The sequence below is a fragment of the Nymphaea colorata genome, chromosome 2, assembly GCF_008831285.2.
Source record: "Nymphaea colorata isolate Beijing-Zhang1983 chromosome 2, ASM883128v2, whole genome shotgun sequence".
Taxonomy (NCBI): domain Eukaryota; kingdom Viridiplantae; phylum Streptophyta; class Magnoliopsida; order Nymphaeales; family Nymphaeaceae; genus Nymphaea; species Nymphaea colorata.
The window spans coordinates 16,051,011-16,118,620 of NC_045139.1; the positions used below are offsets into that span (position 1 = coordinate 16,051,011).

The 67,610-nt window shown below is 40.7% G+C and overlaps 5 protein-coding genes and 1 long non-coding RNA gene across 8 annotated transcripts; 3 read left to right on the forward strand and 3 right to left on the reverse strand.

Moving 5' to 3' along the window:
* Positions 1–5,524: 5,524 nt before the first annotated feature.
* Positions 5,525–8,561, reverse strand: LOC116247686 (protein NUCLEAR FUSION DEFECTIVE 4). Its single transcript, XM_031619938.2, has 2 exons — positions 7,239–8,561; positions 5,525–6,006 (listed from the first exon to the last, which is right to left on the reverse strand). Exons 1-2 carry the CDS (start codon positions 8,393–8,395, stop codon positions 5,601–5,603), a joined length of 1,563 nt encoding a protein of 520 aa, XP_031475798.1. The 5' UTR covers positions 8,396–8,561; the 3' UTR covers positions 5,525–5,600.
* A 4,466-nt stretch (positions 8,562–13,027) lies between these two features.
* On the reverse strand, positions 13,028–19,030 carry LOC116248519 (ADP,ATP carrier protein ER-ANT1). Of its 2 annotated transcripts, XM_031621365.2 has the most exons (4): positions 18,900–19,030; positions 18,062–18,779; positions 14,164–14,535; positions 13,028–13,568 (listed from the first exon to the last, which is right to left on the reverse strand). In XM_031621365.2, the coding sequence occupies exons 2-4, from the start codon at positions 18,320–18,322 to the stop codon at positions 13,263–13,265; spliced, it is 939 nt and encodes a 312-aa protein (XP_031477225.1). In that variant the 5' UTR covers positions 18,323–18,779; positions 18,900–19,030; the 3' UTR covers positions 13,028–13,262. The 2 variants fall into 2 exon arrangements, with proteins under 2 accessions (XP_031477225.1, XP_031477224.1); XM_031621364.2 differs by having other exon boundaries at positions 18,062–18,901.
* Positions 19,031–24,806: 5,776 nt separating this feature from the next.
* On the forward strand, positions 24,807–26,965 carry LOC116247969 (S-adenosylmethionine synthase 1-like). Its single transcript, XM_031620463.2, has 2 exons — positions 24,807–24,940; positions 25,525–26,965. Exon 2 carries the CDS (start codon positions 25,525–25,527, stop codon positions 26,698–26,700), a length of 1,176 nt encoding a protein of 391 aa, XP_031476323.1. The 5' UTR covers positions 24,807–24,940; the 3' UTR covers positions 26,701–26,965.
* Positions 26,966–27,104: 139 nt separating this feature from the next.
* Positions 27,105–31,522, reverse strand: LOC116247968 (G-type lectin S-receptor-like serine/threonine-protein kinase SD2-5). Of its 2 annotated transcripts, none has more exons than XM_031620462.2 (2): positions 30,847–31,522; positions 27,105–29,171 (listed from the first exon to the last, which is right to left on the reverse strand). In XM_031620462.2, the coding sequence occupies exons 1-2, from the start codon at positions 31,318–31,320 to the stop codon at positions 28,155–28,157; spliced, it is 1,491 nt and encodes a 496-aa protein (XP_031476322.1). In that variant the 5' UTR covers positions 31,321–31,522; the 3' UTR covers positions 27,105–28,154. The 2 variants fall into 2 exon arrangements, with proteins under 2 accessions (XP_031476322.1, XP_031476321.1); XM_031620461.2 differs by having other exon boundaries at positions 27,105–29,174.
* Positions 31,523–36,735: 5,213 nt separating this feature from the next.
* LOC116246778 (uncharacterized) lies at positions 36,736–40,277 on the forward strand. Its single transcript, XR_004170752.2, has 2 exons — positions 36,736–37,559; positions 37,783–40,277. It is a non-coding gene; the product is annotated as an uncharacterized LOC116246778 (long non-coding RNA).
* An 8,751-nt stretch (positions 40,278–49,028) lies between these two features.
* Positions 49,029–53,753, forward strand: LOC116248525 (alanine--glyoxylate aminotransferase 2 homolog 3, mitochondrial-like). The gene is made up of 9 exons (XM_031621372.2): positions 49,029–49,550; positions 51,268–51,498; positions 51,587–51,760; positions 51,958–52,101; positions 52,210–52,389; positions 52,520–52,745; positions 52,941–53,054; positions 53,188–53,274; positions 53,356–53,753. The coding sequence occupies exons 1-9, from the start codon at positions 49,320–49,322 to the stop codon at positions 53,397–53,399; spliced, it is 1,431 nt and encodes a 476-aa protein (XP_031477232.1). The 5' UTR covers positions 49,029–49,319; the 3' UTR covers positions 53,400–53,753.
* Positions 53,754–67,610: the final 13,857 nt, after the last annotated feature.

Here is a 67,610-nt window from a genome sequence, read left to right on the forward strand (position 1 = left end):
AAAAGGCTTCCTCCTTTTTGATCCGCTATATGGTTAAATGGCAATACTTTCTCGTCTTAACTTGTGTATTTGCTTGCAATGCCAGTGAATCCGCAGGACGAGTCAGAACCACTGCTTCATGAAAGTCTTGAATGAATCATTATCACATTTATAATGAAAAAAAAAAAGTAAACGTCAAATATTCGGGCCGAATTAAGATGTTACATTTCAGACGATGGCAACATGGCTGCATGCTAAAGATTTTCACGTGCAAAAGGAGCAGGAAGTCCAGATTCAAATTAAATCTCCATTGAAAAGAATGTTGATCAAGAACTTGGGGCTGTAGCTTGTTAATATAAAATACCACCAAGACCACATATTTTCTGGTTAATGTACAATTGGTAGCAGACTTAGAAGCATGTGAGAGGCATATGTGTGGTTCTAGTTTGTTAGCAAACGTTTGATTCAACACCATACGGGTACATTGTTTAATTTCTTGCGCCATGACCCTGGTTTCTGTAAATAAGGCGCTGACATGCAACTATCGGGCAAAACCGCGTAACTGTAAACATAGAATTGATCACACGCTCAAAATCCTATGAGAAGCATCCTCCAATTGTGCAGCTCAGGAGGAAAGCACTTTTCAACTGCATGAGACGAAGAAAAAATCACCTGCAAAACTATAAAAGTCATGGGAAACCCCCAGATAAAGTTGCCAATGAAAACCGTCCAATCCTTTGTTATAAAAAGGCCAGCTGATTACATGATTTTCCACATCACAGCTTCGAGTTCGGAGATCTGAAATGTGAAATCCCTGCCATCCTTTCCCAAAAATGAATGATCAACTTTACAAGCACTGATTGTTTATGGTACCACCATGGTCGCTACAGGGGCAGTCATAGGTTCAATCGCCATGGGCATGACCGCCAAAGCTGGATGGCGATCTCCTGAGTTGGAGAGGACTTGAAGGGTTATGTTGTCCCTTTCCCTTCAACTTTATAAAAACTGGTTTACCTGACTACCCACTAAAGGGTAAAGACATCGCTACTATTTCAAGTTTAAAATTAGGTCAATAGTGGTTTGTACAAGATGCAGCAAAGACTGCAGACGTGTTCCTGAAGACCTGATCAGCGTTTCTGACATGGTTAGTGTATCATGCTTATGCAATCAGCTAGTAACTGTAACACACTCTCTCTCAATCACCCGTTGATAAACCCTTTGAAATAAGAAAGCCATGTCCAAATCCTCAAATCGTCAACGTATCATATCATATCACCGTATGGAAACAGTCGTGCTGACAACAAGATCGTCATCTTCTCCAAAGTTGTGTCAACACCGAACAGTATCTGGGCTGCCCCGACTGAGAGTGACGGCGGTTCTCCCTCAGTGGGGTCACAAGAAGGGTCGAGTGGCGTCCGTCATTCCCACGGCCATCATCAATATCATCAGATTCAGAATCACAGAGCACGAAGGGGCTTAACCGGCAAGCAACAAGCCACGTGAGAGGCTGATCAGAGTTTTATCTCTTCGAACATCATAAGGCAAGGAAGGAGGCCGCGTCGCCTGCAGGCCGGAGAGGGAGGCAGCTGTACGTTTCTGCGAGTGCATGCTTCTCCAACCAGTTAGTTGCCACGACGGACAAGGGAGGTTTAAAGAAGATCAGTTTCTCGATTGGGTGACGCACAAATGGGAAAGGACGATTCGTGGGCAGCGTCTGGTTGAGCCTCCTTTGTTTTTTCTCAACGCCTTTCTGTAACTGGGCTGTACCGTTTCAATCGATTAATGGCTTTTGTCTTCTCTCTCGCCGTCCTACCATACTGTGACGACGGGGAGAGAGGCAGAAGATTTACTGCCATGAATTGTTCTGATCAGACGTAAGATGATCGGTCGATGAACTCCAACACTTTTAGTAGCTTCTGAAGAGGCAAGCGTGGCATGAAATTTATGAACCAGAGTTCATGGATGGTCCTAGATCTTTGTTCCTGACTGTATCACTCTTGTTCATGAACAAAGACACTACTACGTGGCAGCACTGCCCTAGGGCCTGTAGGCCTGCAGATTTTGATCAAAAAATAATTCAATGTTGGTTTGGTCCTCATATGAGCTTTCTGAGAGATGACAAATTACTTGGGACCGAGTGGCTCCTTCAACGACAACATGGGACCAAGTTGGTGGCTGCCACCAAATAAGCCTTAATCAATGCTGTAAGAAATAGATAAGCGGCAAGTTGTCAGCCAGAAACTTGTCATATATATATATATATATATATATGAACATAACCTTAATTAAACCAAGCCAAATATGATCCACACCTGATTTTTGGAAGAGACACCTTCTCCCATGTTCGGGCCAAAGCCAAAGCCCTCTTCTTTCCATTATCTCTGGGTCCAGAGCTGCGGTCCGGACCTGAGTGCCCTCTCCGGTATACCAACACTATGATATTTTATTATTATGGTCCACCGTATTCTAATTTCCCATAACTTTATACAGTTTCTGAGTGCGTTCCTTTTAATTCTTAACCATAAAAAGCGGCGAGTTAGAGCTTCATCTCACGTTCTCTTTGTCAAGCTTTCCATGCTCGTGTCCTTACCTACCATTTCAGTCATGCACACTCTGAAGGCGTCTCATAGGAATATGAAAGGAACTTTCACACATACGTTGCAAGTGTATCATTTTCTTGCAGTAATTTCTTTGCGTTCGAGTTTCTTACTGTGCCACCCATCACTATCTACAGATTAAAAGCTGTTTGGGTGGTTCCTTTTATCATTTAACCATTTTTCAGGATTATGAAATGCAGAAAACTATATGCTAGAAAGTCACGAAAATCAGATTTGTAGATCAAATTTTGCAAAGACTTTAGGATTAGTAGTTTTGACATTCTTGGCTAATGAAATCTAGCTAGTTACTGATCGGATTTAATTTGCTGATTTCCTTTTATGGATATATTTTCAAAGAAACGGTACTGCTACCTCTCCAGTCTCCCCTTGGCTTCAGACAATTGATGGCACCAACTCAGACTTCCTGCCTACTCTTCTCAACTGTACAGCTAAACATCTCGACTGGTAGATACGATTATTAAATCCCGTCTCGAACGTTTCTGTTTGAGAAGTCTTGAGAGGTCCAACGTTAAGTTTAAGCAGCCAAGTCGCCAGCCACAAGCATGTTATGTATCAATCAAAGGGGGGCCAGAATCAAAATCCACAGGGGGGAGAGAGAGAGATTGGAAATATATAACAAAATTTGGGGACAATAGGTCCATTAGATACAAAAACAAACCGCAAAAACAAAAGCAAAAAGACGAAATATACAATACAATGCACAGTAAAAGGAGAGGCAGAGAGAGAAAGGAAAGACGGAGCGGCACAGTCACCCAGCCGCAAATGGACATCGGCATCTTAATCGAATGGCAAACTGGACATCCTCCTGCACAAGACGAGCTACAGAATCTAGCGAAGAGAATGTGCCCCTGAAGACCATGTTGTTGCGCTCTTCCTAAATGCGCCATCAAGCTGAAACGAGCCACGACCCCAGAAAACAGACAGGTGGGGAGAAAGATAAAAGAGGAAAAGAAAACGAATAGATGGTGGGTTTGAAAGACTACTAACTAGGAAAAACCAGGTAGAATGAATGACACTAGAAAAAAAAAGTACAAGAAAGAAAGAGTTCCTTTTAATTCTTAACCAGAAAAACCAGTGGGTTAGAGCTTCATCTCACATTCTCGTCAAGTTTTCCATGTTCCTGTTCTTAACTACCATTTTAGTCATTTTAGTCAGCACACGCTCAAGGTGCCTCTGAGGAATCTAAGGGAACTTTCTTGTAGGAACATGAAGGGAACTTTCAAACTTACGTTGCAACCGTATCATTTTCTTGCAATAATCTCCATGCGTTCGAGTTTCTCGCTGTGTCACCCATCCCTATCTACAGTTCAAAAGCAATTTGGCTGGTTCCTCTATCTTTTGACCTTTTTTGAGGAACTAAAGTACATGAAACATGAACGTGATATGCTAGAAATGTCACGAAAATCAGATCTGTAGATCAAATTTTGCATAGATTTTAGGATTAATAGCTTTAACTTTCTTGGCTAATAAAATCTAGTTACTGATCGGATTTAATTTGCTGATTCCTTTTATCGATATCTTTTCAAAGAACCGGTACTGCCACCTCTCTCTTTGCAACGACCGCAACATTCTCCTTCATATATAACTAAAGTAGAGAACTTTTGATATTTTAAACTTATGGAGATTACCATATGGCATGGCTAGCTTTGCAGATACAACGAGGAGTAGTACTCCCCCACGTAATTAATTTCTGATTATAACAAGCAAAAGACGTGTTTGATGGCATAAACACATGAAAAAAGAAAGAAAAAACCTCTCCTTTTGAATGATAAAACGAGTTAGATTCAGGTCAAATACATTTTCGTAAAAGTTTCATATATAAGAAACATTTTCTCAAACACCTTTACAACTCAGAAACGGAAATGAATCTCCAACAAGTTGGCACCAAAATCCCGAAAGGCTATAGGCAAGACCAAGAATACAAGGATCTAAACGGGTTGGCACAGTGAGGCAGATGTTGGTCGTCACGTGAACGATCATTCTCACGGACGTCGCCGCTTGCTTAATACAAAGAATGGCCAGTAAACACAGCGTTTCACTGCTGCATCGTTTGTGTTGTTCTCTGTAGTTGCAGTAACTCCCATTTTTGGAGTCCCAATTAATTTGTCTTACTGCTTGATAGGATGGGCATTTCGTGTTAAACCCAAGTCCCGCCCCACATTCAATCAACTCTTGAAATTAGGAACACAACCTTTTGTCGACTTAACCAGTTTACATCAAGGGCTTCGTCTTAGAATATGGGCCGTGGTATCTGCAGATGGATCTTTTTCCCAGGTCTTGGCGGATGTGATACAACTCCTGGTTAGGAATAAGCGAAAGTGACACTAGGAAAAGACCAAGCGGTGCAGCTTTAATGACTTTTTGGAAACTAATTGAAATTGTTCTTTTTTACCACATGTTTATCAACCAAATAATAGTTGCTTAATTTTGTGTTTTGTTATGGAGAGAACAGGGTTGATAATGTGCTTTCTGGAAACAAGGTTCTAGTTGCCGGAAAATAAGTCAAAACGACGAGCATTAACTGTTCATGAGGGGATTGGCAACGGCTTGGGTTAGAGGTTACTGGGTGGCTGGTTACTGGTTTTGAGTTTGGGTGTCATTTTCCTATGCTATAAACCAAAGGGCACCAGTGCATAATTTAAAGTGCAAGGGGGGCATCACTTCGCACCAAAATCAGGCTTAGTTTTAGAAGATGGTTGAAGCGAGAGGCTTCCGCTTTTGCTCGGGCAGTCGGAATTCCTCCTGCTTACTCGAAACCGTAGCCTTGGTTGCAAGTTACATCCTTGCTTGGTCCATTTGATGTAGTGACACAGAAATGGCACAGAAAAATTAGCTAATTAAATCTCCTCTGTATAGTCCACTTCTCTACTAAGCAGTAGTATGATCAAACGACTACATAAACCTTCCTCTGCTTATATACACGGGAGTGAAAACTTCCGAGCTACTTGATCTTCAAGAGTACATATACGAGTAGAGTAAAAGCCAGAGCCTTGTACGTAGATGCTATTTTCGAGTTCTAATAAACAGCCAGATTGAGAGAAGCACTCCCACCGAAGAGACACAGCCCCATGAGATGAAAGTCCTTTGGAAGCAGGCCATGCCTACGCAACTGCCGGTGCCACCACCTTCTCTGTCATACAAAACAGAGGCGGCGTATCCGAAGAAGAAGGAGCCCAGGGGAATGTTTGCGACCACGATGTTGTGGTTGAGGCCGAAGTTCTTGGTCCCAAAGAGCTCGGGAGTGGCAGACACGGCGATGGAGGAGATGGCCCCGGTGCACACTCCAAGCACCGCGGTGCTCACATAGAGGGTGATGCTTGTGCTGCTGATCGCAAGCAGGAAGAAGGCTGCCACCATGGGCACCATCAGCATTCCCATAGAAATTGTCCTCGGCAGATTAAGCTTCCATCTGTAATTTCAAAGGCAAAGTTAATTCCATATGTATATATATGCGTGTATGCGTTTGAGAGAGAGAGAGAGATGGTAGGCTTCTTTTCACACTTCAACTACTGGGATGACCTGCTTCGGAAAATTAGCCAAAGAAGTGACATCTAATTATTTTAACGCTGACATGTAACTATAGAAGAAAAAAGATATTAAGATTAACAATATCTCAAAAGGCTAAAGTAGAGTTTAACGACATAAAATGTAGATCACGTCGTTATGTTATTTATTCCAGTCATTAAAAGGCCATTCTATTAACTGTTCCAAAACTGAATCCGCTAAATGTGGATTATTTTCTCTACATGTAAGCATCTACTCATTGTAGAATTACCATCAAGATGAGCAAGAATTTTTTAGGGCGATAATGACCCGCGGTGGTTGTTCCATCACCTTTTCCTTGCCGTGGAAGAGAACAAAATTAATTAAAGCACGGAACTGAAAGGAGAATGATTGCATATCTATACTATCAACCTTGCCTGTGGTGACAATGAGTCCCACGAGTTGTCCAGATCAAAGCCTAAAATGTGTCATTCTGACGCTATCATACCAAACAAAAAAGAAGGAAGAAACAAACTCCCAGATAACTCGATCCAATTTAATTTTCCTTTCTTCTCTGAAGCCCGTAAGGTTTCATGAATTTTTGAGTTCATGAACTCCAAGATGCGAGCCGTGCTCGATCAATCCTACTGCACAATTTCCCTGCCCTTTACTTTCCTACTTTTGTGGATTAAGCAGGTGCAGCTTTAGTTATATCGTTCACAAAAGGTAGGACATACCTTGCTGAATCATAATATTCCAGTTTTTCCCGCTTTTTAGGATTAAACTAATGAACTTAAACGTTTTCTGATGACAAAATGACATAAATGTTGATCATATGATCCGTTAATTGGCAGTACGCTTATGAGATGAGCCATACATGACATTTATCATGCATGATTCTCCCCATAAAGTAGGAAGAACAGTTAGTTGGGGTGGGTAGGGTGGCACCTCTCAGAATAATCGCATAACAAAGGGGAGGCATAAATTTCTTTTACTCCCTGGCGGTGGTCCAAGCTACAAGTGGACACAGTAACAGGTTCTTAATTCTTTCTCTTTTTCTTTTACCATCGTTGAGGAAAGGAAGTGCATGAAAGGACAACAGGAGTTGAAGCATGGAAGACTGAGGAGGAAGACGAATAGAATGTCAAAAGGGCTTACTTTGAAGAATAATAGTCCACGATTGAGGGCATGAGGCGACCGAAGAAGCCAAAGGATGACGACAAGGACACCAGGGTTGATGTCCCTGAGTGGCCACGTGATTCTGCAATCTGTCCCAAATTATTCAGGAACACCAACCCCAAGGTAGCCCCCATCAGGTACACCATGAAATACAGCCAAAAGTTCACACTCTTCAGCAATTCTTTCACTGCCCATTCCAGTTCCTCGTTCTCTTCCATCCTAACATTTTCAAATCTTCCTGCCTCTTCATCGCCATGGCCACTTCCTTCAGCCACCACCTTGTCAAGGCCATCTCCACTCTTACTTTCTACACTGTAATCAAACACCCTCATGTCTCTACTCTTCCACTTTTGTTCCAGAACTTCCCTAATGGAAACCCCAATGGGCAGCGTCAATGGTGCCACCATCAAGATGAGTAACCCAATGGCCAAGGCCATGGGTGGTATATGAGCATCAACGCTTCCAACCACGGCGTAGATGCCGGTAACAAATGCAACGGAGATCAAGGCCACGAAGCCACAGTTCGTGACATCAGGCCTGTCGCCGACTTCGAACCTCCTCAGGAACGGTGCAAACACGGTGCTCACAGCAATGGGAGCAACAGAGTTGAGCAGCAGATAAGATCCTTTCACGTACCTTGCGGGGATAAATGCATCAACCACCGTAGCGTACATCTTTGCGCTCAATCCTTGATAGCTCGTTGACAAGCTGAGCGCGATCCGGCTGTCGGCCGGAAAGTTTTGCATTGTTGCTAGGTAGCAGACCGTGTTGATCCAACATATGCTGTTTCCGGCCAGCAGGTTGAGAATAAGGACCTGCCAATATGCTAGAGATACCTCCCTCACTATGAAGAGGTACTGGAAACCATAGCCGACGAGGCCGAGGGCTGCTCCGATGAAGAGCACGAGCCATAAAGGGAAGAAGTGCGCGGCGACGCCGGAGAGCCAGCCAAGAAGCTTTCCGGCGTCAGATGCAACGGCGAGATTGTTTAGCTGTACTTGGGAGATGGAGAGGAGGTACTTAAGTTGGGAAGAGTAGGCAGGGAAGTCTGCGTTGGTGCCATTAATTGTCTGAAGCCAAATGACGCCGACTAAGCTGAGCCATTTTAGCGCAGCGGTAGAAAAGAGTGAGTTCATTTTGGCCTTTCCACGAGCTCAAACGATTTGATGGTATTATAGTGGTGGCCTTGAGAGAGTGATCATTAACGTCAAATGATCAAGCTCTGTGGCTGTGAGGCAGTAATGTGGGCTTCTAATGGCCGCCTGTTTAATGTTTTTGCAATTCTTCAACCAAGATGATTATGAGAGCCACCAAAATAATTGATGGCGACTCCTGATTTTATTTTCAAAAAAAGATGAAAAACCTAAGGTTCATCTTATGAATGTACAATTAGTTGGGTTTTCATTAAATGCCTCACAGATGCTTGTCTCCCAATATATCTTCTTCTATTTCTCACCATAAAATCACTAGAATTCTTTCCTGTTACTTTTCATCTTTGAAAGGAAGCATGTGCCATTGGAGGTAAAGAAGTAGGTAATGGCCTTGATATTTTCAACTAGATGACGAATTGCATACATAGTATGCTGAAAATAAGCATGCCTGGAGCAGAAAAGGCAAACTACTGACTTGCTTCATTTAAGCAAAAATTCATTGATGACAGTAACTGAAATTAATTTACGCCTCTTGACCTGATTGGCATGATTCTTATTGCTCTATTGATCGATAAACAATATCTGAAGCAACCAGCGAACCCAGAAGAAAATAAGATCCAGCATTTGCTCTTAGTTTTCCTGTTGGTTTCTTTTAAAACTTTCTAGCATAAGAGGATCATTCATGTTCAAACAGAACTAGAATATTTTTTCCAGTCCGAAGAAGAAAGAATGATGGTCACAACTGTTCACACTTTCCCGAAGATGACTATATATTACACTCAATCCTGATATAGTATGATCAAATCTTGTATATGGATGAAAGGTCCACTGAAAGTGATAATATCCATTGCTAAAACAATCTGCAACTTTTGGTTGAAACATAAACAAAGTGCCCCATCCATCTTGTTGGGAGGTCCGATCAAGATTTCATCAGCAGAAGGAGACGATTTTATTTGCAACGGGTACGTATCTGTTGGCATAAACTACTGGGAGTATTCTGTCGACCATCGCAACTTATCTAACAAAAAACAAAAAGTCCATCTGACATATTTGAACGCAACAAAATTTGGTGTTCTAGAAAGTTAACTTTGTCACATTACTTATTTTCCCATATTGGAAGTTCGAATTCATACGAAATGAACCTAGTTTAGATTTAGAGGACCGATAGGATTGACCACGACACCATTAATCAATCATTCCCCCTGGATATTTTTCTTTGCAAATCCTCGTATTAGGATTCTTGGATCATAGAGACTACTTGGAACCATCTGAAATCCATGTCATGAATCTTCTTTTCCTCTGCTGACAACATGTACAAATTTTCTAGACGTAAATGGATGTAACCACGATCACATCTCTATCTGTTCATGCTACTTGCCTTTTTTTCTTTTACAAAGATATGATCCGAGTATTAGCTATACTAGCATATATTGACAATCAAACTCTCGCAAATCCGACCCCAGTTTCCGTCGAAAATTTTGTTGATGGTGTACAGAGAGATTAACCTATCCATTCTTTCTCAACAATGGCAACATCACCTTGGCTAGAAGATTGGATTCAATTACGCGTTCAAGTTTAAAAAAGTGATCAAGAGTTTAATACCACAGCCTTCTGTTGGACCGCAACTTGACTGTCAGTAGAAGAAAGTCATACAGAAGGGCCAACGAATATGGCCATTAATCTGCAGCTTGAGATATAGATGGACAGGGTTTTCACCAATATTATGACGCAACTAATGTCTTCAAATGTTGGTGGGAATTAATTGCATCCATTATCAAAGGAACAACTAGTTAGCCAGCGCACATGGAACCCCTTAACTGCCACACGTTGTACATTATATGTAGATGGATCCACCGGTGCTGCCTCTGCAGTATCCCAATTGAAGGAAACACAGGACCTCCCAAGTTTGCTTTAATAAGGGAGAATGTAATGACAGTTTTTCATTCGACAGTAGACATGGTATCTCTCTTTATATATATATATATATATATATATATATATATATATATATGTGTGTGTGTGTGTGTGTGTGTGTGTGATGTGATTTTAGACAGATAAGGAACAATTTCAAACATTGATACATTTGCAGTTGAGAGAAAACTAAGAAAAAATGTGTTGAACTATTTTCATATTAGTTTGTGACAGTGTTTGTTCAATTGTCGACCTAGGAAAGATATATATATATAGATATATATATATATATATATACAAACCAACTGACTTGTATGTTCATACGCATTTACGCGTATATTATTTTAATTGGTAAAACAAGAACTTTTAGTAGAAGGTCCACGTGTGGCTTTTATAGATGTTACCTTCTTCGTCTTTTATGCGTTATCCTCCTTTAACTTGGACAAATCCATCTTTGACAAATCGTAAAACTTAATTGAAAAAATGGTTTTAACTTTTGAACGACTTAAATATAAACGACAATATAGGGATGACTTGAAAAAAATAAAGAAGAATTTTGTGAGCGTTTCCATAGAACTAATCGAACAAAACTTTTCTATATCGGACATTTATTTTATAAATTTTGTAAAAAACAACTTCCCAAGGTTTTTGGCTTATAAATTTTATTTAAACATCAAAAGAAGAAATTTAGCGTCCTGTTTAAGTTTTTGGACTAGAAGATTGCATCCACAGTGCTAATTTATTGAAAAGATATTTCATAGATACAAAAAACTCATCTTATATATGTAGTATGGCATAGTTTGCTAAAAAAACATCTAAAAAAGAAGAACAAATTTAATGTGCTCCATTCACCATGGACAGCAGTTATCGACCTTGAAGTCCACAGTGCCTATCAAACGGCAATGCCTAAGCGAACATCTGATGTACGATTTTCAGCAGCACTATCATCTTCTTCAGCAATTGCATCATTTTGATCTTGAGTCGTGCATACAGCAACCTCTTTAATGATTGCATTTCTTTAACAATAGCATGATTGTTGCTTTCATAGTGTAGAGAGAGTGCCATGCTTCTCAATTTCAACGACCCCATGTTAACCACTTGGCAATTTTAAAGTTGGTTGGGCGAAAGATGGATTTGTCTAACTCTAAAAAGAGAATGAATAAGAAACCCCCTGATAAATGATTGAGTGAAAGATTTTTTTTGAAGAAATCAATATTGAATGTTTTGGTTTCCTCCATAGTTATCTCCAGAACAAATGGCATCAGATATCCTTGGTAGCTCTCAAAGTCATCTTAGCTTGAAAACTTTCTGAAACAATATATAAAGGCATGCTAAAAGATCTCAGATTACTGTCACACAGCCACGTAGCTTGATCATTTGATCACTTCCTTGGGGCCTATTCTATACTCAAATCAAACCTTTGATTTCATCGGGAGGCTGAAATTAATGAGCTCGCTTTCCTTCTGCTTCACTAAAATGGCTTGGCTTAGATGGGCATCATTTGGCACCAAGCAATCAATGGCTTAAACACTGACTTCTCTGCATACTCTTCTGAACTCGAGTTTCCCCTTCTTCCCTGTTTCTTGTAGTCTTCATTGGAGCAGCTCAAGGCCCGATGGTTACGTCTTAAAAACCCCTTAATTCATAGAGAAGGAGATCTCTGTAACGTTTTGGCTGGTTTTGTTTCTCAACATGTCAGCTAGAAACGGCATGTGCAGGATGAACACGGTTTTCCCGTTCCTGGCCAAATGATGCTCAGCTTGTCAGATTGGGCGCAAAAATGTATACAACAGTCCTTGGTGCATTTTCCCCTGCAGCACAGGTCTTGAAGGGAGCCCATCCGCGGATGAGTCAGTTGCACCCGCACTAGCGAGCTCTGTGGTTGCTCACCATAGTGTTGGCCTCAAGGAAGCGATCGCTGCTGTTAAATAATCAGCTCAGCATCTGCGAGCTAGCTAGTGGTGTCATCTTCCATGGCGAATGGTTAAAATTCTAACTATTAACTCAACTGAAATACACTCCAAAGAAAATCAGAATACACATGTATTCTGAAAGATTTCAGTATCAGGCCTTGCGTGAAAGATTAAAAGTGGCATATGCATGCTGAACTCATGGTGGAGCAGAGCAACAATTATTTGTTATAGGCTATAACAGAAAATATCCTCTTAAGAATATTCTTTCGTTTAGTATATAAAGCACACTTGTGCTCATTGTAAAGGAGAGTGTAGCAATAAAACGCACAAAGAAACAAAGAAGTTTCCTCTTTCCTTTACTAACAATTAGGCAGGGACATGTATAAAGAGAGCGACAGAGACAGAAAGAAGGAAGGTAGAACCAGAAATTGAGCTCAGATACCATGTGGAGAGAGCAGGTAAATGAGGCTTACGTGGTGCTCAGATTAACTTGAATACACTTTTATCTAAGAGACTCGTCTCTTTCTCTTTCGGATGATGCATCATTTTCAGAACGGAAAGAGTTCTTAAGAGGAAATTCAACTTCAAATGACTAAACTGAAATAGTCATGGATGAATTATTTTAAATGGCCATAAATATGGATACATCAACTGTTACAAAGAATAAGACTACGCTGCTCTTAACAACACATGGCATACTACTTATCTCTGGATCATTTTGATGGACGATTCACATGTGAAACTGAGAGTTTAAGGCTGTAATGTGGCATATATCTGGCAGGCGCAATCAGAAGCCTGAGAAATTAAACCAATGATATTTGTACAAACATAAATTTACAGTTGCTAGAGGAGGTGCATGGCGTGCACAGTTTATTCATCATGATGCTTACTCCCTTCCATAATATGTACAAAAGGATTGACTTCTCCCAGAAAATGCATTTGATTTTCTTTAAAGGTAAGCAGCAAGCAGATGATTCAAATACGGACCACGTTCTCAAGAAATCAACAATTACCAAATGCTGCATTAGTCAGGCTTTCAACTGATGATGAAGTCCATAACCATATCTGTTAGCAAGACAACGAAGTTGATCATACCCAGCAAGAACTCCAGCCCCTGCAACCCCAAGAAGCATATTGGCAGTTACACCTTTGAAAAGAGCACCGGCACCCTCGTGATGAACAATTTGCCTGAATGCATCCACGGTGCCCTTGTACTTGATTGTGTGACCAGAGGTCAGCATCATTCGCCGGCGAACAGTATCAAAGGGATATGCACAAACACCAGAAAAGGTGGTGACGCTCCAGCCCAGCAAAAAGCTTGGCAAAAATTTTCCCTGCAAAGAATTAGACATCCATTTTATTGTTTGCCTCCAGCAGAAGGAAAAAAGTAATCATTCAAAACCAGGCTGCACGCAAAGATATGAAAATGGAAGAACATGGCTTCTCTACCAAAAAGGCAAAAACTAATACAGAATAAACATTGTTTATAATTTTCTATATTCAAAGATGAAATTATCCTAAAAGGAAAATCTATTCTTGTACCAAGCACGTAACTATCCATTAAGAACTCCAACAATTTCATCTAGGGCTGGGCATCGGGATCATATTTAAATATAATTTTATAACAAAATAATTATAAAAATATAATAACTACAATTAATATTATCAGGCCGACTTAGGCTCGGCCTGAAGTCGGACCGGCCCTTTATTTTATGACCCGGGCCAGGTATCCAAAAGCCTGTCTGGTGCCAAGTCCGACACCCACTCTTAATTCCATCTATCAGAATTTGATGAGATTCTCTTATTCCAGAACTACTCATGAAAGAGGGCAACAAAGATGATGATGTGGTACTTTAGTTTAGAGAATTAGAGTCTAGACATTTCAACCTAATTTTACAAAATTCTGCAGAAAAGAGATGAAAGCAGTACCTCTAATGGCCCAACAAGAACAATCGGCTTCAGAGTATCATAAATTCCAAAATACAGCCCCCTGTAGAGCGTAATCCCAGTAATGGAAACACTAAAACCTCTGTATAATCCCACAATGCCATCAGTCATAAGCGTCTTCCGGTAAACATCACGCAATCCCATGAACTGGCGACTCCTGTTAGCTTGGACATTTTTCATGTCCGTTGCAAGACGGGTGCGGGCATAATCCAAATGGTATAGGAACAAAGAAGTTGTTGCACCAGCAGCACTACCAGATGCAACATTTCCTGCCAACCACTTCAGATAACCATCTTTCTCCTTTGAGTAGCCAAACACGCTCTGAAAGTAGCCCTTGAAAGCAAAGTTAAAAGCCTGCTCAACAAAAAAAAACATACACCAAATAACTTTAGACAAATTTACAGGAACTGAATACAAATATCAAATGTCACCAAGGAGCTCAAAATTTAACATCATGAAGAAAGACAATACCATAATAGTGAAATGCTACACAAAAGCAACATACCGAGCAGCTTGAGATCCTAAATGAAGAGACAGGTAAAAGTAAAACATCTAGAAGAATACAGAAAAGATCAAAACCAGTTATGCATCTACAGAGGCAGAATCAGAAACTTCTGGCTAAGGGGAACTATTATTTAAATTTCAAATTTTAAGAGGCACTCATATGTAAAAAAAGTAAAAAAGAAGGAAACATCAACATGTAAATAAAGCAAATTATGTGGGTTGGTGTGGGCATCCACAACAGCCACAACGTGGCTCCACTACTGTGCATACAGAAACTATAACAACAAAATTCCACACGTTGAAGCATATAGCATGGAGAAGAAAGAGGTGAGAAGCCAGTCTATTATTTCTTAAGTTCTTCTGCAGCCTAATTAACCAAGGCTGTCTGTAGAGCAAAATGAATTTAATCCACACGACAGAAGAACACTGCTAGACTAATCACACCATTCCAATGAACCTTACTCTGGCATTGTTTATCTAACCATCCTTTCCATAGTTTATTGTGTACTGATAGCAACACTAAAGGAAAGCATATTCGGCACCCTTAGCAACAAGGAGATTTTTATTGTCATCATGCAATAAGCAAGATGTACCTGAACCCTTAATCTCTCACAACATTTGATTTTTTGGATATCAAATTGGAAGGTACTCCTTTTTTCCAGTAATAAACGAACCCTTTTTTCCTTTTCCCTTGAACAAACACATGGATATGATGGCATATATCCTGCAGCTTCACTTTGATATCTCTAGGTTATGCCCCTTCTATTGAATGACTTAAGATTTTACCTACGTATTTTGTTGAAAAGTAAGCTCCAGAAGTTCAAGACTTGAAAATTTTTCAAAATGTACGATTAAAAAGTACCACGGAAGTGACTGTTCTATCTATGCAGTGCCAGATGAGTAGGTGTTGATCTTATTCCTTTCAAAATTATGTCAGTGATCATGGAACAGACGGTCATGACATCATACCATGTGATCAAATAGCGTCGCATTACTAAAGTTAGTTCAACTCTTAAATGTGACACAGAGCACAGTATTTGTAAAGACACATGAGAGTAACTTATTTCATCAAGTGATTGTCCACTGATGTGAGCTATTGAGAAAGTCCATATTAAAGCAGAAAACTAGAGCTGATTTAAGCTGCACAAACCCATGGACTACGTTAAGCACCTCATTCATATCATTATTCCCATGCTCAAAAGAGTTATAACCTTGAGAAATAGAATATTTGATGCGAACAAACATATTGTACTACCCAGTTTATTTTGTGAAATACAAGGAAAAATTTACCCATTTGAATGTGGTGATATATATACACATACATATATATATATATATAAGATTATAAGTAAAACAGTTGAAGATAAGGAGAACATTTGAGTAGGGTATGCACCCACCATTACAGAAAAGTATCAAAAACTTCCATGGAAAGAAGTCCATACACACTCAAAAGTTTAGAAAACATAAGAGTGTCGACTGCAACCAAAAGATACTAGAATACAAGCATAAAACATCATTTCTTCATATATCCCTCAAATTTAGCGAGTGAAGTATCTGGTGAAACAAATTCTGATACTGTTGAAGCAAGAGAAGGTTACAAAGTTCAGAAGATTGCGTAACTAAGGATGTTTAGAAGGACAATTGATTTGTTCGAATGAGTACATAGTTCACCAAAAACTTGTACAATTCATGAGCATCACACAGCAAGCTGAGAAACATAAATGATGGACAGCGACAAATAAAGAAGTACAAGCATTACAAGAGGTATTATGAATAGTTACAAGCAAAAATATAGTACCCTCTGAGTTGTGCTGCTTTCCTAATCATATGTATCCATATGTTAGATTATCCACAAAAATTGCACTTAGGAATGAGGAATGAGTATGATTTCAATTACAAAAAAATCAGAAGATTCCACAACTAAGGATGTTTAGAAGGACAATTGATCATATTGAACTTGTTTGAATGAGTACATAGTTCACCAAAAACTTGTACAAATCATGAGCATCACACATCAAGCTGAGAAACATAAATGCTGTACACAGGCAAATAAAGAAATACAAGCATTACAAAACGTAGTATGAATAGTTATAAGCAAAAATAACCCTCTGTGTTGTGCCTCTTTCCCATCCTATGTATCCATATGTAAGATTAGCCACAAAAATTGCAGTTACGAATGAGGAATGATTATGATTTCCAACACAAAGTATGGTATGAATCTGACATCAGAAATTCCAAAACAAATTCGCCTAACAATAATATACTTACGGATGGGTGCACAAAAAATTTACTTACAGCTTACACTGGATTTAACAATTACTCTTCTTTACTTGCTGTTGGTCTCATGTCATTGTTTATGTAATAAAGACCAGGTCTCAATGCAAGCAAAGATATTAAGTACTGAAACCTAGAAGGTTAGGGTTGCCAAGGCAGAACCATGGAAGGTTTCACGCATGCTGTTGATACATTTGGAGCATAGCTATACAGAATTTTGAACATCGTTTGATATAGAGTGAACCGTGTATATCCAATTTTCCTGTAAATACAAAATTCTTATTCCATCTCGTCATCTAAGTGCTGCACTGTCATTAGAGAATAAAGCAGCCAACATATAGCTCTTGACTCCCCTCCCACATAAACACCTATCAGGGATGCGGAAGCTGATGCCTGACTTATAACTGCCTCTTTTCTTGAAAAAAATCAGTTTTTCCTTCAACATCTCAGCTGAAGACAAAAAACTGCAAGTCATCTAGAACATTGATAATCACAACCTGCTATCTCAAAAATCAGGTATTGTCCGGTCTTTACTGTCATCAACAACGCGTACCATGGTACTAGAAGCATTTTACAATGCTTCAAGTTCCAATCGTCCCGCCCTAGTCGACACTACAAGTGGATGCAACTTCAGATGCTGATTAATAAACACTCGTTTCTGTGATGAAAAATGGTTACAACTCCGATGGTTGCCCTCAAAAATGCATGTTGGCAGGTCGAGCCACCAGAAAGCAAACCCGTCGGTAAGAAAAAGGCATAAGCAGAATTCTGCGTGTCATAGGCGTGCATTCTGCCAAGGATTGAGGAAAAAATAACAACGTCTTACTGAACACAGGAAAAGTAACTCAACACAATTGAAAACATAGCCAAGATCTTCGCCTTCTCAAACTACATAATCACACAACAAGTCGACCAGCGACCGGTTTATTAAGACGTGCAACAGAATTGATTGCAACTGTTCATGAAGCGCATTTATTTAGTTGATGAGACAGAGAGAGACAGAGAGAGAGAGAGAGAGATGACATGATGGTATCATAGGAAAAATTAATCGCGACCACACTCAGGGACAACGGCACAGAGAAGCCAGAAAAGGGAAAGGTACCTGGGTGGGGAGATAACGGAGGACGTTAGCTTGGTTTCCCCTCCACAGGGAGAGAATGCCCTCTTCCCTGAGCACCCTCCTGAAGCAATCTCTAACTCCACAGTAAGGGTCGCAGAGTTGCCCCCGCTTCTGCAACTCCCCTTGGTTCTGCAACAGCAGCTTCACCCTCTCCATGGGAGCTGCCGCGCTCTTGGCGACCGCAGCCGCGAACCCACCCATCACGAAATCCGCCACCAAATTCTGTCCCGGGCTGCTGCCCATTCTTTCCTTTCTTCTCTTGCCCTTTCTCTTCTTCTCTAGTATTAGTATTCCGATCTCCTGGTCTTCTGCGCTCGGTGGACAGATTGGTGGTGGTGTTTATTGCAAGCAGCAAGGGGAGGATTCAGAAGAGGAAGCATAATAGCGCCAACATGAAGATGGGAACTTGGCTTTTCCTTCTCCTCCTCCTCATTGTTGTCCAATAATGAGACTCAATACCAAATCACCCGACCAACGGTACATACACAGACATGTGAAGGCGAGGGAGAGGCGTCCACAACTCTTAATACAGATCAGATCCCGTCCATCTATAGATTTAAGCGGCAAGAAGAAAACATAGATGAGGGAACCCAAAAATGATCCTGGTCCGCATGAAATACGCCTCCTTTCCCTGTTTCTCCACCAAAAAAATTTCCGGACAATGGAAATGGAAGGCTAACAGAAGCCACTCCAGGGGGCCCTGCCGAGTTGCCAAAAATAACCGAGCGTTTGTGATACAGACTCCCAAGTTAATCAAAGCTTCACAAAAAAGAAAAAGGAAAAAAAAAAAAGATAGAAAAGCATCTAGTCGATGCAGAACCTGACAAAACTTGGTTTCATAAATTTTTCTGCGAGGAGTCCACTCGATGGCAATCCTGAACAATTCTCACTTGTACTTATAACTTGATAATCTTGTTTATCCGTTCAAAAAGTGGAACTTGAAGCTTTTGCTAATCCAGAAAAAGGTTTCATGTTGCATTGGACGAATGAAATTTTAACTGCTGTTCATTGTGGAATCAAACAGCGAGGGGACTGATTTTCTTTTATATTGGCAAATTCATCGTATAACATGAACAACAAACAATTTTACGCGTTCAAACATCTAATAAACTATCAAAATGGATGAGGGTGACACGCATACAAGTCTGAGAGAAATTCTTTTTAGTGGCGACGTGGGCTGTATGGGATTGGGTTAGTTGTTTGTGCTTATCTTGCGTATCTTAGGTTGCCACCCTTCTTAAGATATTTGACAATACGTGTTTTAAGCCTTTGATTTTCGACATCAATTCCTCGAATTTTTCAATGAACCAAAAGCATGTCTAATATTTTGGGGAGATAGAGAAATGGAGGAAGGAGGTTTGACTCCTAGAATTAAATACTCTTTTTATTCATTTAAAAAAAATACTTAGTTTAAAATTTTGATTTTTCATAAATTTAAATATGCATTCCTATTCATTTAAAAAAGTACTTGTTTAAAATTTTGATTTTTCATACATTTAAATATGCAAATCGCATGTATACAATTAAAATTAGTGACGACAACCTAATAAGAAATCCAAAAGGCACTTTAGCCATAGCCTGTACATAAACTTCTTTTGAGTTCTTATTAGACACTCTAATGTTTACAACTTATTAAGCTAAGGCTTGCTAAGCTAAGGACCACTGGCAGAGTAGAAAATTTTATCAAATGACGTTTACTTTAATGGGTTGGGTGCATATGGGCATTGAAGTGAGTTTGGTGTGGGCCATGGGCGGAGAGAGGGGGGGCGCCTAGGCCATAGCCCCACCCTGGCCAATGAAAAAAAAAATACATTGAAAAAAAATAAAATTTTTTAATTCTGCCATATATTTTTTGGATTTGAATTCAATTTGGTCTTACCCAGATCCAGAGGTTGGACTGTCGGCCCGCCCCTAAAGAAAATCTTCTGGCTGAACCCAAGTCAAGCTTTTTCCTAATAAAAATTTTCAAGAAGTGGTGTTAGCTGGCATAAGCAATAAACCACACCAGCCCACATATAGCTCCACAGATCCATCCAATTTAGTGAATATATAATTCAGCGCTTTAGCCCAATAGAATGAGAATTAAAAAAAAAAAATTATAAACATTAAATTTGAAAGAAAATAAATAAATATGGCTGAACATATGACAATTCTTAGTCGGCCGATTTCCATAAGTAACACAATCTTAGGAGGCATGAAAAATAAATCTCAAAGACAATCTCTTCACAAAAGGGACTAAAGCAAAGTAGCAGATTCACTTTAAAATGGAACGAATGAGGAACACTTGATCATTAATCAAGAATAGTATACACACGAACACAACAAGTCAATACTACGTACGTGCCCACCTTAGTGTCAACTGATGTTGATGTATATCAGTTGATACTAAGGTGGGCACGTACGTAGTATTGACTTGTTGTGTGTTATATATATATTTTTTTTGGAGGCAGGCCAAACGATCTGCGAGTCGGGCCAACAAAAGCGACAGGTCAGCCCAAGAAGAACGATGAGTTGGGCCAAACTAAAAAATTTGATTTTTCAATATAATTTTTTTTCCTGCATTCCCCCTAGCCATGGCCCAGCCGCCCCGCCCCCCCCCCCCCCCCCCCGCCCCTCCTCCCTTATATATATATATATATATATATAAAGCAGGTAATAAAATGAAGAATGAAGGAAAATGTTGACCTTTCTAAGTCTATTTGGCCCAAAATAGATTCATGTCGCAAATAAGCTTCTTAATTAGCATTTAAGCTTTTTGGTTGCATAAATATGTAACTTGATGATCTCGAAAATTATCTTTGTGGAATTCCCCTTGGGTATCAGATCACTTGGAGCAAGTTACGAAATTGCTTAATACAGAAACTCAGTTCAATAATTAGTGGGTCAAATTTGTTTCCCTCTTCACATATTTTGTTGGGGAGGGAGGCAAAGGCTTATTTTCTAAAAAATATGAAAAGCTAATTTTTCTAAAGTCCAAAAAGGGTCCTCTCCTGTTCCACATTGCAGAGAGCTTGTTCTGTAAATTATTATTATGAATATATGGATACTAACACATTATGGTGAGTACCCGCTTAGATCCATAGATGTCAACAGGTTAGAAGCTGGCATAGCTAACTTAACCATTCTTAATTAAACAGAGAAAAGCCATAGAGATGAAAATATTAGCTTCGGGGACAAAATCTTTGCAGCTTCATAGATCAAAAACTTCAAAAATTCAAAAGCTTTCTATGTTTTGGTTTAATTGCTTCTTCTGTTCTTTTAGAAGTAAGCGATGCACGAGCAATTAGCACCATGTTGGATATGGACATGCTTTCTATTGTTAACTTGTATTACCCTTTCAAAATTGGAATCACCTTGAAGTTCTTCTTGGTTTGTTAAATTATATTTCATATATTAATAAGATAATATTGCATACAAAGACAAAAGAAGTTTGTCATCGCACTTCCTCATCTATAAATGTCTACTTCGAATGAGTTATACCATTTAAGCTAGGATCCTCCTCATCTGACAACCCCATCTTGGCACATCACATGAATCAAACCAGCTACATGCTACCAACCCGACCAATTGCACCGTTTTTGGATGAGTAAGAAGAGTATTTCATCTTACCATTCGGATGATAGCCGAAGCTCTCACCATACCTCTCATCTTCATAAGGTACAAGGTCTGCTTTGAGTATCTCGAAAGTATGGTTCCCACCACATTTCAACTTGCATAATATGTAACCTCTCATTTATAGTATAAAAAGTTGACACCTCAAGGATTTAAATCAAGAACTGACTTGCGCCAATCCCATAGAAAACAATCAACTAAGTTTTTGATGCACTACTTTTCAACCTATTCTTTGTAGAAGAAACAAGTGCTCTCTTTGCCTCACACCAGCCAAATGGGATCAATGGACTCATGTCTCTCTGGATCTTTTAAAAATCAAAAGTTTTAGAAATTTTAGAAAATATTACATCAAAACCGTGCTTTAGTTTCCAACCGATCCACTTTTCATCCATTTATACCATCAAACCTAGAGATGGGTTCCTTCTCTTTGTGCAATTTCAAAATGTGGAGCCATGAGAACAAATGTTATCTGAAATTTTTTAAGACTATGATTAGGCCGTTTTTATACTTACTGGATGTATATATATATATATACAAAGCAAGTGATGTTATGGATATGATTTTATATTTTAATAATAAGAGTCTATGTTTCAGCGATTTTCTATTAGAACAGTCAAAAAAATTTGGACCAAACAAAAAGAGAGAGAAAGAGAGTTTGAGAGTTCAACAACGGCGGGCAAAAAGTTGGTGGTAGTGTAAGGTGATGTATGGTGACACTGAGGGCGATGTATGGAAGCTATCTAAGTCTATGATAATGACACAAAATGGGTTCAACCACACGTTCAGCTTTAAGAGATAGTTTGACGTCAGCAACAAGTTGTTTTAGTTTTATGAATTAATCAACAAAATTAAGGTAGATGAATGAAACACAGTGTTATAATGTATTATGAACATGTCTCAATTTGTTCAATAGGTTCATGAAATAGTAACAGTTGTTTAAAAGCTTTAAAATAAAAATAAGGTTTTACTAAAGAAGAATCACAAGGGACTAAGGAGAATATGAGCGTTAAACTTTTTTGTAAGGGCTGAACAGTATTTTCAAAATTTTTATGAGGCCTGGAGAATTTTTTTTTTTAATTTTTACTGCGGTCAAATTTAAAATTAAATTAGTAAATCTTATTTTTGCAAAATGTGAGGAAGTTCCCTCCGTTTGAATATGGTGAAAACTAGACAACCATATTTTAACTAGTGCGTTGGTAATAACTTAATATGAGGCCCTTTCTGATCAAAGGGTGCTTTTTTTTTTTAAGAACATTTTCCCTTTTGTTTAAGGATATTTTTTTGATACTTTCATCTTCATAGAAAAAATATTTTTTTTTTCTTTTTCAAATAATTGTGTACTTGAAACTCCAAGGGTTGAGAAGAAGGCCAGAACTTTACCAACCAATTTCAATTGGAGGACGTAGTCAAGTGTGACATGCGTGATAAGAGATGATCATAAAAACCTATAATTTGAAATACATTTAAGGTTTATATTCGACAGAAGAGATAAGTGAAGACTTCGTGGGACATGAAGAGATATAGGTGGAGACTCCATGGGACGTATGTCCCACGGAGCTCAATCTGAACTCTTGGTCATAGTCGACTTGGGTCAAGTTATATGAGACAACCCCATAAAATTTGGGTCGCTACTTTAAAACCAATTAAAAATGTGTTAGCTATATATTTAATGCCTCATAAAAAAAATAAATCTTGTTTCACTCTTGCTCATACTACAATTAATTGCATTGAAAAAAATATCGGATTTAAAGGTCTGATGTTTAATTTTAAAATTCTAAACATTTTTTATGAAAGCCATCAAATAGTTATTTGAAAAAGAAAAAAAATTATATAAAAGTTGGGAAAAAAGAAAAGGAGAGAGAGAGAGAATGATTGAAGAAGAGAGTCTGATCATAAATGGAGTTTTTAAATCACGAGGAATCAGACACCTCATAAAATCTAACTTGGAAGGCCGCCATATTATATATATAAAAGAAAAAAAAAAACTATATCTTCAAAACTAAAACCGCGTGACCACTTGCTCCTTGCCCGCGGGGTCCACCCACCAACCGAAGCCTGGCCATGTGCGATTTTAACTTTTTAAATCACCGACCGACACGTTAACAATATTTTCAAATGCTACCAGTAACGGAACTCGTGTGCACGAACCTGAATTAAGAAATTTTCCGTTTAAGGGCTTACCTACAAAAATATGCCCCGAATGATGTTTCTCTTATCAACCGGAATCCTCACTCTAATTCACATTACATCATGAATCTTTTTACGCTTTTCACATAGCTCATGTTATCTTACGGAACTTTATACATATAGTTCATGTTATCTTACGGAACGTTATACTTCTCGCTTATCTTAGAGCTTAAAAAAAGAAAATACTCTAGTGCCGCTGCATTTATCTATGACGGGTTTGTTGTGAGCAATGGCGAAAGTTGGCCATTGTTTGAGAGCAGGCTTGTATCAGAGAAAATGGAAAGCATGAAGCCCATTTTTAGGTTACGGCAAAAAGCGTAAGCCTCAAACAAAACATCTCAAATAAACCGAACTAAGTATATACTTCCAAGTCCTCTAAAATAAGGATAATGTTTTTCACTTTCAAATTCCTTGGAAGATAACTAATAATAAAAAATTTTCACTTTCAAATTCCTTGGAAGATACTAATAATAATAAAAATTTTAGAGTTAAAAGGGTTGATTTAAGACATAGGTAGGAAGCGAGACACCATCAACACAAAAATAATACTTACTAATATCAAACTGACAACTGAACTTTCACCTCTATTTCAATGTGATCAACTATGCTATGCTATGCTTCTTTTAACATAAATCTCAATGCAAACAACTATGTTATGCCCCTTAATATAAATTTCAATAGATGATAAATTATGCAGTTAAATTGCACACTGATTAACTTCTCCCCCCTTGGGCTCTCGGTCCACCTACCAACCGCACCCAACCGACCCCAACCAAACACACATGACATGGGGCCCGCCTCCCACCAAACAGCGTGGTCCCCACCTCCTTGTACTGGGGACGAGACGCGCCACCTTAGCTATTGTTGGGCCCCACCACCGCGACTATTGGATGGTTGGTAGCATCACCAACCGAGTCGGGCACTGCAGTGGCTGGTGCAAAGGATGCAGGAGGAGCTATAAATTCGGTGGTCCGCTCAAGGGGATTCCTCACCCTCTAAACTTCAAAGATCATAGTTCCTGAGATCTGAGGAAGCAGTTGCCCGATCGTCTTTGTCAAGGAGGTATGTGCTTTCTGCAATTTCTTACAGGATCTCTTTTCCTCTGTTCCTTGTTCTGTTCTGTGCTGTAGTCTCCGCTTTCGGGCAGCTGTTTAGTGAAGTCTGAGAAAGGATTATTGGTTCCTGAACCCAAAGTTCAGGTATCGATATCCAATTGTTCATAAGCACCATGTACAGGTGCAATTTCTTCACCTTCCTCAGACAGGGATAGAGGCAGAACAGAGTCAGAATTTTCAGTTCTACGCTGAAATAACACCCACTTTGTTGTTTAAGCTTCAAGATTCTAGTTCGATGTGCGGATAGGATTTTTTTTAGTGACACAAGTACTTGCATGCACGAAAAAGGACCATACCAATGTCTTGAGACGAGTAATTACTCTTAATTGTATTGACTGTAGGCTATAATTTGCTTAGTGTACTTCCGTTCTTGATCATAAGCTCACAGAAACCGCTTATGATTTTGTCGAGTGCCAATTATGTATTCTGGCCGGCAGATCTCATCCCCTAGATATCAAATTTGGCCAATTATTTCCACTTCCTTGGAATACTTTTCTGATTGAAGCATTCTTTTATGTCTCCCACGAGCAGATGGACACCTTCCTCTTCACCTCCGAGTCTGTCAATGAGGGCCATCCTGACAAGCTCTGCGATCAGGTATCAGATGCCATACTTGATGCCTGCCTGGAACAGGATCCTGACAGCAAGGTTGCATGTGAAACGTGCACCAAGACAAACATGGTGATGGTATTTGGTGAGATCACCACCAAGGCAAACATCAACTATGAAAAGATTGTTAGAGACACCTGCAGGGAGATTGGATTCGTCTCTGCTGATGTTGGCCTCGACGCAGACCACTGCAATGTCCTGGTGAACATCGAGCAGCAAAGTCCAGACATTGCTCAAGGTGTGCATGGCCACCTTACCAAGAAGCCAGAGGAGATTGGAGCTGGAGACCAAGGCCACATGTTCGGGTATGCAACCGATGAGACACCTGAACTCATGCCCCTCACCCATGTCCTGGCGACAAAGCTCGGTGCAAAACTCACAGAAGTCAGAAAGAATGGAACCTGTCCATGGCTGAGGCCTGATGGCAAGACACAGGTCACTGTTGAGTACAAAAATGAAGGGGGTGCCATGGTCCCACTTAGAGTTCACACTGTTCTCATCTCCACACAGCATGACGAAACAGTCACAAACGATAAGATAGCAGCAGATTTGAAAGAACATGTGATCAAACCTGTTGTTCCATCAGAATATCTTGATGAGAAAACCATATTTCACCTGAACCCATCCGGCCGATTTGTCATTGGGGGACCTCATGGTGATGCAGGCCTTACTGGTAGGAAGATCATTATTGACACCTATGGAGGATGGGGTGCACATGGAGGTGGTGCATTCTCTGGAAAGGACCCAACCAAGGTTGACAGAAGTGGCGCCTACATTGTTAGGCAGGCAGCAAAGAGTGTGGTGGCATCAGGCCTCGCTCGCCGTTGCCTAGTGCAGGTCTCCTATGCCATTGGTGTGCCTGAGCCGCTCTCTGTCTTTGTGGATACCTACAAGACAGGCAAAATCCCAGACAAGGATATACTGGCCCTGATCAAGGAGAACTTTGATTTCAGGCCAGGGATGATCTCTATCAATTTGGATCTGAAGAGGGGAGGCAATTTCAGGTTCCAAAAGACTGCTGCCTATGGCCATTTTGGACGCGATGATGCAGATTTCACATGGGAGATCGTTAAGCCACTCAAGTGGGAAAAGGCCTAAAGTTAAACCTTTCTTACTGCTATATGCACTCAGAGTGCACAAAGTATTGGTCCATGGTGTGCCTGTTATTCTCTTTTCCCATTTTTCATGTTTTTGCCTCATTGAAATAATTGTGCAAGTGAGATGTCTTGTTTGGGAGTAAAGCAGAGCGGAAAGAAAGAGCATTTGTATTGAGAAAAACCAGTCTGATCAGGCTATCAGACATAATTATGTAACATTTACTGGTTTTTCAGTTTTATCCTAATAATAGCATTTACATTAATCAGTTCGAGTGTGAGAAAGTCTACAGATACCCAAGGACAACTGCAGAGACAGGGTTGCAGCAACAGGGGACAAATAGATAGAGGCTAATGGTATCAATAATGTAGGCATGCAATTAGCCACGTGATTATCTTTAAAAAGGCATAGCAGTTTCTACATTGAAATTTTTTCCTGATGAGAGCTATGGATATGGTCCTTGTTCCTCTGTAGTCAAACTGCCTGAAGAAAGTGATGGAAGTTCTTTTATCTGTAATCTTCAGCACAAGAGTTTCCTCCAAACTATCCAATGAGGTCCAAAATTCAGTTACTCATCAGCAACTGAAGCAAAAATGATCATAGTTCTTGAATTTATGAGCTTTTTCAGCTTTAATAATGGTGCTCTACCCAGTTGTCATCACACGATTGTTGTTGTGCAACTACACCCAAGTTAGTTGTGAACAAGTGATGCTCATTTTTCAGGCTCGAACATCTTCAGTTCATTCTTTTCTTACTTTAAATGGTTGCTTTGTCATGTGTTATATTTGCTTGAAACTAGCCCAAGCTACCCTGACATCCAATGCTTATAGCTAAGGAAATATGGATGTTGCAAATCAATTACATTTTGTGAGTCCAGGGAGAATCCCCTGATCACAACATATGATACGAGAGAAGGTAGAACAAGTACATGACCATGTGAAAAGAAAGTTGTAAGGGGTTGTTTATTTGCTTGTCATTCTTTTCCTAAAGTGCTGTTGCAGTAACTCAATCAACAAAGCCATTCATGTCTAGCTCTGTTTCCTTCTGTTCTGTATGGCAATATGTTGCCGTCAAAGGAACCAAAAACTTTGGGACTTCCCATTTATTTTTCTTGTTCCTAAATGAATGACAGGTACAAGCAGGCAAAGGCAAAGCACTGCAGCAGGCTCGACTAATATCAGGACAGAAGAAAAAGGATGTGGAGCAGAGAATATGATGCCATTTAAAAGAGTGGTGGCTTATCAAGGAAACAGACGTTCTTGACCCGCTTCTTGTAGCACTTTCTTCTCTTGAATTTTGGAGAAAAAATTCTTCGACTTGTACCCAGCAGCCCTTTTCTTCTCCAGGCATTTGAACTATGTAAAAGAACAGTACTACAAGCACCATAGACCACTTCATCCAGAAAGAGAGAAAAAGAAAAAGAAAAAAAGAGCATTGTAATGAACCAACTTTTTGAATCATGAGGCTCTACTTCGAGGATTATGTCTTTTGACAGAGATCACATAGTACAAAATCCCAACCCCAAGCCCCAGAATAACCAAGCCATCGATCACACCACCCACAACCACAAGTTTTTTCCTACCATCACCACTCCTGGTCTCTTTACAGAGACCGTCTGCAGTTCCCTTTGGAACCTTAACGAAATACATAACCTCATCTGCGAGTTTGGCTGCACCAACCTGCTTCACACCACCGACCACTTGGTAATGGAAGCATCCTGGAGAAGCTCCTCCGCTGGAAAACAGTCCCGCCTTACAAGTGCAGTCTTCCAAGCACAGATCCTTGCATTCCTCCACTGTCACATTAGCTATCGTTGGTGGTGCCCTTAAAATGGTGCCAATGCCACTGAAAGTCACCAACTTTGCCGTGCAGCTGTCATTGCAGAAGCTGCTAGGCATTTCATAGTTTAGAAGGCAACCAGATTCATTATATGACCACTGCTGCGAAATCTGCATGCATGAGCAGGTGTTGGACGACGTGCAAACGCCATAAGTTCCACAGGAGAAAGGAAGATCGCACGGACCAACCAGTGGTTGATACAAGGCTGTGAATTTCCCAATGCTTGGGGAGTATTGGTAGAACACCAAGCTTCCATTTTTGGCCAATGAAAAAAACCATACCGCCTGCTCATTCTTGGTGGATATGAGTCCTATTTCGTGAGAAGTGCTGTTGAACAATGCCAATCCACGGGAGGTCAGTTTGGCAAACGAGATATTGCTGTGAAGATCATCAGGTCGGAACTCCCAGTAGGAGTATTTTTGTTGGCCAGAGTTCAGGAACAGGGCCACTCTAGTGTCCTCTACTTCAAGGGAATAGTACAGCGTCATGGTGTCAGAAGGGGAGAGAAGGCGAGTAGAGCGCTGGAGTGTTTGTCCCCATAAGAGGATATCCACCGGAAAGCTGAAGCTCTGCCATTTTATGTGATTGGCTTGATTCAGCAACACCAAGTTTCCGTTTCTTCTTAGCTGTAACTTCTGCTGGAGTTGCACAAAAAGCAAATACGTAACAGAGAGTTGTAAGAAACAGGACACAGAGGTAGAATAATGGTGAAAATGCTTCCAAGTTCCACCCGTTTCATTCTCTTTTAGGTTGTTTCTTCTTCTTTCAAGAAAAGAGAAACTTTATTGGGAAAAGTTTACATGCATTGTGACAAATCCATCCGACATTTGCAAAACTGTTAAATCATTCATCTTTTCGTCACCAGCTCCCCACGGCCGTCTGGTCTGCAAAATTATTTTATACTGTTGGAAATTATTTGCAAGTAATCCCATTGAAGTGAACTTGTATTTCCTTTTCAGATGTATTGGTCGATCAATCTTTTCTGCAAATTTAACTTCAAACCCACCTTGGGTCAATTATTAGGTAAATTAGAAAAGAACTCCTCAAATGGCTCTGCGTAAAGAAAGAAACCAGGTATGCCATAAGGCACATAAACTACTAGGAAGAGAAAAGTACAGGAAACGAACTTTTCCAAAACGTCATCCAACTAACGCTCGAGTTCTTCTTTTACTTTTTCTCCAATACGAATACTCTGAAGTTAGGCAGAGCACCACTATAAGGTGCCACAAGAGTGCGCGCAGGTCAGCTTGGATCTTCTGTTCTTCCTTCTCCCTTTTTTTTTTCTGGGGAGTTATTTTTCTTAACTCAGTCAAGATTCCTTTCAGAAAGTTCGGATAAGTTGGCCCAAATCCTTAAAGTTGCTGAATATGTCAAATTCTAGTAAGTGAAAGGTGGGACCAATATTATCGAATCTGGGAATTGAATTGAATCGGCCGACTCAGCCATTGAATCGGTTATAAAATAGTAAAAGATCAATAGTGTATGGCACGCGCTACGCGGTACCGTATCGGTAATTAACATATGCAAATAAACAGTAGAAACTAATAATAGTGAAGGGAATGAAATCAATGCAGGAAATATCCGATTCAAACTCGAACCGTTGGCACAAGGAAGGCCTGCAGAATTTTGCAGGAGTTGTGTCGCTATTAAGAGAAAGGCACTTTCAATGTGCGGCCACCACCCGGGCTGTCCACGAAGCTGCGCATGCGCTAGTGGCTTTTGCTTCTGCACAAAGTGCTTTTCCTTTTCATATTCCCCTTTTCTCTTTCATTGAAATTTTTTTTAAAAATTCTTTCTTTTCTTTCTTCATTTGTTTTATTTTTCTTATCGTAATCATTCTTTTACACTAAAATTGAATATCTAATTTTCTCTAAGTAACTATTTATTTGAACTTTATTTTGGTAGAAATTATTTACTTCTCCTTTCTGGGTTGTGTGGAAAACATCCCCAACATTTTTTAGCCGATAAAATATTTTCTTACATATGCCAAAGAATCAAGTTTTGAACTTGGAGGTACAGGCATACAAATGAAAATAGGCCCCTTTGAGAACAATATAGTTGGTTATTGGACAATATAAAGTTGTTGGCATTGAGTGAATGAATGTGAACGTTTTTCAGAATGATAAGAGACCAGGCGGAATCCGTCCTATGTATATAGTTCTTCTGGTTTTGTATGTAAAAATGAATGAGAAATCATTTGAAGTAGTTGAAGACAACAGGTAAAGGTTCAGAGAAAATCAATGCTCCGAATCGGTTAACGCATGTATAACCAACCATCTTCGTTCATGCTCTGTAAATTTTGAGAGTTACCTTCACTCCCTGACCAGAGGTGCCGCTTCTCCAAATAATGACTCCATGATTGCCGCTGCCGCCGGCGCCGGGAACATGATCACCCAGCTGCAGCTCCCCGTCTCCGGTCAGCTCCAGCAGGCAGGCTTCCGAGGGCGGGAACTCGACGGAGCTCCAGACGACGACGTTGCCGAGGGAGACGGCGAGCGAGCACCAGTATCTCCCGCTTCTGGCCTGCAACCTCAGGAAGCAGCTGAACGCGGGGGTCCACCTCCTCCCGCCGTTGCTCCTCAGGATCACCGCGCTCCCGTTGAGGCCCTCCTCGTAGGCAGCCGGCACCGGGATACTAACGCCCCGCCCGACGCCGAGTTCCGGCCCCATGCCGCAGCACCCGACGCCCCAGTACTCCCCGAGGACGGCCGCCACAAGGCCCCACAAGGCAATCGTCCGCCTGAGCGATGATCTTGCTTCTGCCATGTTAGTCTTTCGTGACATCACGCCGGAATCCGACGAACGGGAATGGAAGCAGCATCTCTCCCTCAAAAAGAAGAAGCAGAAGCCGGTAGCATCTCTCTCTCGACGTTCTTTTCCTTTATGTTTTTAAAAACTCGTGTGCCATAAGATAGCTCAACTCGCGCGCCAAACCAAACACTCCATTGTGGAGAGTGATGAGCGACGCAGAACGATGTCGATAGTGGGAAAGAGCTCAAGTTTGAAAACTAAGAACAAATTGGGCACCCATTTAATTTATGGACAAACTAAGCTAAAACCATGTTCAGATTTTGTCCACCCCAAAAAAAAAGGAACTACAAACCAAAGCAACAATTCAAGTTTGATCCAATAGGTCAGAGGCAAGTTGGATCTGAAATTGTCCATTTCCTTACTAAACTACTAAAAAAAATATAACTGTTTTGTATTAAAAACTATTTTGTTCAAAATAATTTAGAATCCTTGTCCATTATCCATGTCAATTAGACACTTACCACCAGGAGAAGGCCAAAATGACGCGTTCTTAACGCAAAAAAGACAAAAAGGCAAGGAAAACTCATTTCAACAAGAAAAATTAATTTTGAAAATATAAAAAAATACATAATTTCTTTGTGTTGTATAATTCTAATTGTTTAGCTTCCCAAAGCGAATATCTCTGTTCACTCTATAGTCATTCTGCTTTAAGGGGCATAGGATACCGTCTTCATTTCAATTCTTATATGTGTTATACTTTTCTATACTTTAAACGGTGACAGCATGGTTGAAAGGTATACCATAAACTTCCTATGTAAACATAGAAACATGATAAAAAAAAATGGCCTAACCTCTCATGAACGTTCGCTTTGTCGTCATCCTTGCATCATAGATTAAGATGATGACGCGGCGCCTTGCGAAAAGGAGGAAGCTGGTAAGGGTCCACATGGAATTAGGATGACATACAAACATCATTATGGTGTTTGTAAAGCAGCAGTTTCTACCACCAAGTGAAAGTGGTCCTAAAAGAAAAACATGATTCATTGACATAAACATAAGTATCTGCATGGGAAATATCAATAGTCCTCTGCACAAACTTTTGAAGAAATTTCCATTTTCAGGTCTACTTTCTGCCCATAATAAAAGAAAATGCAGTCTTTTGTGATTTTTCATGAAAACTCTGTTTAAGAGATTGAAGCAAATGCTCATTAAGTTAGAAAAAAAATTAAAACATTAACTGCAATTTCCTTTTTAATATTACCATTTATCACTACATGTCCATATTTGACAATACTCACGAAATTTTTGATTTTGTAATAAAAAAAAACCATCTTCTTTTTTATTATAAGCAAAAGCTAGTCCTGAAGATTAGCCACTTAGAAAAGGACCAATTTGAAAAGGAAACATTAGCATAACCCTACCATTTACGGATTTTCCTTTTCTCATACTTAAAATTCTTTCTTGGTAACAGTAATTTAGGGTCCATTTGATTGTTAGGTGAAATTTGAAGGAATGAGTGAAATCTGTACAGGCGGGTGAAAATGGGCCTTGAGATGCTTCGTACATTCATTGGTAAATTTACCACGTTAAATTTTTCATGTGCATCAAACGGGCCTTTAAGGGAGATCTAGGCGAATGGAGGAGAAATATTTAGTTTACCACCTACTTGAGAGCCGAATCATTTACCTTTGTCCCCATCCTTTTAAAATACTAAACCTCTTTTTGTATCTTCAACTTGCATATTAAGTGTGTTTTGGGATAAAAAAGAGTTGATACCAGAAAGCTTCAAACTGAAATTGGCCCACCTGACATGCTTCGTCCATCCATTGGGCTAAATAAAATCGAGGGAAATCGTAAAAAACAAAACAAAGAAATGAAAAAGATCAGTATATACCTTCATAGGAAAACGTGGGAGCAACGAAAGTCGAAAGGTATCCTGAATTGAATCTAATTGAAAACCCGAACCTTTCAGCTGCGTTTTATTACTCCATATTCCAAGTCTATGGATCTGAATTGGATCTATACGATATGCTTTTAGTGATGCGGTAAAAGATTTATGGTAAAATCCATAGTTCACCAAACTAAAGACCTTATGTCAGACCTAAGATCCACATTTAAGATTCTTATTTTACCTTTTAGCATAAAAAAAAATGGATTTAAGATTAAAGATCGAGAGCCTGGTCTTAAATCCATTATGTGTCAAAGCCATGCCAAATCTTTTGTGTAGAATGGTCCAAGCCTCATTGTAGCACTGCTGGAAGGTAGGCCTCTTGAATGGGAGCCACATGGGTGCATTTTTTTTTTTTGTTGAAAATGTGCACAGAATTTTTTGGGTATAACTATCTTATAATATTCAATATTGGTTGTGCATATGATTCTTTTGGTAGAGCTATATATTCGACCCTCAATGATTGATGCGTGGGGCACAACCTAACCCCAGCTTATCGTTCAGAATTGAAAAATAGGAGATGAAAACTTCGAAGTACTAAACTCTAAATAGTTGCTCATGTCCAGATCTCTTTCAATTACAAAATTTTGTACGCCACAGTTCAAGGATACTAGTTGAACTTCGTTAGCAACTCTCAAATCTGTTGCCTATGTTTCTTATGAAGTTTTATGATCTGGGGTAGGCTCACCCTTGTCTTCAGTAAAAGAACACTTTATCATTGTTATACCCAAAAAGATTACATGGAAACTATACCCGACTAGTATGTTAGGCGCTACCCAATGCAGCACCAGCATCAAAATGTGAACAAATTATGTTCTGAATATCTGTCTGTCAATTTCATGCCCGTCAGTTGGAATTAACAGAATCCAATTGTCTTCAATTTCTTTTATAGTTCAATGGCGAGACCTAATTTAACTGGAGTTTAATCAGAATTAGAGCAACAGTAAAATGCCTTATATGACAGTCGTTGTAAAGCTGAAGATTTTAAGAAAAGAATTTGGGGATTATACAAAAAAATTGATCTCCTAAATGAGGTTGGTTACTTGCAGAGTGTTGTGCGAAAGAGATGCAGTTGAATACCCACCAAGATTCAAAACAAATAGTACTGTGCACTGTGTACTGCCACAAGAATTCTGTACTTCTGATGAAGTGGACATGCCCATAAAAACGCCATGAAGGGCACTATGTACTGCCACAAGAATTCTGTACTTCTAATGAAGTGGGCATATCCATAAGAACGCCATGAATTCATTCCCAAAACCAGGAAGGGATTTGGGGGATGAAGGAAAAAGGTGGAACCAAATGCATCATTGAGTGCAGCGTTGATGAACTCCGACCCTACCAAGGAGGGCCATATACTTTCACCAGCGCTGCACTCGATAGTGCATTAGGCTTGCCGCATCAAGAAGAACCATCTCGTCAGAAGCATAACAGATGCAGAGAAGCCGAGGGGAAGCAACTTGGTGCTCACAGAAGAACCAGAAAGCTAAATCGAACCTTGCTGCATCAAACCAATGCAGGCTTTCAATGTCGGTATAGAAGACAGCACCAGCTTTATTTTTCTATTACTGGCTGTCGTGCAGAATTATGCATTTGATGACCAATTTGTTCTTAAAAAATCTGATACCCTCTGTTCCCCTGCAGGAAAAATCAACGGATGGTGCTCATAGAATTGGTGCAGCGATTGAATCCCGTACAAGCAAGATCCTTGGAGTCTTTTCTTGCCTTACGACGATGCTACACGGATGAGTATGCTCCGTTCCTCATTGCCTGTGTAAATCAAGATTTTGCATTTGGCATTTTCAAAGTTCAGCCAACATAACACATTTTGCATCGGGCTCCTTTCCACCAGCTTCTGTCGATTAATTCCAGACAGCATCTAGAAACTGCTTGCCTGGATTGGAGAATATGATGCACACTACTATTCCTGATGGATATGCAGTACCCAAAATGCACAGCTCTATTTTTGGAAGAGAAATGCAATTAAGGGAGGATCAGAGCTTGTAGACGAATACGCCAAGATATGAGTGTCATATCTTCATGGCGAACTACACTATTCAGCATCTCTTTGATGATCAGTTCAAAGATGATGATCAAGTGGAGGGAAAGTTCCTTTTAGAATCTATTAAGACTCTCAGCGGCAGAACCATTACTGGGAAAGGTAATACGCGTATGCTCAGAATATAGGACAGCTAATTATGCCTTGCTCCTGCGGATGTAAATGTTCTGCCTCTGTTCTTGACAGAACAAGGTCATCGATCATCGCTCCAGCTAACCACCTAGCATCCGCAGCATTCCGCTCAAATTAAATTGATCGAAAGGCGGCTTAAATACTTGCAAACAATTGAAAGAAGCCTTAACCATTTTGTTTAGTTCTCAATCAAAGATTCTGAAAAGCGTAATAACGCAACATCAACGCATTTAAATGACAGGCAGCACTAAAGATGGTTAAACCATTCTTAAAGAGTAATTAATCGTGAACATGCAAATGAAGAACATAATGTAAAGCTTCCATCAATTTCCATCTTGACAAATTTCAGATCTGGCGTCTACCGAAAAGAAACAACCTTGATTTAGCTTCTTTTCACTTATAATGGATATTTTCCAATCCATGCAACTAGGAGAACAAATGCAACTTTGAGAAGCTTTCAAGCATCACCCATAACGTAGCAAAGTAGGACAACCTAATTATTAAATGGTAGCACACAGAAAATCATGACATTATCCTAGAAATTTCATATCACACTTCCACAGGGAATGCAATGTGGGTAAAGAATCTATAACTAGTTAAGATGATTTCTACTGAAAAGATTTAACAGTTCCGGTATGTTGATTGATGCAGTTTGAGCGTCAGCAACTATCTCCTCCACAACCATTTATGGAGATTTGCGTGCGCACTTGTGCACGTACAAGTAACCAGAAGCACCAAGATCCATCACCAAAGAATCCTGCCCTGCAATTCCTTTTCTTCCAATTTTATCGGATGGTGTCAACCAAGAGACAGCAGTCCCTTTTCTTCACCTCCATCTTTCTTCAACCTCCCATAACTGCTTGGGACATAAATCCATTTCCCAACCGCCAGGCTCTTTCTCTTCAGAAAAATTAGGGGTTCGCGGCATTCTTCGACGTCGTTGGACCGCCATCGATTTTTGGACCTCGCCATGGAAACGTTCCACCGTCGCAGGGAGGGATAGAGACCACCACTTCCCACCTTCTCTACTGCGGAGAGAAATTTGGAGATGGCAAGAGCATCTGCATGCGAATCCACTGAGAGAACTGCTGGATTGGACCGTCAGGTACCGAGCACGTCACTCTCGGAATCCGATGCAGGCACCAGGGAACCTATCGGAAGGAACGGGCACTGGTTTTTCGCAACTAAACCTTCAGTCAAAGGTAAAAATGTTTATGAAATTTCCATTTCAAGCTTCCGAAGAAATACGAACTCGTATTCTCACAATTAGTTGAATTCTGATGTTCAACAAAACCGGATATTAGTGAAACTGGAAAAAGAAATCCTGTGAAATTTTAAATTCAATTACTAGACAGATTTGGATTCCAAATACGGAACCATTTCCAAACCTAGCTAGCGTTTGCAGCGACATCAATGCTGCCAACTTTTGTTTAGAAGTTGGAAACAGCATGGGAAGGTTGCTTAGAATATTGTCAGCATCGCTCGAGAAGACAAGAAGTGCGTAGAGCTCGAGAGGGTTAAGAAAACAGAGTTTGTTTGGTGCTATACCGGCCAATAAGCATATGCTTATTCCATTCCATATGAGGATCATGCATTGGTATCGTAAGAGCATTAACCGATGCCTCTGCCATGGGGAAGGAACAAGGCACATTCACATACAGAATGGCATTATCCCTTCTTCGTTTTGAAACAGAGCAAACCGATGCGGATTTTTCACTTGACGTCACAAAGTGCACACGGCTGCGAATCAACAGGGGTTTTTGGTTGAAAGAAAAAGTGACGATTGCGTCAAGCTATTGAATTGAATTGAAGGCGAAGCCAGATTAGCTGTACCGGAAATTTTTCTTTCCGGGTGCGAGCTACTTTTGGTTTTGGTTGCTAATGCGTGCATGAAAAGGCAAGTATAAATAGGGGAATAGAGGCATGAACTAAGGGTGTGGTGTGGCAGGAGAGCGTACACCAACATGGGTAGGACTCAGGCTTTCTTGCTGTGCATCTTCCTTCTTGCTTCTTCCATGGCGATGGTGCCCACATCCATGGCTGTCCCCTCCGCTATGCTTCTTCATAAACTGTCTGCCCCTCGGCTTAATGCAACAAACGCCGCAGAACTGGACAGTGGTCCCTTTGCTGCAGGTTCTCTTTTTCGCTCTGTGGTCATGTTGACGCGCTAGCTTTTATAATATTTTATTCATATATGTGTATATCTTAATGTGTAAAAAGCACATGATGATCTTGTCCCTCCGTAATTGAACAAAAGAAAGTATGTGTAGAATATATTGAAATTTCCGCATGCAGATGAGTAAAGTAAAGCTGTGAGGTTATGGTGGTAACTGACGGTGATTTGATTTTGTTGAAGGGGACTGCAACTACAGGTGCAAATGTTGCTGGTGCTGGCGATACGGCAGAAAGACACCCAAGTGTTTGCTTTGCTGTGCCAACTGATCAAGAGAGAGCTTGCTTATAGTGAGGGAGATATGTATTAGCTAGAGGGGTTTGATTGCTAAATTAATACATGTAATAGCAAATATTAGTGAATAAAGTAGGCGTTTTATAACATAAATGATATCAAGTTGATCTGATGCTTTGGGTACATCCCCGACTTCAGATTCTTGTGGCCTCTTGCAGAATACTGCAAGGCTTTCAGCTAGAAAAATTCCGGACGACTATACAGGAAACTAATTAGTTGCAGATTAACTTCCAGCCGTAAGCTCTTTTCATCATTGACAGACAATTGAGGAGTTCACCAGTGGAGACCATAACAAGAATTTTGCTCTTGACATTTGCTTGGGTTCAGTTCCAGAGATTAGTCTTGCTCCTTCTTTCACCCTGCACATTTTTGGGGTGCTGACCCTCATCTTCTATATACATTCTAGCAAAATTAGTGAAGGTTATGCCCCCCACATTTTTAGCCTCATGATCTCCCAAAGGGGAAAAAACGCTTTTGAGGGTTTAAGTTGCGTACTTCTCCCAGTAAATAAAATCTCATGCGTCACGAGTCACAATGATAGAAAAGCCCTAATTAACAAATTAATAAGCACAAAAGGGAATTGAAAAGATGTGGAGCCCTCATGATTTATTGCATTGAGCAGGCGTGAAGGTGACGAGGTTCTTCCTAAGATCGTAGAGGATATGAAAGTTCTGCTGCAAAGTCACTCCAAATGGCTGTGTTAACTCTTCTCCTGCATTTGTTCCTGTTACTCTGCAGCAGCACCTTGCCATTCAGCTTTCCAGCGTTCTTGACTGCTTTCAAGCATTTGCATAGATTAATGTCCGATTTCCAGTTAATTACTCCATAGAGAAGGTGCCCATCGTGTTCTCTGACTAAGCCCGCCGTTCCACGACTGCCATCCTGCTGCCAACTGACAACATGCAATTTTAATTCTTTCGTCAAGATCCCCATTTGGTACCAGCTTCAGCCAGGTCTCTATTGCTTGCCTTGATCTGTCATCCCATTCCATTTTCAGTATCATCTGCTGACATAGAAGTCCAAGCCCCTATTTCACCATGTCCAGGCGCATCTCTATCCCCATGCTTGGACGAGTTTCTCCTTTTCCACCATTTGCACGCATGGAATTCTTCCGACATTTCCAAATTGCTTTGGCTCGGAACCTGTGTCCTGTCCGCTTGCGGCATTCATATTTGAATCCTCATGCTGGCAAGCACCTGACACGCCCCACTTGCATCTGAAGAAAGATGATCAAGAGTCTCTTCAGCTTGTTGACACAATGCACATATGGAAGCTAAGAGAAGCCAAATCTTTTCATCCTTTCTTCAGTAAGCAATTTGTTCTCACAACACAGGTAAAGTGTCCAGGAGGCCCTTAGGATCCCATTGTGTCCCAAATTCGTCTTCTCCACCCTTTCGTCTCACCCTTCCATCTAATTCTCTACCATATTTCTCTCCTTGAATTCTCTCCTTGAAATGCTGCAGTTCTGCTGCTCCACCCAGATCAATTGATCTGCCCCATTTCTGACTAAGGGTAGAGGGATGTGGGCAAGCACCATGACCGATCTTCACATTCAAAGTTACAGTGTGGACTGACCACCAATAATGGTCGTCTCCACATCGTTTATAACAATTCTGGTTCTGGATCACTAGGTATGAAGACCACCAAAAATTAGCAGTAGTGTTTTGTGAATGTGTCCCAGAAAAATTGGATTGTATCGCCCACATCAGCGACAACGCATGGGCGGCCACCACTGGTGGTTTCCACCAACATTATATCTTTCGCTTTCATTTCTTTTGAAGGATCAGTTTAATCTGCATTTTGAATTTTGAAATATAGAAACGTGACGTATGTAGTTTCTGGAATTTAAGGCTGCATGCTTAGATAAGCGTCTCTGCATCTTTAGATAAGGTTATGTGATTTTAAGAGTTTAAATGTTATTGACTGCCATCTAATGAGATTCCTGACTGTTTGATTGATCGCATTAAGGGGGTTTAAATAAAAGGTATCTCAGGAGAGGAACGCTAAATGCAATTGATTGCACCAATAGTGATTCATTTTAATCATCTACTTAGTGTGCATTTTGAAATTTTGAATATAGGAATGTTCTTCAAAGTTTAAAGGGTACAAGCTTAGCTAAGCGCTTTTGCTTGTTTAGATAAGTTCCTGCGACTTTAAAAATTTTAAAATGTCTGTGGGGGAGTGAGAGCGTCAGCGGCAAAGGGAGAGAAGGGCATTGTAAGAGAGGCACTGGTGTGGAGGCCACCATGAGAGATAGAGAGCGAGTGAGTTGGGGAGAGAGAAATCACAATGATGGAGAGATTCATGGTTCAGTTTATATATATATATATATATATATATATATATATAATTATATATATATAAACTGAAATTACAAATATAAACTGAAATTACAAACAAGAAAAAAACGAAAACCAGCAAAGACAGAATCATAAGATTCTTCACTGCAAGACCACAAGTCACATATTCACCTGGAGAGCATCACGAGTTCCATCATGGGAGTTTCCACTCAGGAAAATAAGTTTGAAAGGCCCTATCACATCATCTGTCCTGGCAAGTTTCATCAGCAGAGGTGAGATTGAATGCATAGACAGTGAATAGTCTCAAAGGCAACCCATTGTAAACAAAGAACTTCCTGTCACAGTCGCATGTAATCCGTTCTTCGCTCACAACTGTCTCTAGACTGGGATTTCGGATACTTCTCCGCAGCCAACTCATCAATAGGAAATCCAGGAATAACAAAAAAAGAAAAATCCCACTATCAAATTTGTTATATAGCGGCTGCAATGTAACAAGAATCTCAATCAAAACCATGCTGTTAGAACAAATCATTTGGGAGTAAATAAACATGCAATTGCTACTAGATTTTGATCAAGTACTGGAAAGCGGAAATTAGGAAAGCACAATAGTCTGGGCCAAATTAGAGCCACATATGCATAAAAAGAAGTTGCAGGAGGGCCACTTCAGCCAGATTTTCATCTACGCCAATGGCAGAGGGCAACCCACATATGATCCATAAAAGGAATTTGGTTGTCAACAGCACTCAAAATCTTATGAAAAGCTAATCTTCTTTCGAGAAAGGCTAAGTCTTCAGAAAATCGGCTTTGTATGATTTATAATCAGTACTTTAGAATAATCTTATATCAACCATTGCAAAGAATAATTGTCCGCCACTTGAAAACCTATGATAACGCTGTAGAAATCCTCACATGATTTTATTGACGTGAAAGGATTGCAAGAAGGAAGATTGAAAATGGAAAAAGGGAGACCTGGAGAGTCAGCCAGACTGTGAAGAGATCACACGCAGAGAACTAGAAGAGCTAGGGAAGATCGCGTCCTCATACAATCCACATTATTGACGTTTTTGGGGGAAAGAAATAGAGAGAGGCGTACCCGCACCGATCTGATGGAATAGCAACCGGTAGGTCACCGGAAAATCACGAGAAATCAATGATTTGGGGGAAAACCCCCACGGTGTTGGCGATTCGCTACTTTTCCTTCACCTTGAGAAACGAAAAGCCTGTGCCCCCATCTACAACGAATTGCTCACCTCACATGAAACCAGTGTTGCTAAATGTGAACACGAGAATTATTGTAGTGTTTGGAAAGATATGCATCCGACTCACTCCACTCTTCTTCTCACGACATATTTATGAGGACGACAATATCAAAACAGGACGATTCTCGAGGCAGTTACATAAATGCAGCTTGCTGAGAGAAATTGGCCAACATGTGTTCATGCTCGAACAAGCATAAGCGTTTGCATGAACCGAATCATGTTCCTGTCGATACTAGCGAAGGCTTTGCCTGGAATTCAACCCTTTTTTTCTCTGTTACTAAATTTTATAATTCCTAGCTAATAAATGCACCTTGTAAAATTATTGGTAAAGGCACTGTTAAAATTAATATGCGTGTAGAATACTAACAAATGTGAGGTATGTCCTTCATTTGAAGAAGAATCTTATTTCTTCATGAAAATAATTGCAGGTACTTAGCTGAAGCGGTATTTGGTTTACCGCGTATGTTTATGTTGATCGTGGTCAACTTCAGCCTATAGCTACAAAGTTGTTAAGAACAACACAGAATAAACTCTCCTCTCGCACTTTTAAGAGGGGGTTAGAAGCAACAAGGAAGAAGACAACGATTTACGTGGTTCGGAGCAATAATCTCCTACGTCCACGGTCGCACACATTTCTTGTATTCTCTCTCTTTTATGAACACACACAGAACAGACACTCTCAAGCGGCGGCCATCCTCAAAACATAAGGATTAGAGCAAACCCGCATTTGTATAAAATGACATATATGCCCTTACATAAAAAGAAAAGTGTGTTTTTCTTGATCACGCATTTGGAGTAAAATGATATAAGTTTTGTTGTGTTGGTTGTGAATCTCCCAAACTTATTATCAGTAGAGATATAATTTATGATGAATCATTCTTATTACATCAAAAGGTTGAACACGTCTACATTTTATAAATTTTGAATTTGAACTTCCAACCCATGATCAGTCATCATCAGTTCTTCAAAAGCACCTTCAGTGCAGCTTCACATTCATGATGAAGTTCATGAGCATACAGAAGAGTACGGTTACTGCTAAATTCTGGCAAATGAGAGATATTTTGCAGACTCATTTGTCAACTGAGAGTCCTCATCATATTCACAAGCAATGAATTGCGCTGATTCTCCTAAGTGGTTGGTAGCGATACTTGGCAAGCAGTGAAATGGATTCTCAAATACTTGAAATTATGTTGGTAACTTTGATAGGAAGAGGTCACTTACCAGTTTTGTTCTCTCTCGAAAGCTACTTTACAGTCTATTGTTGCATTGTTGAGTATATGACAATCATTTAGGCAATTAAAGAAGACATTTGGTTGAGAGGTATGTATATGAACTTCATACAAGGAAAGTTGATTATTTATTGCGATGCATCTTGAAATTGGTACTGCTCATTATCGTGTCGATGCTTTAACCAAGTCAGTACAAATTCTCAAGTTCAAGCATAGACCCATTCACGAGGGTTGTTTGATCCATTACGATGGATTGTTGAAAAAAAAAGTGAGTTTTGTTATTTAATATTAATTTACACATTTTTTGTGTTTTTTTAAACCGTCCATCCTAATAGATCAGGCTGCTCTTATAAGTTGAGTATAACTCCGAAGAATCAAAATCAATATTCACTTAGTATATATATATATATATATATATATATATGTGTGTGTATGTATGTATGATCTAAGTGTGTGTTGGCGAGCACTGCAGCGGAAGCACGATGACCATCCTAATGTATAGGCGGCCCAGCTGCCAAAAAGTGACAAGTCTTTCAATAGTTTCGGTGGTGTAGTTGGTCAAATTGGCGTTGAAGCAACCCTAAACCTTGGCGGGAAGAACGAGCAGCTGAATTCCTCTTCCTCGCGCAAGTGGTGATGATGATCGCCTCGCGGACGAGAACAACAACAGGGTCTCCCAGCGCACCAACCCAAATATGAGCGATCTTAATGGTTGGTAAAGTAAAACCCAATTTATATAAGTCTAAGTGGGATCCCCCGCACCACTTTTGATTTCTTCGTCTCTTTAATTTTTCCCCAGAAGAGAGTCGAAGAGAATCTGGATAGAGATTGTTGCTCACCCATAAATTACTACCCTTCAATTAAATGACATAAAAAAAAAATTTATATATTTTCAAACAATTGACATGCGCTTGACCGCCGGGCAAACAGGTCCGGCTGGGGCCGAATTTGGTCACATGTGCGAGAGTAGGACAGCGAGGTTCGAATGGCGTCAGCGCCATCGTCACCGCCCTTGTCCTTATCGTTGATATTGAGAGCATTGCGTCACTGATTGCGTCACTCGCTTCCCAGCGAGCGGGGGGCGACGCTTTCTCGGGACCTGCGGCTCCAGTTTAAGTTTTTTCTTTATATATATATTTATTAACCAATAAACAAAAAATTCTCCGGCATGACGCTGAGGTGGATGCGCCGTCCGCTAGTGAAGTACAACAGCTGATCACGGCATCACAGGTGGATGTTGCTCAAGTCAATTACGCAGCCATCTAATCAGAAATTGTTTTTTTTTATATATTAAAAAATTACAAAATGCTGTAAATTAATACTAAATGTTTAAAATACTGTATATATATTTAACCGTCCGTCATGCATAAAGTAAAGTTTGGTAATTCAATTTTCATGTATGTGGATTCTTTCTGACTTCATAGTTTTCTTTTGGGCGTGTCTTAGCCGTCGAAAGAGTTTGTAAAGAAAGGAAAGAGTAGAGATCGTGGCCACAGTTTTTGGAAACGAAATATCTTGTCGGTGATATGATATGAAAGGCGCCTCGTGATCATTTATTTCATTACTTTTTTTTCTTTTCTTTTCTAAGAAAGCATGTCGACATTTGTATGTGGTGCTAAAGGAATTATTGTAAGGAGGTCATGTTGGTAACTAATATGAAAAATAAATCATTGTCCTTGGTGCGATGTAAAAGTAGAAATCAATTTTAGTCTGTTTGTTTGCGCCTTTGGACTCTATAATCGTGGTTTCATAATAAAAGGATGGATGGAGAATAATATGTATTAAACAGATGTAATATAGACGATTTGGGACTGGTGTGGGCAATTGCCCGCCTTCACCACCGGTGCTAAAATATACCGACTTCCTCCTTATCTGGAGAAGAAGAGAATGTAAGACGTGATCTGCTGAAGATGTCACGAGGTGGGCGCAAGGAACTCCTACCAACCAACTTGGTCGGATAGTTGGTGGTGGTGAGGAGCCCGAATTAAAAGACTATCAAGTTGAAGAAGGTCAAAAGTTCATACAATACTCAGGCATACCACCAACCTTAGGTTGAACATAAAAAAAAAAAAAAGACAATGTTTTAGATTAACATCATTCCCCAATATATCAAAGCATTCCAACATTTTTGTGGGCAATTTGTTCAGCAAAGACCACCTAATGACCTCCAAGTTGATAAGCCCAAAACATGGGAATTAAATTAATCTACTTTGGTAGGCAAAAAAAGCTTTGTGCATCATCACCGGGTCTTGGGCATTAATTATTAATAAACCTCGACGAAATTTAGGAACAAATTCCAATGGGCATCGGGATCCACGTTGACGGCGAAATCAAACAAATTAAAAAGAGAATTAAGACATGGTTGATCCACTCATTGTATTAAACAAATTCATATTTGTCACAACAATGGAGTAGAACACAAGAACTTTTTTTTTTTTTTATGTTCTCTTGTGCTTGGATGATGCAACAACCCACACCACCTGGGATTAAATATGTGCATTGGAAGTCTATGACAGCCCACACCCACTCCATTCTCCATTGATTGTCTGCCACAATCCAATGAAAAGGTTGCCTTGTTGTTGTTAGACGCTACTTCCTCATCGTTTTCCTTCCTTGCTAATTTCTTTCTTCTTCTTCACGAGCAAAGCAACTTGACGATGCCTTTATATTAACTCGGCTTATGTTTATGTAAGTGCAGTGATGAGCTCCTGCGCTGTGCGCTTGACAGAAGAAAAGTAGATTCAACACGGCGGTTTATTCTTGGCAAGCAAAGAACCTGTTTTCTTGTTAAAGTCACTTAACACCATCGAATTATTATGTCTTGAACCTCTTCTTGGATTTTCCAGTATGCAATGTGCAATATACTTGTGGAGTACCATATAATATGTATATGGTTTTCCAGTATGTCTGCTGGCTACCACCTTTAACATAATGCTATAAAATAGGATTAGATTTTAATCAAGCCCCTTGGGGCCCATTTGCTAACTAGAACGTTCCATGAATATAGCCCAAAAGTTGGGGCAGGTTCATAACAAAACAAATTATGAATCTCCCCCAATGTTTGGGTCATATTAGTGGAACAGTTGCGAACTGTTCCTCTCGCCAAACTGAGATTTGGTGAACTAAAAAAAAATTTGGTGGATTGGTTGAAAGCAAACTTTAAAGTTTGTGTGGATGATCCACTTAGCTATGTACTTGCTCTTAAAGTTCTTTTATATATATATATTGGAAAACCCTTTTGGGCATTAGGCAAAACATGTGAGTTCAATGAATCTGCCCTGAAATCACAGTAGATTAATGCAACACTCAGATGTTGTTTTTCATGAATGTACCTCAATTTTGAGACAGATTCATAAAACATTCATATGTTGTTTCTAATGCTCAAATGAAAGCAACCCTGCAGAATGAATATATATCTAAGATGTTATTGAAAACAAACTTTGTTCTTGTGTATGCAATAAGCTATGACTACTTGTTTTTATAAAGCTTTTTTTTTTTTCTGCCACAAAGCTATACAGGTGAATTTGCATTAAATCTCCTATGTTTAGTCCTGTGAACCTAACTCAAAAATCGGTTAGATTCACTAACGTGAATCTTCATGATCATGTCCTCGATTAGATTTGTGCTTCCAATACTTAATATGTACTTGGATATTCATGGCTACCATGTGTATACGTACTTGTTACACATACGCCTCCATATCCTAATTGCTAAGCACATGAAATATAAAATTAGAAAGGCTTTGCTATTTATTTTTTTAACTTTTATAGTTTTCTATAATTGGCCATAGCATTGAGTGAGCAATATTAATGGTATCGAAAGGTTGTTGAGACAAATGACATTTTCAAAGCCACACGAAACATGCCGAATCGATAAGACGTACCAACCTTACTGATGCGTCCAAGAATTCCCATGCTGAAGATACATAGACTTGGCTTTGTTCTCTTTTCTGGGGGAAAATATACATATATATGTTTATATTTTTGAAAATTTTTAACTTGGCATTGGCATGTATAAAAATTTTGAAAAGTATTGTTGGGTCCCTTGAGAATTTTCAAAAATACTATTCGGGCCTCCTTGTAAAATGGCTTAACCTATGCTTGCTGCTGCTACTGTTTTCCATGCTTCTTACATAATCAATCTTTTTTTTTTTCTTTGCTTCTTGAAAATGTTGAATCTTATCGATTTTTCATCGTTCATGACCGTCTTTCCTTCTTTGTCTCATTCATTCTATCGTGTTCTTATTTGTTTTCTTTTTTTTTCTTTTTGTTCAATGGCAAAGCTGCGGCTAGGCAGTAGCCTACCACATTGTGCCCATAGAGTTGCACCCCAGGTATTGAGCTTGAACTTGAACTGACAAACCCCTTACTACTTGAAGCCCTAGATCCAATTTCCTGGTCAGGTGAGCAGAAAATCCATGTCATTTCTCTTCTCAAATTAGTAAGTTAACTCACATACACACAAAAATATGTCAAAATAAATTTAAAAATATATGTATGTATAACTTAGAAACGGTGGTCACTTTTGAATGAAAGAAAGGAGTATTTCATCCCACTACCTCGAAAGGAAGACACCCTAACCTCCATTCGCTTTCTCTAGGCCTAGGGTTTAGAGCCAGAGCCAGCCAGCCGCATTTGGTGTTTTCGACTAATCCAGCAGTGCTGTTATCACCTCAATATAACGCCCACAGAAATTGAACCAATAATCGAGGCTTTGGTTGATGCCATATCAACCAACTATTGCTATGCCTCTCTAGACAAAAAAAAGTTAAAAACCATGTGAAGTGCATAACACAAATTAAATAACCCACTTATTCCACCTTCTTGTATCATGCGCGGACAAACTCTTATATGTATGCCCTCAGTCTGTCAACTTTCACTTTTTTTTTTTCTTACTACATGTAGTGCCCTAGACTATTAATTTTTTTTTACGGACTTTTCAACCTGTTTTTAAGCCCCCCCAAAAAAAAAAAAGACTTCTGCAAGAGCTTGGCTTGTGCATGGTTGTACATGCACGCGCACACACGCACACACGCACACACACAAAGTGTGTTTCCTCAAAAGATGGCCAACAACCGCTGAAGCATATATATTTATTGCCCTGTCCCTACTTGCATGCAATTTGTTTCAGATTCCACCTTTTATATCTTGCCATAAGTTAGAGATAACCAGTCAATGTGCATACGTGGGCAGTGATGACCGGAGTGGAAGCCACCCCTTCCTTGTATACCATGCAATAAATTTAAACACCTCCGAGCCTTGATCAAAACTATTCTCGCCATATGGATGCAATTTTCGCAAAGTCCAACTTTGGTGCACAATCCTCAAACAAATGAAGAAGGCAAATTATTTGTTAATATTGTTCCCCGATTAGTTTACGCTCAAGATAGATATTTTATTTTTGCAAAGATTCCCAAGGCAGAGTGCGGGCGCTCGCCACTTGCTGCCTGGGTGGCTCGTGCACTCCACATGCCCCCACACGAATTTTCAAATTAGAAAAACACTTTCTGTGGGCTGTGTTCGTTTCTTTGTGGACTCGAAAGGGTGTTTTTGTCTTTTCACACGTAGTTGCGGATAATCCGATAGAATTCCGGTAGGGTTGCCAATGGATCGGATTTGATAAGTCAAGTTAGTTTTCGCTTAGGTCTTTTTAAATTTCATTTTGACTAAAGTACTTAGCTTATCTGTATAAAAAACCGAGCCTCATATCAATCTTTTCGGGATTCGATTCACGAAAATACCCTCAGCCAACAGATTCTCGGAGAAATTTTCCGTATTTCAGAGCTGGTTGAACTTAATTACGGTTACTTCTTTCAACTCGAGTCTAGGTAGGTGAGGATTAAACTTGTGTAGTAAGGGCTTACGGAAGCACAATAAAATATTAAAAAAGTGATTTGTAGTTTCAAGGTTCTTGGAGGTTAAGAGAAAACCTAGGGACCCAAGATTAAGTAATCTCTCCTTAAGTTAATGGGCCCATTTGATAAATAAAGAAAAGCCGGCAAAGAATGGCTCCTTTTTATAACCACAACCACCAGACTCTCTATTTCCGCTGGAGCGAGGGCGAGGGCTCGGAAAACAACATAACAGTTCACCCTTAAAAACAGAAACCTTCTCTCTGGCTCTTCTTTTTTTAGGGAGCATACAGATGAAATGTTTGGCGTTTCACTAGTTATGTTCATGTAAATTTTTGGCGTTGCCGGACCGAAAATTTTTTAACCATCGAAAGTTCACCGACGGGAGGTTTTGACGGCGAAGAAGGCGATGCATAGAAACGTCATCCCATGAGCCGTAGAATAGAAAATAAATAAACAAACAAGTAAATGAATAGAAGAGAAGAGACGACTGCGAGAAAGGAAAAGGAAATGGAACTCTTCCCTTCCCTGTCTGTCTGTCTTTCTCTCTTAATTATTCGCCATCCTCTTTTCTCTCCATCTCTCAAAGCGTTCGTTGCCCATAAATAGCAGTCCCCTCCGCCTGTTCGATCACACGGATCTCTCTCCCACCACCTTCCCCTTCCCAAGCGCCTTTCTCCTTCTGAGTCCGCCATTGTTCCTTCTCTTGCTCCCATTCTCGTTTCCCCGCCTCCAACCCCCACCTTCCCGTCCTAAGCAAAGGTAGCGAGAGCAGAAGGACGCCAGAATGCAGAGGATCAGCAGGAACATCGTCCCTCTTGGCAGGCGAATCTGTCGATACCGGGACGCCGCGAGGTCCTTCTCCCAGGCCGCGCAGAGAGAACTGGACGACGCAATCCCGAGGATGCCAGACTTCGACTACACGCCCCTTCCCTACGACGGGCCCCCCGCCGAGGAGATCCTCCGCCGCAGGAAGGAGTTCCTCAGCCCTTCCGTCTTCCACTTCTACAAGGACCCCGTAAGCTCTCTCTCTCTCTCGCTCTCTCTTTTCTTTTCGGGCTGTACGCTTACTTGCTCCGTGACGGTTGATTTGTTTCTCCTCGTTTATTGGAGCCGCGATGGATGTAGTGGAGCCGTGACGAATGTGTGCGTTGTTGGCTGGTTTTCCCCGTGGAACAGTCGATCTTCTTAGCTTAACGATCGTCGTCGTCGTCCATGCCGTTGCTTTCGCTTTTGGGCGCCCGATCTTCATCGGCGCTGAAAAGCTCCAGCCATGAGGGATGGATGGTGTTGTATCAGATCCCTCGGTATCCTCGTTGCTCTTCTGGTTTAGGTTACGAAGCTTCAAGTAGATAAAACAAGTAAAATGAAGTTTAGAATTATTCGGTATCTCCGGAATTCCGTTTCGTCCGTCTCCGCAGATCCTTTGGTGAGGGTACACTGCACACATTTTTTCTCTGAATTTGTCAAAAAGAAAACGCGCGTCATGAAAAAGACTCCACAGCAACACGATCGATCGGAGAATGATTTCAAATTTAAAGCCTTGTTTGCCCGATTTTGTCATCATTTTCCACGTAACCTTCCCTTCTTATTTTAATATGTTATATGTTTAAAAAAATAGTTACACTCCCACGATTTCCTGGAGAAAGCGAGGTTTTCAATGAATCGCCTTCTTCTTCCTCTCGATAAACAGAAAATTTGGCAGCATTGTTAATCCAAGCGGTTCTCAAAGTTTGGGTTAAGGTGCGGTGGACCGCGTGGCAACGGAGGTGCGGACCCGAGATGCCCGTCTACAACAACTTACCGGACGGAAAAAAAAAAAAAAATTTCTCAGTCCCTGCATCCTAACCTGCAACTTTTTACCAGTAAAAAATCAAGACCGTCCACTCCCTTGACGTGGGCCATGGAGAAATTATTCAGGGTCTGGCTGCCTTTATTGTTCATCGTATAGCGTTTTTAACTTGCATCAAAACTTGGATACCCACCCAAGTCCCAATTATGGAAGATATCAAAAGGAAGAAAAATCCCAGTTATAAAGTTTTTTTTTTTCCTTCCAAAAAAAACCGCGCTTTCTGTTCGCTGTCACAAAAAATTCCCGCGTCGCGCCATGCGAGAGAACACACTGGAAGGGTGCCGATCTGAGGCTGGCTCCCCGTGTGCCTCTTCAGGCGTCGTTTTAGGAAACGTCTGCCTGTATTTTTCTTCCACTTTTATCTAAAGTGGCGATGTGCCCTGTATGTATATTTCCAGTTCACGTCCATGAACATCTTCCAAAATTTAACAGGAAAAGGGAATAACTGGTAAAGATTGGATCTCCCAATATCGGCAAGTAAGAACATTGAGGGAAAATTTGATAACGTCCTGCGTCAATCCCCACCGAATGGGGGTGATCGTGTTCTGGGCTATTATCGGCCGCACGATCTTGCTAATTAGATGCCGCTACTGATCACCTCTAGGAAATTTCTTTTCTTTTCCTCTCAGTTCTTCCTTCATTATCACTGGGTCTGTTCTGCAGGAAACCAGTAGATCCATGGTTTTACATAGATCTACAATATGCGCATACTGAATCGTTTCATCTTTTATTCATGAACTTTTTACCAGAATTAAAAGGTTCAAATCAGTAAAATGATTATGAAGAACAGTTGGGCGGAAATCTGGGCAAAACCATTCCACTTTAATACGTCATACTTAAAGCTTCTGCAGATACTGATGGATGCTTTATCATGTGTTTCCAGTTGCATCTTGTTGAAGGCAAGATGCAGTATTTGTTCGATGCAAATGGTCGCCGCTATGTTGACGCTTTTGGGGGCATTGCTACTGTATCTTGTGGACATTGTCATCCGGATGTTGTAGAAGCCATTGTGAACCAAACGAGGCGTTTGCAGCACTCCACAGTTCTGTACCTTAATAATGCTGTCGCGGAGTTTGCTGAAGCATTAGCATCTAAGTTTCCTGGAAACCTAAAGGTACTGTCCGATATTCTAACTCTATAAAAATTTTCTTAAGTTCACTGCCGTAGTCAAAGTTAACACGCCTTTTTCACATGATGTGCAGGTTGTTTTCTTCACAAATTCTGGAACGGAGGCGAATGAACTTGCTATGATGATTGCACGCCTGTATACTGGTAATCATGATATTATATCACTTCGTAATGCCTACCACGGAAATGCAGCTGGAACAATGTGCGCAACTGCCCAGTCTTGCTGGAAATTCAATGTTTCTGCACAAGTACGTCCCCTGTTTGCTATAGTATCATTGTTTCTTTGTGCTTTCTCTGTCTTTGTTCCCTTTGGGTCTCCACAAAATGCATCCATAGCCATATGTTTTGGATATTTTCTTTCTTTGTGTATCAAGGAGTTGATTTGGCTTTTCGTGCGTTCATAAAAGTTCGAAGTGCTTATGCGTCTTCGTAATCTTTGAAACAGAGTGGTGTGCACCATGCCTTGAACCCAGACCCATACAGGGGCGTTTTTGGCTCAGATGGAGACAAATATGCACAAGATGTTCAAGATATTATTGATTATGGAACTTGCGGGTGTGTTGCTGGATTCATTTCTGAATCAATACAGGCATGTTCTGTTCATTACTATTATTGTTTCCTGATATCCCTGTTAAATCCTTACTCTTAGACCATATTTTCCCCTGTATTTACTCTATTGTGCATGTTTTCTCCATAGGGCGTAGGTGGTATAATTGAATTGGCCCCGGGATATCTTCCTGCAGTATATGGCATGGTCAAGAAAGCAGGCGGCCTCTGTATAGCCGATGAAGTACAGGCTGGTTTTGCCCGCACCGGTAGCCACTTCTGGGGATTCGAATCCCATGGAGTTGTGCCGGATATCGTCACAATGGCAAAGGTACAAATTGGACATGCTTTTGGGCTGAGATTTTGACTTGAAGACCCAGTTTTTTTTTTCTTATGATTTTCGGCTCTTGGGCTTCTAACTAAATGCAAGCGTTCCCTGTGTCCTGTGTGGAAATGAACAGGGAATTGGAAATGGAATTCCTCTTGGAGCAGTGATTACCACTCCTGAAATTGCTCAGGTATTAACCCAAAGGAGCTACTTTAATACCTTCGGAGGGAATCCCGCATGCACTGCTGGAGGCCTTGCTGTTCTGAGAGCAATTGAGAAGGACAAGCTTCAAGAAAATGCTCATGTGGTCGGATCTTACTTAATTGAGCGCCTAAAGTCCCTCCAGGACAAGTATGAAAGTAAGTTCCTAAGGCTTTCTTTTCCTGATGAAGAATAATAGTTCTCTTTACAACTGCAGTCTTAACTCTTAAGCTTCTTATCCGTGTGCCAATGAAACGCATGAACAAATTTTCGCCGGGAAGACAATGTACCAACCAATTGAACAGGATTGTTCGGCAAAAGCTTCATCTCATTATGATTTGATATGGTTTCAGTAATCGGCGATGTGAGGGGACGCGGGCTAATGATTGGTGTTGAACTTGTCACGGATCGCCAAGCTAAAACTCCTGCAAAAGCTGAGACATTGCATATTATGGATAAAATGAAAGGTCTCTCTCTCTCTCTCTCTCTCTCTCTCTCTCTCTTGTGCACACGCACACACAAATTGTGGCGATGGGCATCAACTCCACTATTAGTTAACCCCTTGTATTTACAGTTGTTAACTTATTCAATTTGAAACAGATATGGGTGTGCTAGTCGGGAAAGGAGGCTTCCACGGGAATGTTTTCAGAATCACTCCCCCTCTTTGCTTCACAAAGGAGGATGCTGGTAAGCAATGACCCATACTCCTGTAATAAACCATGTTGGTTTCCCTTTTTTAAATTTCTGATCCTCGGTTTTCGGTTGCAGATTTCGTTGTGGACGTCATGGATTACTCAATGGCAAGGCTCTGAATTCTTTGAAGCCATCCACTTGTCTATACATCTATTTGCCCATCCTTCTACGATCGCCTATGTATGAATGTGTTTATTTGATCCTATCAGACACTCCACTGCTTCTGCAAAAAGGAAATAAGCTAAGCGCCCATGAAAAATGGAGGAGGTGAGACAGCATCTCGTTGTCCCCCTTGTTCCCTACTCATTGGGAACCTTGGTTGTGGCGGTGGGAGTTCAGGAGAGACATCAGCTCGATGTCTCTCTCTTCAAAAGCAGCCAGATGTACCTCGATGTGAAGCACCATTGCATTGAATGCTTGTTAGTTTATGATGACTATGGTTTTACGTGATGAAATTATTTGGTTTCTGGTTATAGCGTCATGTTTATTATATTGGTAATACGTTCGATGTTGAATCCAGTATCAAGTGCACGCATTGTGAGGTTACGACATGGTAGTGGTTTTATGTTAAGAAAAGAGAAAGGGCCCTTTTATAAGTTAACTATAACATGTCGATGCATGTTTTAATCTATTAACAATCAACATTGCGAATGCAAGTCCACTGATGCACATATTGACGGCATAACGGCGACCGTATTGATTTCTGGAAGATTTGCTTTCGTTCGTTGTGATCCGTAACACACAGCTGAAGCGAAAGTCGCTGGCCTCCCCAAGGTGATCTCTGTTTCGTGCCTTTGTGCAGGCCACCTGTTTGAGATAATGATTCATCGCCCAGTTGGAGAATTCGGAAATGGCACTTCGATGCCGCTGCTGCCACGGATTATGTAACGCTCAAATCATGCACACTAGTGCAGTTGCTCCCATTTTTAGTGCTCTAGTGGGACAGCCATAGGGAAGATCATTCTAATTCATTATGTTTGACGACGCTGTTCTAGAGTCCGCACAGCAATGTTAATGAATCTGGAATGCACTATTCCTATATCCGTACCAGCACCGTCTCAGTTGTTTTCCAGCACAGAGCACCTTGCAAGCCATTTCCTATTTTATCTAGTTTAAAAATAAACGTGAAAAGTAATTTAAACCAATTAGAAAACGAAAACAGAACTTTTGATGTACACCCGAGCGAGAAAGGCAGTAGTTCTACAAAAGCCAGTCACACGTTTGATTAGTAGCTAGCCAGTGATCATGATTCAGACTCATAACATTTGGCTCTTATTGTTGCAAATCGGGCAGCTGCCAAATGCAGTCAAAGCGTATCCGCTCATCGTGAATGGCGCTAAGCAATCAAGAGATTAGCATGCAATGTTCTGTTAAGAGCATATGATATACACCGTTTATCTATGTTTACATGAAAATGAACAGCATCTCGTTGTCTCCCTTGCTTCTATATTTCCAAGGCATCAAACGGGCCTACAGAAACGTGTGGCTGCAGTCGAAGAAGAAGCAGCCGTAATGAAATTAATGGCGTCTCTGCGCTGATCAAAAGTGGGTGGTGGGTGGTGATAGCAATGAAATTTATGATACATTGACGGCATAGCATAGTTGGTGGTGGAGCTAACAGGCCGGTAAAAGTTCGGCCATCGCTATTTTTTTGGATTGCAACACTCTTAACAGGCGTCTCACTTTCTACCTAAGTTTCGAAATAGCCTTGAACTCTAAAGGCGGAGGAAGGGTTTCGGCCTCCTAGACGTACCTTCATAGCATGGTAGTGTTGATGATGGCGTGAGATTGGCGGTGCTTTATAAGTGCATGTTCCTCATTGAGCCTTTCTGGTTTATGATGCATGGACGGAACCTCGAGCACTTCGGTGACTGTTGCTGTTGACGTCTCACTGTTTTATGATCAGTAGTTCTTCCTTTCGTTTTCGTTGGCGCATTAATTTTCTATGCTAAGCTGCGTATCATGCTTTGCTTCCTCGCGTTGCGTTTCACTCTTTGGTTCCTCGCGCGCTTGGTGTAAGACCCACGATTTTTATTAAGTTTCCTTAATTATGGGAACGTTATTATGAGCAGGAAATCATAAACGGTAGGTTTAAATGACTGCAAAAATGAAATGGAAACTGCCAATTAAATGAAAAAGAGAGAAACTATGGAAAGAAATGAAAAAAAGAAACGAAAAGAAATTCGTATGACAGTTACAAGGGTTGTGAAGGGGGCTCTTTAAATCTGATTTACAATAATTAACCCTTTCTTTACTGCCTTCATAAAAGAGAAAACTCAACAATTGAGAATTTGAGAGAAAGAAAGGGAAAAGAAAAACTGACGGGTTATTCATTCCCTTGGGAGAGGTTGAAAAATAATCATCCCTTATTGCTACAGCCATCGACTAGAGAGTCCAGCAACAAGAGGATTCGAGAGAAAGAGAGAGAGAGACATCCTCATTCTTGTTTTCTTTCTCGTTGAGGTTGAAGTGGGTGGTCGCTGGAAAAGAATCAGAAGATCAAGAAAAGGGACTGCGAAAGAGGAACAAGAAGGTTGTGACAGACTTTGATAGGTATGGGAAATTTCAGTTATGAATGCAGCATGAAGCCTGTATATTTTGAGTTCTTATACATACATATGCAATGTGGATTTATGAATGTATACGCCTAGACATGAACATATGCATGAGGCGTTGTATGATGTTAATGTTACACAATGTTCTTCGATTCGTCTCCGACTTTCTTGGACCTTTGTATTTGTATGCATAAATATGAATCTATGCATGAGTTAGTGTATGTTGGGATGGAAATATAGTATTATAAGTTATGGTTCTTTTCAAAGAAATCGAAGCATGCGAGGTATGAAGGGTGAGGTATGTTAGTCTTCGTTGGGTTATTGAACCTTCTCCGATGACTCGTATCATGCTGTTTTCCCCTTCTTCTTATATTTCGCTTATTTCACTTGTGAGAAAACGAGACTAAGCCAACATTAAACAAAGTATGTATAGTTGTAATAAGGATGCGTTAAAGAATCCGAACCAACAACAGAAAAGGAGAAGCAGACTCTGCTCAGTGTCGTCGACAGAGAGCAACGCCTGCTCTGATCGACATAAGGAAAACAAGGAATGTTGCAGAGGTGATTTGGGGGAAATTGGAGAACACGACCTTGACGTGGCAGGTTTCCTCATGTCGTCCCCCATTGTAGTCGGTTTCTCCCTGTCGCCTGGAAGAGCAGGGTCCTCCTTGCTGCCGGTTCATTCTCGTCGCAAGGAAGGAGGAGCAGAGAGAGACATGCCTGGTTTGGGGAGGTCGTCTCCCTCACGGTGGCAGGGCTGAAAAACGAGAGCAGCAGAGGAGGAGGTGGTGGTTGAGAGCATCGGACGGCGGTGGGAAACCAGAGCGTTGGAGCTTGCGGGAGGAGGACAGATCTCTCCCCATGGTCCCGCTTTTCGCTGGTTTTGAGTGAGGAAGAACGGTGGAAGCCACCGTCGGTTGAACGAAAGGAAGGAGGCTCGTGAGGAGAGAGAAAACGAAGCGGTGAAATGAAAGAAAAACGAGCGTGGTTCATTTTTATATCAAGTTGGAAAAATTTCAAAACGGGTCCACTAATTAGCAAAATATTCAGATAAGCTGTTATATATTTTATAACTTCTATGCTGCAACATTTTTGCTAAAAACCTCTTCAAAAAGAGGCTTGCGAAAGTGTTTTTCAATAGGAAACGGATGTTTAATATGAAATTTCGTTTCGATACCCTTTAAGTTTTTATAAATTGCCAAAGGGTAGTTTTATAAATTACACATGAAAAGTTATGTGTTATTGCTCGTTGATGCTCGTAATGGTGTTTAAAATTTCAGAAAGATGGTCCTGAAATCAATTTCGAAAAGTTGAAGAGGAAAGTCACGTTGTAAGAATTTAAAGTATAAATTCTCTTACTTTTGAATGGTTATTTTATTTGAGAAATTTTGGCGTGATAGTCTGTATGTTGTTTCTATGTTTGGAGGCCATTATCAAAAAAATGGTTTATTGTTTTTGTCTGGGAAACCGAGCCTAAGGGCGGTTTCTGTGAGAGGTACTAGACGATGTCTAGCATTGGCAAACCCTCACTTTTGAAATTCGAAGGCGAAACGTGGACTTTGTGCGATGGTTTATGCGAGTGCGAGCTTTCTGTTTTGCCCAGTGTTTGGTTTCGTCCCGGGAGGTAGTGGTCACACTCCTCTGGCTGTACTGGAGGGCCCACAGGGTATTGGGCGGCACAAGGGCCCGGGGTACTGCTGCTGTGTTGGGAGAGACATCTCCTGGTCCCTCAAACCGGGTTCCTAGAGGGGCCATGCTGCTGCAGCGGCGATCTGGGATATCTCAGGAGGCTTCACTTCAGGTACCCTCGATCCGTTGGATCGCCTGGTGAAGATATGTTTTGTTCTGCCCGTGAGTGCCCACGGGGATTTCTGTTGCTCGGCACGATGACCATGACATTGTCAGAGAACCACGGTTGGAAACCTACGAAATTTTGGAGGTTGTGCACACCTCGTTCTGTCATTGATGATGTGATGTAACTCTGATATGTGCTAAGTTTTGGAAAACTTATGGTTGTAGTTCATAAGGCCTTTTTTGGAATTGTTTACGAAACTAAATATTATTTTGGGCCATGTTCCATGCATGGCTGAATTTTCTCATACTCAGAGGAATTCTGACCCTTCTTTCTATCTACAGGTAGTCCTTGATAGCTTTTGCTTTGGAGCGACGACCTCAGTCTTGTGATGGACGGGCATTGGCATTCTGGACACTGCGTCGGTTTTGGGGATTTGTGGTTATTTTTGTTTGGGTCCAAGTATTTTATTATTGAAATAAAACAGTGTCTTATGTTCTGGTCATGACTCATTATTGCTTCCGCTATCATAGAAATGAAAGAAAATTTTTGGTGTCAAAAAGTGGGTCGTGACAACTTTGGTATCAGAGCACAGTGTCTAGAGTCCATGTCCAATGCCAATGTCGATCACAAGAAGAGGAAGTGTTATCCAAACCTGTTAAAGAAGGGTGTTTAGATTTCGACGTGAATATTGAGTTTCATATTTTTGTGGTAGTTCTAATGAATTGCTTTACGTATTCATATTTGTTTCCTCTGTGCGGTGTAGTTCAATGGCACGCACTAGAGGAGGGAGTGTTAGTGGAGGAAGGAGAACTCCTCGCAACAACGGGAACCGAAACACAGAGGCTCATCCTACTAGACCTACGACGCCTGGTAGAAACATCCAACAACAACAGACATTCATCATGAACACTTTGCAGATGATGACAGGATTGATGTATGGCATGACGCAAAATACTTCTTCAGGAGGAACAAGTACGGATACAAACAGAACGACAAATGGTGAGGCAAGGGGAGTAACTCACCAACAGTTTATGAGTTTGCATCCTCCGAAGTTTTATGGGAAAGGCACTGCGGACGATGCCGAAGAATGGATAAATGAAACAGAGGAGATCTTTACCACCCTGGAAGTGCCTGACAACAAGAAGGTTCGGTATGGAACCTTTATGCTAAAAGGAGATGCTAAGGAATGGTGGCGAACGCAACGTGAGGTGAAGTTCGCAAATCACGAAGCGACCTGGGGAGAATTCAAGGAAGCCTTCACACATGCCTACATTCCAACCTTCACACGGGAGAAACGCATGCAAGAATTCCTGGACCTTCAACAAGGGAGTCTGAGTCTGCACGAATACATCGTCAAATTCAGACATTTGGAAAAATATTGCCCCCATGTGTATACTGCTGATGCGGACCGAGCAAATAAGTTCGTCAGAGGACTTAAAGACGGGTTGCAGAACCAAGTAATTAGTAGTCGTCCGAAAGATCTAGACGACGCTATCGACATGGCCACACGTCTTGAGGAAGGCTGGAACAGGATGCATGGGACAGATAGAAAAAGTGAATCTCTGCGATCCAAGTCGAGGCCAGACATACGCAGTGACAAGGTGAACCAAGGGGATAGATTCAAGAGACAGAGGCCATCAACATCCAGGCAGGACGATGAATGTCCCACATGTCATCGCCAACACCCCGGCAAACCATGTTACAGAGAGGTCGGGGCATGTCTCTATTGTGGAAGGCGAGGACATTTTATTCGTGAGTGCCCGAAGAAGAAAGAGGCAGAACAGGGGCGAGGTGCAGCAAACCAACCAGTAGAGAAGAAGGTACCTGGGAGAGTTTACGCGACCACGGTTGAAGATTTGAGATCCACTGATGTGAATGAAGGTACCCTTCTTGTACAACCTCATTGGTCTCATATTCTGTTTGACTCTGGTGCATCGCATTCTTTCGTTTCTAAGAGCTTTGTTGAAATTTTAAAGTTAGAAAGAAAGAATATGTTTGATCAAATGTTAGTCGCTACGCCCATGAAAAACAAAGACACATGCAAAACAAGACATGAGAAAGAGTTATCCCCAGTTCTTTTAATATGGTATGTTTAAATTTCGAGAACGAAATTTCTTTTTAGGGGGAAAGGATGTAAGACCCACGATTTTTATTAAGTTTCCTTAATTATGGGAACGTTATTATGAGCAGGAAATCATAAACGGTAGGTTTAAATGACTGCAAAAATGAAATGGAAACTGCCAATTAAATGAAAAAGAGAGAAACTATGGAAAGAAATGAAAAAAAGAAACGAAAAGAAATTCGTATGACAGTTACAAGGGTTGTGAAGGGGGCTCTTTAAATCTGATTTACAATAATTAACCCTTTCTTTACTGCCTTCATAAAAGAGAAAACTCAACAATTGAGAATTTGAGAGAAAGAAAGGGAAAAGAAAAACTGACGGGTTATTCATTCCCTTGGGAGAGGTTGAAAAATAATCATCCCTTATTGCTACAGCCATCGACTAGAGAGTCCAGCAACAAGAGGATTCGAGAGAAAGAGAGAGAGAGACATCCTCATTCTTGTTTTCTTTCTCGTTGAGGTTGAAGTGGGTGGTCGCTGGAAAAGAATCAGAAGATCAAGAAAAGGGACTGCGAAAGAGGAACAAGAAGGTTGTGACAGACTTTGATAGGTATGGGAAATTTCAGTTATGAATGCAGCATGAAGCCTGTATATTTTGAGTTCTTATACATACATATGCAATGTGGATTTATGAATGTATACGCCTAGACATGAACATATGCATGAGGCGTTGTATGATGTTAATGTTACACAATGTTCTTCGATTCGTCTCCGATTTTCTTGGACCTTTGTATTTGTATGCATAAATATGAATCTATGCATGAGTTAGTGTATGTTGGGATGGAAATATAGTATTATAAGTTATGGTTCTTTTCAAAGAAATCGAAGCATGCGAGGTATGAAGGGTGAGGTATGTTAGTCTTCGTTGGGTTATTGAACCTTCTCCGATGACTCGTATCATGCTGTTTTCCCCTTCTTCTTATATTTCGCTTATTTCACTTGTGAGAAAACGAGACTAAGCCAACATTAAACAAAGTATGTATAGTTGTAATAAGGATGCGTTAAAGAATCCGAACCAACAACAGAAAAGGAGAAGCAGACTCTGCTCAGTGTCGTCGACAGAGAGCAACGCCTGCTCTGATCGACATAAGGAAAACAAGGAATGTTGCAGAGGTGATTTGGGGGAAATTGGAGAACACGACCTTGACGTGGCAGGTTTCCTCATGTCGTCCCCCATTGTAGTCGGTTTCTCCCTGTCGCCTGGAAGAGCAGGGTCCTCCTTGCTGCCGGTTCATTCTCGTCGCAAGGAAGGAGGAGCAGAGAGAGACATGCCTGGTTTGGGGAGGTCGTCTCCCTCACGGTGGCAGGGCTGAAAAACGAGAGCAGCAGAGGAGGAGGTGGTGGTTGAGAGCATCGGACGGCGGTGGGAAACCAGAGCGTTGGAGCTTGCGGGAGGAGGACAGATCTCTCCCCATGGTCCCGCTTTTCGCTGGTTTTGAGTGAGGAAGAACGGTGGAAGCCACCGTCGGTTGAACGAAAGGAAGGAGGCTCGTGAGGAGAGAGAAAACGAAGCGGTGAAATGAAAGAAAAACGAGCGTGGTTCATTTTTATATCAAGTTGGAAAAATTTCAAAACGGGTCCACTAATTAGCAAAATATTCAGATAAGCTGTTATATATTTTATAACTTCTATGCTGCAACATTTTTGCTAAAAACCTCTTCAAAAAGAGGCTTGCGAAAGTGTTTTTCAATAGGAAACGGATGTTTAATATGAAATTTCGTTTCGATACCCTTTAAGTTTTTATAAATTGCCAAAGGGTAGTTTTATAAATTACACATGAAAAGTTATGTGTTATTGCTCGTTGATGCTCGTAATGGTGTTTAAAATTTCAGAAAGATGGTCCTGAAATCAATTTCGAAAAGTTGAAGAGGAAAGTCACGTTGTAAGAATTTAAAGTATAAATTCTCTTACTTTTGAATGGTTATTTTATTTGAGAAATTTTGGCGTGATAGTCTGTATGTTGTTTCTATGTTTGGAGGCCATTATCAAAAAAATGGTTTATTGTTTTTGTCTGGGAAACCGAGCCTAAGGGCGGTTTCTGTGAGAGGTACTAGACGATGTCTAGCATTGGCAAACCCTCACTTTTGAAATTCGAAGGCGAAACGTGGACTTTGTGCGATGGTTTATGCGAGTGCGAGCTTTCTGTTTTGCCCAGTGTTTGGTTTCGTCCCGGGAGGTAGTGGTCACACTCCTCTGGCTGTACTGGAGGGCCCACAGGGTATTGGGCGGCACAAGGGCCCGGGGTACTGCTGCTGTGTTGGGAGAGACATCTCCTAGTCCCTCAAACCGGGTTCCTAGAGGGGCCATGCTGCTGCAGCGGCGATCTGGGATATCTCAGGAGGCTTCACTTCAGGTACCCTCGATCCGTTGGATCGCCTGGTGAAGATATGTTTTGTTCTGCCCGTGAGTGCCCACGGGGATTTCTGTTGCTCGGCACGATGACCATGACATTGTCAGAGAACCACGGTTGGAAACCTACGAAATTTTGGAGGTTGTGCACACCTCGTTCTGTCATTGATGATGTGATGTAACTCTGATATGTGCTAAGTTTTGGAAAACTTATGGTTGTAGTTCATAAGGCCTTTTTTGGAATTGTTTACGAAACTAAATATTATTTTGGGCCATGTTCCATGCATGGCTGAATTTTCTCATACTCAGAGGAATTCTGACCCTTCTTTCTATCTACAGGTAGTCCTTGATAGCTTTTGCTTTGGAGCGACGACCTCAGTCTTGTGATGGACGGGCATTGGCATTCTGGACACTGCGTCGGTTTTGGGGATTTGTGGTTATTTTTGTTTGGGTCCAAGTATTTTATTATTGAAATAAAACAGTGTCTTATGTTCTGGTCATGACTCATTATTGCTTCCGCTATCATAGAAATGAAAGAAAATTTTTGGTGTCAAAAAGTGGGTCGTGACAACTTTGGTATCAGAGCACAGTGTCTAGAGTCCATGTCCAATGCCAATGTCGATCACAAGAAGAGGAAGTGTTATCCAAACCTGTTAAAGAAGGGTGTTTAGATTTCGACGTGAATATTGAGTTTCATATTTTTGTGGTAGTTCTAATGAATTGCTTTACGTATTCATATTTGTTTCCTCTGTGCGGTGTAGTTCAATGGCACGCACTAGAGGAGGGAGTGTTAGTGGAGGAAGGAGAACTCCTCGCAACAACGGGAACCGAAACATAGAGGCTCATCCTACTAGACCTAGGACGCCTGGTAGAAACATCCAACAACAACAGACATTCATCATGAACACTTTGCAGATGATGACAGGATTGATGTATGGCATGACGCAAAATACTTCTTCAGGAGGAACAAGTACGGATACAAACAGAACGACGAATGGTGAGGCAAGGGGAGTAACTCACCAACAGTTTATGAGTTTGCATCCTCCGAAGTTTTATGGGAAAGGCACTGCGGACGATGCCGAAGAATGGATAAATGAAACAGAGGAGATCTTTACCACCCTGGAAGTGCCTGACAACAAGAAGGTTCGGTATGGAACCTTTATGCTAAAAGGAGATGCTAAGGAATGGTGGCGAACGCAACGTGAGGTGAAGTTCGCAAATCACGAAGCGACCTGGGGAGAATTCAAGGAAGCCTTCACACATGCCTACATTCCAACCTTCACACGGGAGAAACGCATGCAAGAATTCCTGGACCTTCAACAAGGGAGTCTGAGTCTGCACGAATACATCGTCAAATTCAGACATTTGGAAAAATATTGCCCCCATGTGTATACTGCTGATGCGGACCGAGCAAATAAGTTCGTCAGAGGACTTAAAGACGGGTTGCAGAACCAAGTAATTAGTAGTCGTCCGAAAGATCTAGACGACGCTATCGACATGGCCACACGTCTTGAGGAAGGCTGGAACAGGATGCATGGGACAGATAGAAAAAGTGAATCTCTGCGATCCAAGTCGAGGCCAGACATACGCAGTGACAAGGTGAACCAAGGGGATAGATTCAAGAGACAGAGGCCATCAACATCCAGGCAGGACGATGAATGTCCCACATGTCATCGCCAACACCCCGGCAAACCATGTTACAGAGAGGTCGGGGCATGTCTCTATTGTGGAAGGCGAGGACATTTTATTCGTGAGTGCCCGAAGAAGAAAGAGGCAGAACAGGGGCGAGGTGCAGCAAACCAACCAGTAGAGAAGAAGGTACCTGGGAGAGTTTACGCGACCACGGTTGAAGATTTGAGATCCACTGATGTGAATGAAGGTACCCTTCTTGTACAACCTCATTGGTCTCATATTCTGTTTGACTCTGGTGCATCGCATTCTTTCGTTTCTAAGAGCTTTGTTGAAATTTTAAAGTTAGAAAGAAAGAATATGTTTGATCAAATGTTAGTCGCTACGCCCATGAAAAACAAAGACACATGCAAAACAAGACATGAGAAAGAGTTATCCCCAGTTCTTTTAATATGGTATGTTTAAATTTCGAGGACGAAATTTCTTTTTAGGGGGAAAGGATGTAAGACCCACGATTTTTATTAAGTTTCCTTAATTATGGGAACGTTATTATGAGCAGGAAATCATAAACGGTAGGTTTAAATGACTGCAAAAATGAAATGGAAACTGCCAATTAAATGAAAAAGAGAGAAACTATGGAAAGAAATGAAAAAAAGAAACGAAAAGAAATTCGTATGACAGTTACAAGGGTTGTGAAGGGGGCTCTTTAAATCTGATTTACAATAATTAACCCTTTCTTTACTGCCTTCATAAAAGAGAAAACTCAACAATTGAGAATTTGAGAGAAAGAAAGGGAAAAGAAAAACTGACGGGTTATTCATTCCCTTGGGAGAGGTTGAAAAATAATCATCCCTTATTGCTACAGCCATCGACTAGAGAGTCCAGCAACAAGAGGATTCGAGAGAAAGAGAGAGAGAGACATCCTCATTCTTGTTTTCTTTCTCGTTGAGGTTGAAGTGGGTGGTCGCTGGAAAAGAATCAGAAGATCAAGAAAAGGGACTGCGAAAGAGGAACAAGAAGGTTGTGACAGACTTTGATAGGTATGGGAAATTTCAGTTATGAATGCAGCATGAAGCCTGTATATTTTGAGTTCTTATACATACATATGCAATGTGGATTTATGAATGTATACGCCTAGACATGAACATATGCATGAGGCGTTGTATGATGTTAATGTTACACAATGTTCTTCGATTCGTCTCCGATTTTCTTGGACCTTTGTATTTGTATGCATAAATATGAATCTATGCATGAGTTAGTGTATGTTGGGATGGAAATATAGTATTATAAGTTATGGTTCTTTTCAAAGAAATCGAAGCATGCGAGGTATGAAGGGTGAGGTATGTTAGTCTTCGTTGGGTTATTGAACCTTCTCCGATGACTCGTATCATGCTGTTTTCCCCTTCTTCTTATATTTCGCTTATTTCACTTGTGAGAAAACGAGACTAAGCCAACATTAAACAAAGTATGTATAGTTGTAATAAGGATGCGTTAAAGAATCCGAACCAACAACAGAAAAGGAGAAGCAGACTCTGCTCAGTGTCGTCGACAGAGAGCAACGCCTGCTCTGATCGACATAAGGAAAACAAGGAATGTTGCAGAGGTGATTTGGGGGAAATTGGAGAACACGACCTTGACGTGGCAGGTTTCCTCATGTCGTCCCCCATTGTAGTCGGTTTCTCCCTGTCGCCTGGAAGAGCAGGGTCCTCCTTGCTGCCGGTTCATTCTCGTCGCAAGGAAGGAGGAGCAGAGAGAGACATGCCTGGTTTGGGGAGGTCGTCTCCCTCACGGTGGCAGGGCTGAAAAACGAGAGCAGCAGAGGAGGAGGTGGTGGTTGAGAGCATCGGACGGCGGTGGGAAACCAGAGCGTTGGAGCTTGCGGGAGGAGGACAGATCTCTCCCCATGGTCCCGCTTTTCGCTGGTTTTGAGTGAGGAAGAACGGTGGAAGCCACCGTCGGTTGAACGAAAGGAAGGAGGCTCGTGAGGAGAGAGAAAACGAAGCGGTGAAATGAAAGAAAAACGAGCGTGGTTCATTTTTATATCAAGTTGGAAAAATTTCAAAACGGGTCCACTAATTAGCAAAATATTCAGATAAGCTGTTATATATTTTATAACTTCTATGCTGCAACATTTTTGCTAAAAACCTCTTCAAAAAGAGGCTTGCGAAAGTGTTTTTCAATAGGAAACGGATGTTTAATATGAAATTTCGTTTCGATACCCTTTAAGTTTTTATAAATTGCCAAAGGGTAGTTTTATAAATTACACATGAAAAGTTATGTGTTATTGCTCGTTGATGCTCGTAATGGTGTTTAAAATTTCAGAAAGATGGTCCTGAAATCAATTTCGAAAAGTTGAAGAGGAAAGTCACGTTGTAAGAATTTAAAGTATAAATTCTCTTACTTTTGAATGGTTATTTTATTTGAGAAATTTTGGCGTGATAGTCTGTATGTTGTTTCTATGTTTGGAGGCCATTATCAAAAAAATGGTTTATTGTTTTTGTCTGGGAAACCGAGCCTAAGGGCGGTTTCTGTGAGAGGTACTAGACGATGTCTAGCATTGGCAAACCCTCACTTTTGAAATTCGAAGGCGAAACGTGGACTTTGTGCGATGGTTTATGCGAGTGCGAGCTTTCTGTTTTGCCCAGTGTTTGGTTTCGTCCCGGGAGGTAGTGGTCACACTCCTCTGGCTGTACTGGAGGGCCCACAGGGTATTGGGCGGCACAAGGGCCCGGGGTACTGCTGCTGTGTTGGGAGAGACATCTCCTGGTCCCTCAAACCGGGTTCCTAGAGGGGCCATGCTGCTGCAGCGGCGATCTGGGATATCTCAGGAGGCTTCACTTCAGGTACCCTCGATCCGTTGGGTCGCCTGGTGAAGATATGTTCTGTTCTGCCCGTGAGTGCCCACGGGGATTTCTGTTGCTCGGCACGATGACCATGACATTGTCAGAGAACCACGGTTGGAAGCCTACGAAATTTTGGAGGTTGTGCACACCTCGTTCTGTCATTGATGATGTGATGTAACTCTGATATGTGCTAAGTTTTGGAAAACTTATGGTTGTAGTTCATAAGGCCTTTTTTGGAATTGTTTACGAAACTAAATATTATTTTGGGTCATGTTCCATTCATGGCTGAATTTTCTCATACTCAGAGGAATTCTGACCCTTCTTTCTATCTACAGGTAGTCCTTGATAGCTTTTGCTTTGGAGCGACGACCTCAGTCTTGTGATGGACGGGCATTGGCATTCTGGACACTGCGTCGGTTTTGGGGATTTGTGGTTATTTTTGTTTGGGTCCAAGTATTTTATTATTGAAATAAAACAGTGTCTTATGTTCTGGTCATGACTCATTATTGCTTCTAAGAAAATTTTTGGTGTCAAAAAGTGGGTCGTGACACTTGGTTTATAAGTTAAACTCAATACTGAGAGGAGCTTTCTAGACTTGTCCATTGCGAGTTGAAGAGTTACAGTATCTGAGGTGTGTGGACATTGGCATAATCTGCTGGGCTTCTTGTATCTGGCTTAATTTGTTTCTTCTACCTGATGAAAAAAAAAAAGAAAGAAAAAAATTGTGCTCTATGTGGGCATCAAAATTTCAATCTCAATTGGAATATTGACATCATTTCAGAAAATTCTTGAGTATGTACTCTCCAACACAAATTACAGATGCTATCCAAGTCTAAATTATTAATACTTCATGTCGAGAAGAAAATCATTTAGTTCGATGTCTCAAAGTATTGTAATAATAAACTTGAAAGAGGTCCACTTAATCAGATCTCAATCACCAAACCAAGACAAGCTCATCAAGTGGACTTAATACACCAACACTTAAATAATAAACCACTATTACTTCAACAATGAAAACTCCAGAATCATAATTCCTCT

Bases quoted from the DNA above. Each gene is read 5' to 3' on its own strand.
- LOC116247968 (XM_031620461.2), bottom strand. From the start codon at position 31,320: ATGTCACGAAAGACTAACATGGCAGAAGCAAGATCATCGCTCAGGCGG. The intron at 29,175-30,846 runs GTAACTCTCAAA...GTGCAACTCCAG, and splicing joins CCTCTGGTCAGGGAGTGAAG to CAGAAGTTACAGCTAAGAAG.
- LOC116247969 (XM_031620463.2), top strand. From the start codon at position 25,525: ATGGACACCTTCCTCTTCACCTCCGAGTCTGTCAATGAGGGCCATCCT.
- LOC116248525 (XM_031621372.2), top strand. From the start codon at position 49,320: ATGCAGAGGATCAGCAGGAACATCGTCCCTCTTGGCAGGCGAATCTGT. The intron at 51,499-51,586 runs GTACTGTCCGAT...CATGATGTGCAG, and splicing joins AGTTTCCTGGAAACCTAAAG to GTTGTTTTCTTCACAAATTC. The intron at 53,275-53,355 runs GTAAGCAATGAC...TTTCGGTTGCAG, and splicing joins CTTCACAAAGGAGGATGCTG to ATTTCGTTGTGGACGTCATG.
- LOC116247686 (XM_031619938.2), bottom strand. From the start codon at position 8,395: ATGAACTCACTCTTTTCTACCGCTGCGCTAAAATGGCTCAGCTTAGTC. The intron at 6,007-7,238 runs GTAAGCCCTTTT...TTGAAATTACAG, and splicing joins GTGGACTATTATTCTTCAAA to ATGGAAGCTTAATCTGCCGA.
- LOC116248519 (XM_031621365.2), bottom strand. From the start codon at position 18,322: ATGGGCAGCAGCCCGGGACAGAATTTGGTGGCGGATTTCGTGATGGGT. The intron at 14,536-18,061 runs GTACCTTTCCCT...TTTGTTGAGCAG, and splicing joins TCCGTTATCTCCCCACCCAG to GCTTTTAACTTTGCTTTCAA. The intron at 13,569-14,163 runs GTACTGCTTTCA...AATTCTTTGCAG, and splicing joins TTCTTGTTGGGCCATTAGAG to GGAAAATTTTTGCCAAGCTT.